This window comes from Amaranthus tricolor, chromosome 1, assembly GCF_026212465.1.
Source record: "Amaranthus tricolor cultivar Red isolate AtriRed21 chromosome 1, ASM2621246v1, whole genome shotgun sequence".
NCBI lineage: Eukaryota > Viridiplantae > Streptophyta > Magnoliopsida > Caryophyllales > Amaranthaceae > Amaranthus > Amaranthus tricolor.
Window position 1 is genome coordinate 6,064,274 of NC_080047.1, and position 66,427 is coordinate 6,130,700.

Here is a 66,427-nt window from a genome sequence, read left to right on the forward strand (position 1 = left end):
TGCCAGGAAGGTCAATCATCAAGGCAATTCATGTTTTGAGGAGACTGATGGAGAAATATAGAGAGTGAAAGAAAGATCCGCACATGGTGTTCATTGACTTGGAGAAAGCATATGATAGCATACCACGATGTGTCATCTGGGATAGCCTCAAGGCTAGAGGTATTTCTTCAGTGTACATTGAGGCCATACGGAATATGTATGACAGAGTTTCGACTAGCATTCAAACACCGGTTGGGATCGATCATTAAGAGTACAATCAAGTATAAGTATTTGGGATCGATCATTCATATACAAACGGGTTGGCTCAAGTGGAGAGCAGCCATCGTAGTGCTATGTGATAGGAAATTCCCAAGCAAGTTAAAAGGAAAATTCTACCGGGCGGCAATCAGACATGCTCTGCTATATGGGACTGAATGTTAGCCCGTAAAGAAGATTTTCGAACTTAAGATGGAAGTTACAGAAATGCGTAAGCTGAGATGGATGTGTGGGCACACTTTGATGGATCGAATTAAGAACCAAGAGTTTAGGGACAAATTTGGGGTAGCCCCTATATCTGGAAAAATGCGCGAAAATAGATTAAGGTGGTTTGGCCATGTGCAGAGAAAGACTTTCGACGCACCGGTGAGGAGGGTAAAAAGCTTTATAGTAGAGGGTATGAGAAGTCGAGGAAGACTCAGGAGAACTTGGGGTGAGCAAATAAGAGTTGACTTGCATGAGTTAAACCTCTCTGCGGACCTGAACAGGAATAGGAGCATTTGAAGACACCATATCCATGTTTTAGATTACTGATGTCCTATTAGTTTACCTTTTTACTGTCCTTAACTTCTACTTTTAACGTTTCCTTTCTATTAACGCTTGTTTTCTTTTGTAGTGGTTCTTATTTTATAGGCCTTTAAGTTATCTTTCACGTGTAATCACATCTCTTTATCTTCTTCGAGCCGGGGGACTCCTTTGGCCGCGTTCATGAGTTGCCGCCGTCTTTTCCTCCCCAGACCCTGGCCTTAGTTTTATATGAGTGGGATATACTGGGTAGGATGATGACGATGATAATTTAGTCCCATGATCAACATCAAAGATAAAGTTAAGTGTTTTTCAGAAAAAATGAATATTTAGTAATATATATATATATATATATATATATATATATATATATATATATATATATATATATATATATATATAGAGAGAGAGAGAGAGAGAGAGATAATTTAATTGTGTGGATGAATTTTAAAAGAGAATTATAAATATATGAATGAGATAAAAAGAAAGTGGTTAACCATTGTTCATAAATCGGAAGGATATAAAATGAGCACGATGAGCTAAAACAGAATATTATTCTAAGTGAGTGGGATGGAGGAAGTAATTAGTAAAACAATAAAAAAAATCTAATGATGTGCAATGTTGGATGAGGCGATTTCATGATATGGCCATGTTAATAAATTTTAGGAAAGTTGTCCAAAATAATCAATTTTTAATAATAATCTCAATTTTAAAATCAATTATCTAGTTATTCAAATGTAACCCCTTTATGCATTGTAGGTTAACTAACCCAAAAAAAAAACAAAAATATTAAAAAGTAAAAGGTAAAAAGAAAAAATAGCAAAAAAATTAAAATGACTTAACAAAATTAGACAAAACATTTTTTTTAAATAACATTCTTTACATGTAATAGGTTACCATGGTGATCACCTGCTAAAAATTATACCGGATAAATTTCTTTGAACTTGTTAAACGAAAAATTACAAAATTTGGCTATCAAAATCAGACAACACACCTCATTAAAAATATATTTTTTATTTTATTACAGAGAATTATTCCTAAAAAATAATATTTGTTATCCAACTAAAATAAAATTCAATTTTTAATTGAAAAAAAAAATATCTAAAAGGAATGCAATAGCAAGCTTAGATATTTATAACTTAATTATTGATATTTTGAAGAAGAATTAAAATCTTCCAATATTCACATTTCAGATGATGACTTGATTATTTGTCTTCATGTTTATGATTTGCGGTTATTAAGAAATGGGAAGAGATATTTATCCATATATGTCCAGCTTTTGTGTGGTTGTTTCTTCTTCTCTTATCCAAAAGTTTCCACATAAGTGTACTTCTTAACAACATATCTCTTATCAAACTAATCACTAAACTTTAGCAGAAAATTAAGCTTATTGATTCAATGGCAACAACAACAGCTACAACCATTTTTGCTGTGTCAAAACAACGTATTCCTGTTGGCAATGGCTGCACCAACACTTCATTACTAGGTATGTAATCGTATAGACTATAATATATTCTGGAGTCTTATCTATCAGATTAAGTTTTTGATTGAGTTGGTTTTTTATTATGATACTAACATGATAAGAAGGTCACGAATTTAAATCTTATCTATCTCTTATTTCTAAATAAAATATTTCGACCTCATATATGAGGAGTGTTTGTGCTGCTGAAAGGCATTTCCGTTGATTTATTACTTAAAAATTGTGTTAGATCCTTGATATTTGAATATGAGAAATGGTCTAAAACTATGTTGCTCGAATTCTCAATAAACATAGATTGGATATTGGATGATTTTTTTTGAATCAAAAATATGGAAAATAATTTATTTTTTCAAGTTTAATTTGATGGTCGAATTGTATACTCGTGTTAGATATGAGTTTTTGAGTTCGAGTAATAAAAATTTGAAGCTTAATTGTCATAGAAGCTATATATAAGACCAACAAAGGGTGCAAAATAACATGATTTTGATAATGCAGGTAATAGTTCGATTGTTAGTCCATTGCACCAACATCCTTTGACAAGAAGTAGATCTATCAATATTAGAGACCATCAAGTTGGAGCTGTTGCTACAGCAGTTGTTGCAACAAGTCCTAAAGATGAAATCAAGGAGTATGTATAATTGCCATTAATTTTCTCGAGCCGATGTTCTCATTGGCCGCAACCTCCTTATCTGCTCTGATAAGGGTATGGTATGTGAGTATGTCGTCCTCCATTTTTCACCCTGATCATAGTTTTTATGAACAGAATACATTGTATATGATGATGATATTAAAAGAGACACCTTATTGATTTTAAGATGCCTTTATTATCCTAAACGATCCACAAATCATCCCTATGACGTGCAATAACTATATATTACAGTTTCAGATCCGTTTGGTAGTTGGTACTAATAGATGGCAATGACAATGATTTGTAGAATAAATTTTTGTGAAATGCTTCATGCTAGTAAAAATATTTTTTTTCAATTTTTCATAACCAACTGATACTACATTTTCATATGGTAATGCAATTGAATGAATCATTTAAAGAAATGAGATGATTGGAAGAGAAGAAACATGGTCATTTAACTGGTCAAGTGATTTCCTACTAAAACTACGCTAGTTTTCCATTCTCATTCCCACTATTTAATACCTACTAGCTACTACCAAACAGGTCGTTTGTGTACTGAAGCATGTTGTTCAAATTATGATCACTTATATCATATGACATGTTTTCTCTTTGGACAACTCACTAAAACAACCTGATGTATAATTCTATGTGAACTTCCTCTCCTTATAGGTTTGGATTACCTACATGGGCAGAATTTGAGCTCGGAATAGCTCCCATCTATTGGAAAACTATGAACGGCCTACCTCCAACTGCAGTAATTTTCTTCGTCACCCCTTAAAATTCCTATGTTTTCGCTCAACTTTCGTGTTCTTCACCTAACAAACGTGGTTTTTTTTAATGGTAGGGAGAAAAACTCCGAATCTTTTACAATCCGTCTGCCACCAATCTCGAACCTAATGAAGATTTTGGAATCGGTTTTAATGGTATGTTGTTAATCCCATTCTAAGCGATTTTGGTGGAGCTCGAGCTATAATTGTTATCTAATGTTTATGCCCTGATTCGGTAGGAGGATTTAATCAGCCGATTATGTGTAGTGGAGAACCAAGAGCAATGCTAAAGAAAGCGAGAGGAAAAGTTGATCCTCCGATCTATACTATTCAAATATGTATTCCTAAGCACGGTTTGTATCCTGTTTTTATTGATTCACCTGTCGATTGTTGTTGTGTAATCTGTGGGATATTACGTGTTGATATATATATATATCGTTTTGTGATTGTATCAGCAATGAACTTGATTTTCTCCTTCACAAACGGTAGAGATTGGGATGGTCCTTACAGACTGCAGTTTCAAATTCCCAAAGCATTGCAAAACAAACCAGTCAGTTTCTTCAATGAGGTAAGAGAAAAAACAATGAAACTAGTTCGGTCTGTTTGAGATGCATTTGTTAGAGTATATAACATATCCTGGGGCCTCAACCATTAGCTTAAGCTTTTGGTTGAATTGTTTCCTTGACATGATATCAGAGCCATTGTGACAAGAGGTCACAGGTTCGAATTTTAACTACCCTTCCCTTAAAGTGGAATATTTAGCGCCATGTATGAGGAGGTCATGTGCTGCATCCACACTTCTAGCCCAAAGGGCTCTCATATGAGGGGACGTGTTAGAGTATATAACATATCTTGTGGTCTCAACCATCAGCTTAAGCTTTTAGTTGAATTGGTTCCTTGACAGCATCGGAATTCAAGGGTCCGTCGTAGACTACAATAGCGAACCTTGCTTAAAACTATTAGACGGTAGAACAAAGCAAGATGCCTTTGAACTAGGAGACCTAAGCTGCATTCCAACGAAAACCATCGGTGCATCATTTACTTCGGTTTAAAATGTGAGAAACCATCGGTGCAGGGTCTCGCAGAAGAGCTAAGCAAAGAGGGGGCTTGTGACAGGGCTATCTTTCCAGACACTGCAATAGTTATCACAAGGTGTGCCATTGCTGGTAATCTGACACTGGAAGGGGTAAGTAATGGTTTATATTACACTTTCGGTTTCTTAGCTCGAGTATTTTGTAATTGTAAAAGAAGACGGTGTTCTAACTTCAGCTAATTGTGGTGTATCTTGAAGGGTGATCGTTGCAGCTTGAATCTTGTACCCGGATGCACAGATCCAAGCTCGCCTTTGTACGACCCGCTTGCAAATGTAGATGATGGGTCGTGTCTCTTGTTGTCAGATAATGACGAGTGATTACTTTTTGGTACAATGTCTCATACACTGATATAATGTAAATATCAAAGTATATGAACCTATCTATTTTTCTGATACATCTAAGGATTTATAATCTTGGAGATAGAAATTCGAGTTTGATCACAAAAATGTCTTATAATGATACTTCTATTGTCTCTGTTCAAAATCATCTTGAATTTATGCAAAAGATTAATAGAGTTGTGCAGTGGACTGAGCCATTCAGCCAATAACAACAACACACAACGCTTTAATTCCAATACATCAGATCCGCTACATGAAACTATATGGAAAGATTGAAACAAATAAGCAATTTTAACAAAAATAAAAAATAAAAAATAAGCTTCGGGTTAACTTAATTCCAAAAATAAGCGTCTCCATGTCCGAGCGTATGTTTGTAGTTATTAACAATGAAAAAAAAAAAGTTGGTCAAAAAAGTCAAAATTGTTTATTCGCAGTTAATAACTACGAACAAAATGAGACAATGTCATAACTTTAGAAGGGACAAAAAATAGAAGTCATGTTTTGTTCACAGTTACTAACTGCGAACAAACAATTTTTATTTTTATTTGTCCCTTCTAATGTTAGAACATTGTTTCCCTTACCGCGAACAAACAATTTTGAGTTTTTTTTGACCAATTTTATTGTTCGTTGACCTTAGGCTCGAACATAAAGATGTTTATTTTTGAATTTAAGTTTACTCAAAGCTTCTTTTTTTTTTATTGAAATTACTTATTTGTTTCAAATTTTCAAAAAATATGCAAGAAAAAGTTACAGATACAGTGATACGAGGTGTCTGCATTTATCCAAAGTTACGGCACAAATGCTTTTTCCTAATCTATTCTAGTTTAACTAGACAACAGAACAGAGCACATCCAATCTCGGAATGTGTATAGAGAAATCTTTCAAGAGATATGGAACAAACGAAGAATGATTCAAAAATATGGATGAAAGAAACCTCTGAATTGAGCATTAATCGATCATTTACAACTTAGATTTGATCGTAAATAAGCCAGAACTCGAGCCACCCACCTTCATGTTACCTATTTTGTGCGTGCCTCTACTTGACCTACTCATTCCCCGTGCATTCTCGCTCTTTATCTACTTTAACGGAGAGTACATTGTCATTCCAGGGGCAGATGTCACTGAGATAACCCGGCTCTTCTCATACTTCCCCGCAAGAGAGTCGAATAACATTCCAGCTCCTACACCAACAGCAAGATCAATGGTATAATGACCCCTTGTTCCGAGAAGCCTAACCACTTGCAAGACGTTAAGAAAATCAAACGTCCAAGCTAACTCGTTTCTTTGCATACGTCTCATGTCCATAGATGCTATCACAGAGCCCGCAACATGTCCAGAATAGAATAAAAAGAAAGAAACGTTTCCTACCGGAAAATCAGCTCCTGAACCCAAGAATTCCTGGCAGTGGAAGTCAATAAATTAATTACACTTGATATGCACCTTAACAATTTAAGCAAAGGAACATGCTTTGAATGAACATCACCAGAAAGGGTAAGATTGCGTATATCCGATCCCCAGACTACGCTTAACAAGGAAAAGCATTATAGGTGTGGCTAATGAGCAATAGTATCTTATAAATGATAAGGCTTAACGATTAGTGAACTACATTCAATCGTATCCTCTCTTTTTTTTCATGCCATGAGTGTACAAGTATGTGAAAACAATGATTATATCATTAGCACGGGAGAAAAATGAATGTATGGATATAAAACTACGAATAAATCAACCCGTTTGAGAAAACCAAAAAACCAATGCAACTAGATGTTTAACATCTTTCTACAAGTAGGTCAAGTTGAATGATAAAGATTCTTCCTTCCCCACAGAAAAAACTTATATTCATGGGCCCGTTTGCCATTAAGCCAGCTCGGTAATTCAACTTTCCAAACAACAAGAGCAATCTGAAATCTGAGGCTTATCAAATATCGACCACATGAACTTTTTATAGCATTTTGTTTCATCTTATAACAATGACAATAAAGACAGGTAAGAAGAAGTACAATGACCTTATTGTTAGTTTATTAAAGTTCACTATCGCCTACCGATAGTAGACTGCTACTATACAACGTAAAGCTATCAAAATGTGGGGCACTTAAAGAGGCTGCTACCAAATATATAGTAAATGCACTTACCAACAGAAATGGGGGCTTTAAAGAGAGTTACAATAACTATAATCAGAACATTCCAGCTTCTAAGAGGGAGTTGGGAAATGCTATCAATATTCACTACCAAAAATAAAGAGAAGTAAAACAACAAAACTTCCAAAATTTTGTATCCTTCCATCCCTCAAGAATTTTTCAATTTTCGCATCTTAAAGGATCCAAAGCATAGTGTAAAAACAAGGCCGCATCGCATCTCCTCGGCCGCGTTGTAAATGTTTTTAAAAACAACGAACCGATATTTCCCGCGTTGTAAAGATGTAAAAAAAACACGTGTTTTGGACCATATCAATGGATATCATTTGGTTTTGATCGATATTTAGACGTTACGATTAACGCATCACTCCCGTTATCGCATCCCCATTTCGTTACTGCAATCGCGACCGTTACCGCATTTTTACTCTGATCCAAAGACAATCTTCCTAGTTTCGTTTACAGCAATTTTTTTTTCCTCTCGCAGTTCAGGAAATACTTTTTCTACAGTTTTTATCTACTATAGCCCGTAAACAGCAGTCGAGTGCTCAAAGCATCCCACTAGAGGTGTAATGTTGGCAAACCTTATTATTTGTCATACAATTGATGAGTGATGACAAACAGGTAGCAGCAAACACAGAAGTAATTACAAGAGTTCAACTACCAACATGACTAATCAAAACTTTATCTTTCCAATAGAATAACAAAGTTAAACAAGAGAGAAAAGAATTTTAAGGTGATTCTTTCCAATAGAATAACAAAGGACAAAAGGGCACATGACATGTTTGACAAGAAATGTACCTGAGGCAAAGGTAGTTGAGTGGAGTAACCAAGAATTCCTCTACAAGTGAACATAAACAAGGCAGCAAGTCCAGGTCTCAATCTTCCTTCCACAAGAAATACCCACAATATATATACGGTTTGCATCCCCACAAACACCTATCATCATCAAAATCAATTAATTTATTTATTTAATAACAGGAAATTTAAGCAAACATTCATGTATATCCTAATCCCCAAGCTCTACACTACCCCTCCAATCACTCTAAATCTCTAATACAAAATAAACAAATTGTATAATACATATGTCCCACATATATGTTCTAGTTTGATTAAAAATAACAAAATCGTGAATAAAAAAAGCTAAAAAAAATAATTGGAACATAAGGAGTAATCATGAATAAAAAGTTAAAATGAATATTTAGAACGGAAGGAGTATGATAATTATTGTTTTAGACAACAAACACTACTATAGAAAAGAAACTAGTACTTCAACTACATTTTCCTACTAAAATTTTATAGAAGTACAGTACAAATTGACAATGAAGGATGATAGATGTAAATTGTGGCTTAGCAGCATAAGAAAGAACATTGTACAATATTCCAAAAAAGAAAAACTACACCAAGATAAATCAAGAGTTGTTCCAATTCCAAACCTACCCTACCCTTTTAAAGTTCCAAGATTGAGCACTTCAATATATGACAATGGAAATTATCACTACCTCCTCTTAAATGAGTACCATTATTTTCCTTCAATTATCACATCTCCTCCATGTCAAAATAACCCTCCACTAAAACTTTATTTTGTCACTTATCAATTAAGCTAATTATCATCTACTACTTCTACATCAATATCATAATTTACATCAATCTATTAGTCAATGCCATCAGTAGATTTACACTATATTTGGATAGGGGAAACAAAGGGAAATAAAAGGGGGGGAAATAGAGGATAGCATTTCCGCCATTTAAATACCAATAGGAGAAGGGAGGTACCTCAAAAAAAAAAAGGAATCCCTATTACATTTTAAACATAACAAATTCTTCCAGCATCCGAAAGATTTGAAAGGAAAACACAACTAGCTCCCCGCCCTCCCCTCCCCTTCTTTCCAAAAAGGTTAGGGTCCAATATACATTATTGTTGATCAACCCTTTAGCTCATAATTTATTTATCAATAGCAAACATCATCAACAACTTTATTAACGCGTATTGAGCATCAAGTTTGACAAGGGTATGTTCTATGTCCATATTATTAGCTCAAAAGGGTCTTAGCTCTCATGTAAGGATGATAGATTATACTATTACACTATCAAGGGTATGTTCTATGTCCATATTATTAGCTCAAAAGGGTCTTAGCTCTCATGTAAGGATGATAGATTATACTATTACACTATCATATACTACCTCCATTTCAATGACTTTATTTCTTCTTTTTTTTTTTAGCGCTATTCACGATTCACTCTAAAATTGTATTTTATTTTTAATCATAAGTTAAAACATATCTCAACGCAAGAATTATTAATATCAATTTTTTATAATTTTTATTTATGTACAATGTTATTAAGATTTCAATATATATCTTTAACAAACGTGCCGACTTTTATATCATCAACAACTTTATTCAATTACAAATTTTAATACATAAATTTTTTATGGGGCATGTTAGATTACATTAGATATCCTAACGCTTCAACCATTAAGCTAAATTGGTTTTTAACATATTTCAATAATGCAAAAATTCCTCAAATCAAACAAAAATCTCAAGATAAATCAAGCAAAAGAATAAAGCAAAGTAAAGATACCGTATTAAGGGCGGCGAGTAAAGTATTGAGAGAAGGGCTAGAAGTAAGGATACGATTAAGCCAACGAGTAACGACAAATCCTACATCCAACGGCGGAGAACTACTTGGAACCATACGTAAAGTATACTCAACCCCCATAAAAAACAACAACGTCACCCCAAAAAAACATGGCATTGGATGATTTTTCAGCGCACCAATGATATCACTGTATCCCCATTTCAAAAACGACGCCGTCTCAAGCATCCCTTTCACCCCAGTCTTCTTCCCCTTCATCGCCGTCATATCCCCGCTTCCGTGACCGTTCCCTTTCTCGTTAACGTACTGATACCCGTTACCGTTACCGTTAATAGATGGTTTCCTATTGCGGAGAGGAGAGTTTCCGTCCATTGTTGATGAAGATAAGTATAGAGATAAACATAGTGGAATGAGAGGGAAATGGGTATATATAGAAAGAAGGAAAGGGAATGGACGGAGATTACGAAGGAAGAGTCAAATGTGTGTGGGGTTGGTAGGGAATGGAAGGGAAAGGGAAAGGGAAAGGGAAAGGGAAAGGGAAAATGTGGTATACTCTGAGACCTGAGTAAATTCGAATTGTGTGCGAGTACGAATGGATTGAGAATATGATGAGCAGATCTGAAAGATGAGGATTGTGATCTGGGTTTGAATATGTGAACACCGGCAATTATAAAAGGGTGAGCGAGATTTGCACGAATATTTATGACTTTTTTATTCAACTAATGAAATGAAATGATAATGAAAATTGAATTTTGGGGTCGTTCTTTCGTGTGTGGTGTTCCATTACGCCTAATGGCTTAAACGTACGATCATATATGGTCACATCTTAATATTTTAATCAACTTAATGAAATAGTTGTTAGCATATAGAAGTAGAAGTATATAAACTTGTTATAGGACGATTTCATTATGAGACATGTCTCTTAATTGGTTAAGTAGTCTAATGATAAAAATTTTTTACTTATGGTCTTCTTATTTTGACGTCGTGTCACCGTGAGACGGTTTGACTTGTTATTTCTTATGTTTCTTAAAGAAATTATCATTTGTTATTTTTAGGTGTTTTGTTTGTTGTTTTTATAAGGAATCTTTCTATTTATATTACAAATTTTGGACAAAAATTATCTTCTTTATCCTCATTTTAATATTTTAATTATGCTTATGGTCTCCATATATTTTTCATTAACTTTATTTTGATATTTCTATATTTCTTATGGGATCCAAATGTTTCCCACTAACTTTGTAAAAATATTTTTTTGGTATGGTTTGTTTCAAGTCGTGAAGTGATAAATTACCCCTTCAATTTTAATCAAATGTCTTATTTGGTTTTACATAATAGTTAATGCACTATTTTAATTCAAAATATATTTAATTGTATTAAATTAAAAATTATACTCCCTCCTATTCAGAGTAATTGTCCCATTTTCTTATTTGGCAAATTCATAACAATTGTCCCATTTCCTTTTTTATCAATATTTTTTTTACCTAAATACCCTTAGTTCACACACGTAATTACGAAAATGACCCCGCTTACACTACTTACCCATACTGATTAATTACATAAACCTCATTAATACTCTTAATGTTTCCCTCCCTTTTAAAATCAATCTCCCCTCCTCCTAAACCCACTAACTGAAACCCTAATTCTGTTCTCCCCTCATCATCTTCAACGTCCTCCTTCATCTTCATCTTTCTCCCTTATCCCCATTGTTACTGATTATCGTCCTTCATCTTCATCTTCATCTTCATCTTCATTTTTCTTCAATATCTCCCTTCCCCTCTCTCTCTTCTCTCTTTTCTGAAGTTCGATTGAAACCCTAATACGTTTGGGGTTTTTTCAAATCTTGGTTTTTTTGTGTATGCTTCTGGGTTTTCGAATATGGAGTTACCAAATTCTTGTCTTTCTTGGTTGTCTTCATCCCAAGACAGTGACCTAGTTGGTCCTCCTAATCCTTGGTTTGACTTCTACAATCGAGCTCCTCCATCTCCTACGAGCTCTGTTGAAACGGATCCTAACTAGGGAAGAACTCTAACTTCTGAGGATGAAAAAATTGAGGGTTTGTTTGATTTACAACTAGATCTGCAAGTTTTTTATATTGAGAATTTGTTCCCTTCCTCAGATGAAGAATCACTGGATGATGATGATTTGGTGTCTGATTTTGATGTTGGAGAACCATTCTCTCGTATGGATACATCTTTTCTTTTTGACTTATGATGATTTTGTGTTTGTGTTTTTAATAGTATGCATGTATGAATAATCTGATTTTTTGCCCTATGATTTTTTTGAGGGTAAACATTTGATTATAGCTACAAAAACCCTAAATCAACTTATTTTGCCACCAATCTAGGGTTTTCAGTTCGTAAGCCACCAAACATCATGTTTAGGAGGCTATGTTCTTACCAGATTTAGGAGGCAATTACTAGGATTTTTAGGGTATCTATGATGAGAACAATTTGTTCTCTGAGTTTATGTAATTTTTCGATTTTGTTTTTGAAGCCATCAGTAAATTGTTGAAGCTGCCATTTTCATTTAAATGTTTATGGTTAAACAACTTGATGATTTTTTTTACTACATCATGTTTACACCTAAACATGTAACCCAAAAGTATACTCATATTTGTCATATGTACATGCTACTTGTGTTCATGCTACTGTTACTGGTTTTGTTGGTGCTATTTCCTCTGTTGTTGGTGTTGTTTCTGTTCTTGTTAGTGTTTCTGTTGGTGCTGTTGCTTCTGTTATTAATAGTGTTGCTATTGTTGCTGGATTTTCTGTTAGTGTTGGTGTTTCTATTGTTGTTGGTGTTTCTGTTGTTAATGGTGTTGCTGTTGGTGTTGGTGTTTCTGTTGTCGCTGGTGTTTCTGTTGTTGCTAGAGTTTTTATTTCTGTTGGTGATGATCATTTTGTTGTTGTTGGAGTTTCTGTTGGTGCTGGTGTTTCTGTTGTTGTTGGAGTTTTTGTTTCTGTTGGTGATGACTATTTTATTGTTGCTAGTATTTCTGTTTGTGCTGTTGGTAAATGATGTTGATGAAAAAATTGTTCATCTTTGATCCCCAAGTAAAATAAGATGACCTCAAACGTACTTTGACCCATCTTTGTGTCCAAATAACGAAGTGCCTTGTAAATAATTTCCTTTCGTATCCCCAAACAATGTGGGAGTCTCCCTTCCCTTGCAAACTTTGATTTGTTCATGTGTGGAATGTGATAATTTATAACACCTAAATTCTTAATAACCTCAACTTTACATGCTTGTAAAGTGATCCATACAAACTTCAATGCATTTGGTTGTAGACTCTCAAATGCTGCATTCACTGCCATAACCAACTGTGCATAATTGTATGCTGATTTTTTATGCTTATATTAACTTAAAAAATCCTAAGTCTAACACATTCATATCTGGTGAGTTAGGAGGTTGTTGCACTAAGTGGAAACAAAATCCATCAAGTGTTGCTGCCTCTCTAAACACTATGTCATCATCTAAAATGTGTGGCTTAGCATTGTCCTGTTGAATGTATATCGTTTTTCTTAAATGTGTTGGTCATTTACTTCTAATTGTTGGGAGTATCTTGTGCACAATCATATCTCTCGTGTGTATTTTAATGATTGATTGTATGAGTTTGGTCTTTGGCTCTCCTCTCTTCCTGTTTTTTGAACTTCTTTGTGCTGCCACTTCGCGTGTAAAAGGAAATATGCCTATCTTTCCATCAAAAATTAGCTCACCTTCATTAGAAAAGATTGGTCTAGCAACAACACACATAAACATGATCTTAGGCACAAATCATTTTGATTGAATTTCTCTATGTGGCTCTACCTCTCCGGGTGTGAGATGATATGTTTGTTGTGTCCATGTGATGTAAAATAACTTTTCATCTATGTGCACTACATTTTGACATGTCATTAAACGTGAAGTTGCTTGTGTGCTCGTCTAAAATGCAACTTGTAAGACAAAAAACTAACCTGTCGAATTTATTTTTGTCATTAAGCAATGGTTTGATTGCATTGGTGTGCTTTTGTATGTACTTCTGTTTTTTCCATCTCCAAACTGTGCTTTGGCTAACTCCCATGCCCTTGCAATCACGGCTTGACTTGTCTTTTTCGCCTTTTCAAGTTCCTTGAACTTTGTGTCATCAAAGGTAATCTCATTCCCTGTCTTCTTGCCTTTCTTCTTACTGTTGACATTTATTGGAAGTTGATTCTTCTGTTGTTGGTCCTTCATATGTCCCCATATCCTTCCTCTTGTCTTTCTATACACAACGTACTTCTTCGCCATGTCATTGATGACCCCGTGTGTTGGCTTCCCTTTACTGTTGACCGACGATAAAAGTTCATGCATTATTTGATTCCGAGTAAAATTATCTAGCTCTTTTGTTTTTACCATGGTTGTACTTCAATTTTGGTTGATGTAAATTAATTAGTGGTGATAAATTCTTTATTTAATGCTATCATTATATAGTTGTTGCCTCTGAATTTTGTTACTTGGCGCCTCTGAATTTTCTTACTTGGCGCCAATCTGAAAAATTTGGGTTATTATCTTTGATGTTACTGACTTGTTGTGTGGAATTGTTGCCTCTTTGTCTTTGATGTTACTGACTTGCTGTCTTCCAGTTTATTTGATGGCTTCGTTCCAAAATCAAAATGTTCATATTTTTCATAGCTAATTAATCAATTTTGAACACTTAATGCATACCGTGTTTTTTTTTTAAAATCTGAAGTCAATGAAAGATTTAATATCCGCATGCGCATGTGGCGAGAGGGTTGTTCGTTTTCGGTTGCCGTTAAAAAAACGCTGAAGAAATCAAGGAAGAATTAAAGACTTAGTTTAGTTTTTCAATTTGTAATGTGTAATTTAGTTTGTGTGATTTTTTGTAATTTAAGTTAAGTACTTTTATGGTTTGTTAATTTAAAAATCCCGAAAATGTATTATTATCAATTAATTTTATTGTAAATGTTAAACCCAATTTTCCCTCCAAAATTCAATTCTATCTACTTTATTTAACAAAAAAGAGGGAATCATTAACAGTTACTTAAAAAATCTCAACTACCCACCTTTTTGGTGGACCCCATCCTACTCTTAATATCCGTGCCCAATTAAATGAGAAAATTACTCTAAATAGGAGGGAGTAAATAATAATGGATACTAATAGATTATTATTGAGATAAGTCAAACAATTTTCTACCTAACTGCTTTCTCCGTTTTAAATTACTTACAGTATCAGAGATATTGCATTATTAATTTACCACTCTTAATTTGTGATTTGTTTTTGATATAAGTTAAAACATAATCAAGTGGATTCTTGTTTGATTCGTCTCAATACAAAAATTATAAATATCTAATCTTTATAATTTTTTATTTATACAGTAGTAAAGATATTAAGGATTGAATTAGTTAATTGGACTACGTAAAATGTCAAACGTTGCACTAGTAATCTAGTAGATTTTTTTTTTGAAGGAAGTAATCTAGTAGACTAGTACTCTTATGTGATTTTTAAGAAAAAAAAGTAAATGTTGGTAATAAACGAAGAAAATATAAATTATTGTGAATGAAATTAAAAAAAATAGTTAAAATATAAGAATGAGATTAAAAGAAAGTACAGACTATTAAGTAGAAATAATGCTAAACAAATAAAATATACTAAAATAACAATTAATGCAAAATGATTGGACAAACGAAATACATGTTTTAGTATTTGGTCCGGTCGTCCGGGTTTAGGAAAATGTAAATTGTAAACGACTGTAAACCGGAGCGAACCGCTCACTTTCTATATTCATGTCTGAGCCCTGAAGAGTGAGAACCGAGGCTTTAGACTTCTAGTCGCACTTTTAATTCCCCTTCCTACATCTTCAGTTGCTATTTGCTGATTCTCTCTCTAATATTTGCGCTCCCGATTCAATTGGTACGTTTTCTTTCTTCCCAATTCTATATTAAATTTTCTGATTTTTTCAATTTAATGAACTCTGTAACAGAAATTTGGTCAGATTGCTTCTAATTACTTACTTTGTTGCTGTGATTTCTCGTAAATTATTGATTTCTGGCAGTGGAAATGTCTATTCATTATCATGTTACTTCCATGATTTTTGATGCTATTTTTTTCGATTTTCTGTTTGGGAAATAGGTTGACAATTCCAAATTCAATTGATGCTCATAATGTGCTACGAATTTAGGTTTACAGATGACATTTTGTCGGTAGTTGCTGGTCTTCTGTTGAATTGAAATCTGCCTCAAATATATACAGCTTGATCCAGATTTAAATAGATCCATCTTATTAGTAATATTGATTTACAAATTCACAACAAAACATATTGATAATAAACTGTTAACTGTGTGTCTCTTTTTCTGTATAATCATTGGTTGTTAAATTCATTTTGGTGTTGGCATTCGCGATAACCTTTTAGCCATAAAGCTAAATGGAAGTCGCAGTAATAAGCCAGTTAAGCGCTAAAGTCATCTATGAATGAGATCAATCTGAATGAAAACTTGATTGCAACCTTTTCTGTAGTTGATTTCTTGGTCCTATTTGAGGTTGAGAAATGATCCATTGCATTTTGTTTGATTCTGCTATGTTATTCTTGTGTTCTTTTCCTAAATTACATGTTGCTAAAGTAATTTTTATTGTCTCGAATGAAGGGAATGGCGGGGACAGGAAGTTCAATGATGATCTCCTCTCTTTTGTTTACCTTGGTTCTCTCACTTGCAGTTATTTATAGAGGGAAGCTAGGATCATCTGAGGTGTTCACCATTCTTGGAGGGTTCATTAGTTCTCTACTATTCCTTTTCTCCTTCGTTGTGAGTCTGGCATCTGTTACTAATTAGCTGTTAGACTTTTAAGTTATGACAATTGTGAGACTTTGTATTGAATGTGACTTACACTCACTTGGTTAGTAATTCTGTTTTGTATTTGTTTGGCACAGTTCATTGGTAATTTCCAGGAGTCTTGTGGCATCAGAACTGGTTGGGGTGCTGGTAAGTTCAATTTTCTCTTTGTAGCTTGAACTAAACAATAATTTTCTTAAAGTAAATTTAAATTTTTGCTCGTGACATTGCTTTGGACTCTGAAGAACATTAGAACAATGTTAGCTGTCATAAGAAACTACGAGGAAATTAAGGATTAAAAAAACTAGAAAGTGTTTTTTGTTTGATGTGTCTACCTTAATTAATAATTTGAGCTGTTTGAACATATGGTTCATACTTTACTTTCATTTTTTTTCATTTGGTGGAGGTGGCTTATGTGGTTTGTGTATCTTGACTACTTTTGGTAGTTGTGAAAATATAACCAATTCCTGAGAACAGTGATCTTTCAATGCCTTTTATATTGATATATGTTCTTTATGATTGATATCACATTCTTCCGTCAAGAGTGATCTGTGTGTAGTAGTATGTATCTCTACTGAACACCTAAGGTTTATGGACCAATTACTTCTTAATGAGTTGATTTAGGTACTAAGTGATTTGTGACAAGTTGGAAAAGAGAGAACAGTTAATTGTGTTGCATTTTGCATTTTGATAAATAGTTGGTTTTGAACATTTTCTTTGCATATTGTTCATGATGAGGAAAAATTGAAAATGACAGTGGGTATTCTTCGGCGTGGCAAAAGTTTTGCATAGGGTTTGAATCGCTAAATGCAATGTTTGAGCAAATTCTGAAGTATTCGTGATACTTGCAGTTGATCATGCTTTTATATCTGCTGATCAAACTATGATTTTTTGAACATAAATCATATCACTTTAAGAATATATATATTACTTTTCCATGTTGTAGGGAGTGTTACTAAGCTTCTCTTATGTGTTATCGATGTTTTGCAGTTATATTTTCCGAGATAGTTGCTCTTGTTGTTGCCAGTACTGTTCACCGAGTTTGTGTCACAACATGGTATGCCGTTGATTCAACCTTTTCTTGGAATTTTTGTTTTATCATTTTTACCTACACATATTGGGTGTACATATTTATCTTGCTGTATATATGATCAGTTTTCTCAAAGAGGAGTGCCATATATATTATAAGGATTGAAAGGGGTATTTGTTTGCATTTGGAAACATAAAAATGAGGAAAATTACAAGTCAAAAGTGAGACAAATAATGCTCATTAAGGAATTTATGGGCACAGCTTCTCATCAATACTACGAGATAAGCAGCAAAAATGTTTCATCATACTTCGTTTTAATCAAGTTTTAGAGTTAATTTGCCACATCCCTCTATCTAAATAATGTTTCTCGCCTTATCCCAATTTAATAATACAATAGTGTTTTGAGTTTTTTGTTTTCATTTGCCGGTTATTCTCGAGCTAGTGTTCCCACTGGTTGCAACCTCCTTATCTCTTTTGATAAAGATACGGTATGTTGTCATCCAACCCTCCCTAATTCTCCACAGGCCTAGGTCCTAATCATAGAGATGATGATGATGATGAGGATTGGGATTTTGGGTCATTCTTTTTGCGTGTACGGTTAGGGGTTCAAAAGTTAGGATTTGAGGTTGAAAGAAAGGGTTGGGTAATATAAGTAAATTAAAGTAGTTGCTTTTTAATTTACATAATGTAAATGCATTAAATTAGGTTAGGTTTATAGGATTGGTGGGAGAAAACTCACCATTAAATTGTATCAATGAATTTAGGATGACTTGAAATCAATTGGGACTGATGGAGTACTATTTATATGAATAATTTCCAAAATGGGTATGTCATAAGGGTCTAAATTTTATTTGGGTTTCAATTAGTAAGACCAAACATTAAACTTTTAGTATGCATCAATCTAATTTTGTATTGTGTAATGAACTAGTAATTCAGATAATAGGCTTACAAAGGGTTAATTTAGGTAATTACTATGTTAGTAGAGACTTGAGGAATAAGTTAGTATTAAGAGGTGGTTTTATTATAAATATGGGAAATTAGGAAGTCATAAAACATCCAGAAATTTATTAAAACATATTGTGTGTGAGTTTAAACTCACTGGGAGATATCAAGCTTCACAAATAGCTTGATTTATCTTTTTTTATTTTACTTTTACGATCCGTTCAGTTAATGGTACTAAAAGATGGTAATGAAAATGATTTATAGTTAAAATTTCATCAAAAGTTTCATGTTATGGTAATGAAACTTTGATCACAAATAAGTTTTTTATATTTACAAACTTTGATTACTACTAATACCACCTCTTTCAATAGTAATGCATTGTAATGAAATATATGAAGAAAATAAGATGATTGAAGTTGGACAAGTATAGCCATTAAGGTAGTAAGAGATTTTTCAACCAAAATTACACTAATTTAATTTCTATTACTACCGTCTAATACCACCTACCAAACAGGCTGTTAGAGTTGTAATCACCCATCAATTACCCATTTTACTTATAATTCCACTTTTGTTCTTTAATTATTTCATTTCTGTTTACTGTCTCTTTGATTCTGTCAGTTCATAGCATATTGTTACCAATGTGAATTTGAAACCTTTCTCTATCCTCTTACCTTTTTACAAATAATATGGAGCTGTTTGAGAAGTAATAAATGTGTTGCATTCATTTTACTGAATTATGTACATGCAAATTGCGATGGAGCCTTAACCTGTCAAATTTCATTGCAGCTTCCTGTTCTCTGTTGGATTGTTATACGAGGTATACAAGCTTTCAGGTATGATGCAATCTAGAACTGAACTGAAAACCAAAAGACACTGAAACAATGCTTTGGTTGGCCGACGCCTACAACACTGGCTACTCTTGGTATTACCTGTTCAACTAATGGGATTGCTTTGCAAGCCCTTAGATTAGATACTCGCTCTTATAGGATTTGTGGTATCAACAACTTTGTAGCAGCTGTTTTCACTGTTCTCATCGCAATGTCTTTTGTCAAAAGTTTTGCCTTTTATGGTCACCCTCTTTACCCGAACATTGGAATTGGAATTTGGAATTGACCTTGAGTTATGTTCATCAAAGATATTATTAAGATTTGTCATGTTATATTCTTATTGGTGATCTTCTAATATCCGCCACATCCATCAGATATTATTATAGGCTGGCTAAAGCCTAAAGGACTGAAAGTAGACGAACTAAAATCTATGATGATCTAATGTATTTTCTCCTCCTACAATTTCAATGTTCTTAAAACTTTGCCACCGAACTAATATCTATTGATTTAATGTCTTCACCACTTCCTTTAATTCATATTCGAATATTTTCTCACCATTTTCTTTAATTCATATTCGCATATTTTCTCTTCCTTTAAATTCGATCCATACAATTTAATGTTCTTAAAATTTGGCTTGAAATTGCACAAATTTTTCACTGCTGTTTATAGGAGTAGATGATATACTTTACGCAATAACAACAGGTGTTAACATAACAGAACACTTGCAATTAGTTGCTAAAAAACATTGCTTGAACACTTGATTATGACCAAGTAAATTACAAACAACAAAAACATTAGAAACATGCCATATGAGCCCTTAAGATTATTGACAAGAGGTCGGCACGAAGTGATTCATTTGCGGATTATCTTGTCCACGAGCCACAAGCTATGAGCACGAGTAGATAGGTGGCTAGGGGGTAGATTCGAGACCAACCATTAACTGATGCATCTTTTGATTTCCAAATAGGTCACCTAACTCGACTTGAACATTACTTAATAAAAGAGAAAACTCAAACAATATACGACAAAGCACAAACCAAAATCAATATGATCTAGATCGAACTACTACACTCAAACCCAGCTTGATGAAAATAGTTTACAAAAGAGTCGGCAAACATCGTACCATATTCATAGTCGTGAACCTGTGAACCCGATGCATGTCTTATGTGCTGTCTATGAAGCCGAAATAAGAGCAGCTCTAACAGCTCGGATTATGTCTGTAAGAGAGATGACCCCAAGGAGTGTACCATATTCATAATCATTGACCACCCACACCCGATGAACATGTCTTGTAATAAGTTTATCGATCACTTCCAGTAGGGAGGAATCAGCATGACAAGTCACAAGCAACCTAGGAGAGTTCACCAAATCTGGAGCTCCATGGGAAGGATTTTTATAAACTCTCGCCATGAAATCCCTCACATTTAAGGGTAGCCAAGATTGCATCAAATCAACTGGGCATCCTCTTAAATCTGTTGCTGAAAATGTTCCCACCAGTCTCCTTCCATATCCCTGCAATCACAAAGCATATATTCTGGAATTTACTAGATTTTTCACCATAAATAAATATGGGAAATTTCAAGTGGTAATTTTAGTTTTCGATTTTTTCGTGGGGTAGAAAAACATTTTCTAAATCTGCATGGTAACCCAAGCTTTCAACTTTTTCATATGGTGAACAAAATGTTCAATATTTTGTTAAATTAAATACTAATTTCAAAAAAATGTCCTTCAAGGTTGATTGAAACGTCTATTTTCATTAAAAAAAAAGTCACCAGAATAATAATAACATAAATTTCACAAAAATCTAAACAGTTTGTCTGCCAAATGAAAAAGTCAAGTTTAAAATTACCATACGGATTTAAAAAACCGTTTGTCCACCACGTGAAACAGTCGAAAATATAGATCACCTCGTGAAATTTTCAATATATATCGACAATCTTCACTCACATTAATTAGTTGGTTGTTGCCTTCCGGTGGAATATCAGAAGCTTCAACAATGGGGACAGCTTGAAGAGAAGCGTTTCGCAAGCACTTGATCGCGTCTATAGCTCGTGTCCTGTGAGTCACAGCTAGTACAGTATCTGTCACTGCTCCTGCACTCCTTACAGTGCTCACCATAAGGTCGCGTAACTCTTGATGCCCGTGAGCTTTAATGAACTTAAGGACGTCCATTTGGGTTAACATTCGATAGCTTGATGATGATTCTACGAGTTCGACACCTGAGATGTTCTCCATTTGGCTGTCTAATGGTACCAATGCTCGGTGGATTCCCTTGCTGAACACTTCCATGCAATCTATGAGACTGCACTATGTATGTAGTCGCTCAATATATAATCAAGACATATTAAGAATGTTGAATAAAGGATATATATTTAGATTGCTCATGTTTGATGCTTCTTTTAGAAGACCAATTGGGATTAAGGCGCTGGCATTAGTATGGTTAGTGTATATTTAATACTTCTTTTAATCGAAAGATTGGAATTAAGGTTCTATTTATTGCTAAATCTAAGAGAAAGAGAAAATATCGTAGAAAACTATTAAAATTAATCACTGTTATTTGCACTATTTTCTCGATTTACCCTTCTGTCGACCACTCTATCTTAATATAGATTAGAGTATGCTAATATAACATATATCATTTGATTATGTTCATTGTTTCAATGGGCTAAAAGATATGTTATATGGTTTTGAATGTAAAATAATTATTAAATTGTATTTATCTATATTTCTTATTTACAATTAGAGAAAATTACAAACATTCGACCCCCAACCCCCTCCTAAACCCGTACATATGATGGAGGGTGTTTTATATGCCCAAAACCTTTGATGTAGCCCTCGATAAAATGAATTCCCATATTCCCCAAGACAAACACAAATGACTTGATGAAAAAATCAAGTAAAAATAAATCAAATTAATAAAAATTAAAAAACAGTACATATCATGTTACAAGGGATACCAATGTTATTGATGTCATTTTCACATGTACCCTTTAAACCTCTCTTATGTACCCTTTTCCAATTTTAAAGGTTTTACATTTTCATCATCTTAATAGTTTTCACTGAACCTTAATTTTTATTTGTACCCCTTTAAATCTATAACATATATTTATAACGGACAAATAAAGTATATATAAAGTACATAGAGCCTTTCATGTCAAATTTAACAATTGATGGAACAATAAATGTATATATCGACACCATTTTAGGAAGAAAAAAAAAAAATTCTTGGCACACAAATCAGGAGTATATTATCAAGAAATTAACTCAACCAAAAGAAACTGATTGATGGTTGAGGATATACTCTAACATGCCCACTAGGTTAGAAGTGTAAATACGCAAAGGCGGTGGTTGAGATTCAAACCCGTAACTTTTTATCACGTTGGCTTCTGATAATATATCAAGAAACCAATTCAACCAAAAGCTTAAGTTGATGGTCGAGGTCTCAAGATATGCTATATAATCTGATATACGTAAAAATAAGAATATATTAGTACCTAGTATTAGGATGTAAAGTCCACAAACTCAAACCTTCAAGGCAATGACCAATAATAGTAGAAACAGAAACAGATAGCTTTTTATCAATATCACTTGAATATTCATCACCATTTCCTCCATTAACAACTTCATTACTATCACCAGCAATATGAGCCAATATATCCAACATAGTTACCATTCCTATGTAATGTTTTCTTACTGCACCACTTTTCTTATCAGTCTCCATAATCATGGACCCACCTGCCCCTATCCAGTGTCCTGGCGGAGCCGCCACCGGCACCGCCACCACACGGTGGGTAACCAAAGTGTTCATTGTATCACCCAAGGTGGCTGTGTAAGGCACCTCCACTAATCTTCTCTTTTCTAACACTAATTCTCTCACTTTTTTGTCTCTTATATTACTTATCATCATCATTTGATCATGATCATCACTCTTTGATACTGTTTTCATTGTGTTGTCTCTTTGATTTGGTGTGATTATTTGCATTTTTCACTCTTGAATTTTATTTATTTATTTTCTTGGTTGAAATTTGGGAATGCATATGTTAGAGTACTTATATTATATCTACAAGTACAGAATGAATTAACTTATTATTTTGAGTAAAGGAAAATGAGATTTGGATGAGTGTAAGTAAGGACGTGTCTATTGTAGAATTATGCATGGGCGAAGTTATGAGAGTTTAGGAGGTACGTGGCTGCTTTATGTGTATACACGCCAATCCCTTATCTTCTTTTACTTTGTCCCCAATCCCAATTAAACTAATTTCTTATATTATTAAAAATAATACTTCATCCATTTTAAATTAGTCTCAAAATTAGAAAAATGACATTATTCGTTCACCACTTTTAATTTGTGATTAGTTTTTAATCTATAAGTTAAAACATAGTCAAGTGAGATCTTATTTGATTCGTTTCATTGCAAAGATTATTAATTTTAATTTTTTATAATTTTTTATCATACATAATTAGAGATATTAAGGATTAAATTAATGTATTGGACTACGTAAAAAGCTAATATTGCAAATATTTTGAAACGGAGAAAGTATTTTATTAAAAAATATTACTGCATGTTTTGGTGAAATTGCACTTATGAGTTAAAATTTTTGAAAGAGATTATCTCACCACGTTAATATGAGGAGTTATATACTAATAATTGTCTCACACACAACTTATTCTCTCAAAAAACTCTAATACATCTCGCATCAAACAAAAAAAAGTACAAATTAATATTTTCTCTATTTTTTTGGTTGCATCCAAGTACTATTGTTCCAAATAATATAGTTGAGAAAATAATGAAAAGTTTTGATATATATCGAACTTGCTTATAATATGATAATGTCATTTAAAAGCAAATATGAGGTATTTAAAGAGATAAATAAAAATCAACATGTAGAAAGTATCATTTATTTAGTTTGATAGTCGAAAAAATTCCATATTATCTTTGTTTAATAATTAAATGATTATGCAAATATATACTCGTAAAAATAATTAAAAAGGACAATACAAAATTGGAAACAATACTGAAAACTTCACTGATCAGTGACCACATACATACGGTTACGGTAACGTTAGACCATGCACCACCTATTCTCGGCTGGTTGATATTACAAACCAATCAGCCACCACCAAATTTTAGTCAATAACTCCCGACCAATTTGCGACTAAATTCCGATATGGTTGCTTTTTTCCGACCAAGGTTGATCACAAATTGGTCGCTAGGTTCAAAATTAAAATTCCAAACTATAAAATTTTTTATAACTAATTTCCAACCAACGAATTAGTCAATGGGTGATCAAATCACAACTATTCACAAAATAAATACAACAGGCACCGGCAGAACCTCATTACCGACCATGTAGCAACTACAAAATGGCGATAACTGATCACCTGATTTTTCTGATCAGTCATCAGTCATCACGTTATATTAGATGGAAGTTTCAAGGCTAAATCAAATCTATGTACACATAAAACACATTTGTGAGAACAAATTGAAGGAAGATTACATTTTTAGCTAAGCTTACTGTTTCCCATGTTGCGACCATGTTGGCAGCTTTCTTCCGTTGGCATTTGTTTCCTTTTTTGGCAGCGACCCAGCCTGATACTCAAAAACTGAGACATCAAAATCAAGATCATCGTCCATACATTCATTGAACTCATCAATCTCTACGGGTTTGATTTCAGAAGTTTTTTTGGATTTGACGGCTCGTTTTTTAGATCTCGCTGTGCTTTCTGTGAAGTCTTCATAGTCATTAGAGGTTCGATTTGAAACCTCAGCTGCCTCTCTTCTCCTTTTTATTGAATCTGAACTGTGACTACTACTGCTTTTGTTCTTATCCGTCTTCTTGTACTGCTTGATGAAAGCTTCAATAGTTTCCAACACGCGATCACCATACTTGTTTACCTTTATGCTATATGAAAAAAATAGATGATTAGAGGGCATGTGTGTAAGATTTCAAAATGAAATAATAGGAATTAGCTATTCATAAACAGAGAAAAAAACAACCACTTGCAAGCCCAGGTGAGATTTCATACCAAATGGTAATGGGGCAACTATTTTCTCGAGCTTATAAGGTGGTGATACTCTTTCTTCTCTAATGTGGAGAACTCAAACATGTGAGGACTTCAGGGAGGTATACAATGTTCCCTGAGTATATTCAGGCAGCAAATGGGATTGAACCTTATCTCCCATTCAGCAAAACATTTATTCCACAATATGATTGGCTAAAAAAGACCTTCTGAAAACAGCAAATGGGGATTGGGTATATCTTGCTATTATAAATAGGTGGTCACATTCTGCACTCAAGGAACTCAAGATTTAAAATGATTTTAGGCTATTACAAGATAAGAGACTTGTCCCATATTGGTTGTACGGGCAACTGATGAGGGGTTTATAGAATGGGATTGTTCACCTACTGGAGTAGTCTATTGGGATGAGCTCTCATGTTCGATCTATAACAATTAACAACGGTATCAAAACTGACTCAAAGTGGTCGCCAAAGATAAAGCAACCGTGACCAGCGATGATTAGCCCTTATGGGGGTTCGACTGTAATGGATTTGACTACTTGAGGCCATTGCAAGATATGGCTTGTCCCACATCAACTGCATGGTCAAGTAACGAAGGGTTTGTGAATCAAATTGGGTCTCACACCTTCTGGACGAGTCGCTAATGTCTTAAATCAGAGAAAAAGGTGGATTTATTAAACAATAACTAAAAAAGCTTACTTGCCAACGCCATTTATTTCTAGTAATTCCTCTTTAGTTCGAGGTACCCTCTTGCTGATCAGAATCAACGTCGTATTCCTGTTTCAACAAGTAGTTCATCAATGTAACTTTACTTAACCGATATTATTTACAAATTACAAGGTAAGATAGATGCACAACAGTAACTAGAAAAAAATTATTAGTGGGTTTCCAAATCCCATTCATCATAAAGCAATCTAAATAACTTTACCCAATTTGTATATAACTTTGTTATCTCTGAGTAGCATCACACAATGAAACAGAAAAAAAAAAAACAAGAAAATTCAATAATGCAATAAAATAATATAAGTACAAGCTGTTTTGAAAATGATGCTTACCCAAATATGTGATATGCCATGACCCTTTCCCCACTTTCTTTCATGAGGACAGTTCTTAGCTTTTTGAGCTCATTAAATAATTTGGCTGAAAAATCCTGGGTAAAAATTATAACATGATCATTTACTGGCAGAAACTCATATTTCATGCTGCAACAACGGAGGTAAATTCGGAATGAAGAGGTAGAAAGTTAGTTATACCAAGTCAGCTTCTGATTCAGATTTTAAAAAGTGGCTTTCTGGAGGGCTTGCTTTCCCAGTACAGAACATGGACTTTCCCGGAGTTGCCTCAGCTTTAGTTAATTTTAACGCTGAAGCTTTGGTGGTCGAAGGGAATCTGCAAGTTAGAAATACCAGAATTCATCAAAGGCATCGCAATCCCATATACAGGAGCTCTATACTTGGCTGAAGAGCAGAAAAGTTACAAACTACACTTTTGGAATGCTACTTGCACTTCTACACTAACTTGAGTATACCCTCGAGCAAATGCACTTCAACACATATGTGATATGCGTGGGAAATTTTGGCTTGAAAAAGGTAGCGAAAAAGGAATTGTAACTATGACCATACCAATATATTCACAGGTTTATGATGCATACAAAGCACAATTACATCTTTGACTATAAGATTCAGAAGGTTATGTTCATCACACAAGTTAATACTTGTTATCAAGGTGAATGATTGATTTTAGAAGCAGACCTCAAAATTATCTTTCCATTGCCACAAAGATTTCTGTACTTGCATTCATTGACCTGAAAACAAGGAAATAATGCATATATAACAAGTTAGATGAACATTGCCAATCATTTATCTCTAATAGAGGGAAAGCTTGCTAAGTAAATTAATGATTGTGATTAAATAGATAGCTAAATTGGTTGTCATGCCTTCAGAACTGATGAGACAGATCCATAGAGATCACTTTTTTTGACCTCTTCATAAAGAATGTTCTCAACAACGAGGTGACGGAGAACACGAGATGCTTCACCCTTTGCCAAATTTTTTCCAGCTCCGTGAAGTTTGAGAGTATTATGCTTGTGCTTCTTTACCTGAATATTCAAAACTATATGTGATTGACATCCCATAAACAAGGAAAAAAAACACCACAATAAGGTAGTTAAAATGTATAAGCTATTACATATTGGCTTAAAGAGCCCTTGAAAACTTCCAAGATATGAGCTGAGGAGAATTGTTGCTTTGTTGACTTCACCAGCTCCACCTGCAATGAACATCAAATTCATCATAAGGTAAGTTAACTACGTGGATAAAGGATACAAAAAAATCAAGAGGCTTCCTGACCAATTGCATAGCCACTTGGGTCACATCCTTCTCAATAGAATTTCTCATCTTAGAGCAATTGTCACACGTTTTTTTACAGTCTGAAGGATCAAAGTTTTCTCCAAAATGAGCTAGCTGAAGAAGACGTCTACAATCAACTTCGTTTTCACAATAGCTAACCTGGTAAAATCAGGATGGCTTATCAAACTTATTCAATAAACAAAACAGAAAACAAAAGAGTAAAGTGAAGTTTGCATCAGAAATCATAATACCATGCGTAGAAGATTCTCCATGTTAGTTTCAATAATCCCCCCAGAATTTGTCGAATTCATACGATTATGTGTAGAAGTGAATGGGCTCTGCTCAATAGTCCCTTGGCTTAACATGTGCTTGACACGAATCTGGACAAAAAATAAAGTCCAAACTTTAAACAGAACTAGAAGTGGAGAAAGCACACATATCTACCCCAATCATCATCATCATTACACCCAGTAAATCCAGCTCATACAAAACACACATATCTACCTATTGATCTTAAATTTAAGTCAAATGGTAAACAAATTTATTCATGCACAGGTGATAAGAATAATAGTTTTCTAAGCAAAAGAAGGATACTAGGACTTGCATAGTCACTGTAACTGTAGAACAGCAAACAAGACGAACGTTGACCATCTCTACCCGAACGACCACATTCCTGCATCATCATAAGTCACAACTAAATGAATATTGTTTAGTCAAATTCAGGTACAGCACAGCTTCAGTACGAACACAATTTCCCAATTATTTTAAAGACTAAACAAGAGCGCATGTGGTTCAGAATTCATAATTTCCAATAGTAAAATTAATTTTTGTATCTGCTTTGAAGTACTTGAGAAAGCTTTCAAGCACTGCTGAGAATGAGTGCTTAAGATAGCAACAAAACTATAGTTTGTGGATATCTTTCTCACTTTGTCAGAATGTCAGTGCTGAAAGTTTCTACTTTAAAAAAGATTCAAGTTATAGCTTGCTAAAGTCAGCAAGCAAATAGTAATATAGTCATTATTATCGTACAACCTACAGAACCAACGGGAAGCAAAAATGGAAAACAGTTAAAGAAAAGGAGGCAAGGAAAGAAGTGACACCTGATGATAGCCTTCAATAGATTTTGGGATGGAATGATGAATCACAAATCGAACATCTGGTTTGTTGATGCCTGTAGTTCAGTCATGGTAATATCATATCAGATGTTGATTAATTAGAACTATGCTCAATGATACTGATCAACAGAAAAAGTTACCCATTCCAAAAGCCACAGTTGCACATATTATATTAATTTCATCTCTGCTCCATTGATTCTGAACATAAGCACGTTGAGCAGCTTCCATACTGGCATGGTAAAAAGCTGCTTTATGCCCATACACCTGACATGAACAGTGCAATCATAATATTGATGGCATCTAAAATAGGATGTAGGTTTGCAATTTTAAAATACCTGGAAAGGCAATTTCAGGAAACAAAAAAAAAAACGAATCTCTTACATTATTGGAAAAAAAACATGCAGCACTTCATAAGTGAACAATAAAATGCGATTCAACCTTTTCTGCCTCTAGCATAACAAATTCAAACATAAACTTCAGAAAAGAGGCAAACCTGTAGCTGTTCAGCAACCTTTTCACAATCCATTCTCGAAAGGCAATAAATGATACCACATTCATCATTATGATTTTCTCTAATAAAACTGTCAATTTCCTCCACACACTTTTTAGTTTTGGGGATAACTGAATACCTAAATACAATTAGACATGTTATCATCATAACAATTAAAAAACATTAAAGATAAAGTTTGATACGTTCAAACAGTGCCAAGACAAACATTGAAAAAAACTTACGACAAATTTGGACGGTTAAAACTTTGACGGAAAATTATGCAATTAGCTAGACCAAGCGCTTGCACAACATCTTCCTTGACAACAGCTGTTGCAGTAGCAGTCAAAGCCAGCACTGGAGTGGTTGGAAACTTCTGTTTCAAGATGCCAAGACCCTGGACACAAGCAACAGAACTATAACAAAAGCACTGCAAATAATTAAAAAATAGCACTGGAACATTCATTATGACCTAGAACAAATACCTGATAATCAGGCCTGAAATCATGTCCCCATTGACTGACACAATGAGCTTCGTCAATAACAACCCTGGCAAGCAAATCAAGAGAATATAGCTTCTCCAAATGCCGCAGGAAATAGTCACTTCTGCACATTTACAAAATTGATCTTTCAGGCACTTGCAAGGGCAATTTGAACCAATGTCAGAGAATAAACAGTAACAAAATCTAAAGCAAACTTTATAAACTGAAATATAAATAAGGTAATTACAAAGACCTTTTTGTAGCCGAAGTGGGTTTCTCTCCTGTGTAGATTTGCATCACAATTGTGAGGACGAAGAAATTAAAATGAAGCTTACTTTTCTGAAAAAAATTATCTCGCAATAGCTCCTCTTTGTAGTGGATTTCCCTCAACTTTTCTCTCTATGATCATCTAATCGAATATTGTTAGAAACCTTCTTGCTCACCCCTCAAATATTCTAACAGCATTTCAAGTGCTATGCCCAAATTTCCCTTTTGAACCTTTGGTGCCACGCCTAGCACAAGTCAAAAGCACTGAGATTCTAACTTCTAGGTTCATTGCATAATACAGGACTCATTTGCAAACTTAAAGAGTTATTAGCAAGCTATAAAATAAGGCTCGTGCAACACTAGGCACCACTCGTGCAAACTTAATATACAACGCCCTTGGATTAGGAATCTTTTGATTTGAGTTAATAGCTTATACTATCTAGTTATTTTCCTGTCTTTTTCTGGAGTACTGTTTCCCCTTACGCACATGAAGAGTGGAAGTCAAGAAACCCTTCCTAGAAGGTGTACCTCTCTTTCATGCTGATGCTAACTAGAGAGATGGTTCTTTTGTTAGTGGTACTTTTTGTACTGTTTTGGATTAATGAAAATTTTTTTTTCTTTCTCCAAATAAAAAACACTAGGCACCACATTGGCATAATCATTTTTCAAGGAGAAGTGTCGTGTACTCGTGGTTTCCTATGGGTGATTATCTAGGCTTTAAAATAGTTTCTAGTACAGAATAGACAATGTCCAAAAGGTCTAAACTCTAAACAAATTAAACTAAACATACAGTGTCCATCTACTAGTACGCAGGAAGAAACAAAAACAAGATTTGGAAATTGGGAATGTCAAAATGTTGAAACCTAATTTTCATACAATCAAGAAATGTTTAAGGCTTGAATCGCATTCAAAGGAATATATCAATTATTTTGCTTAGAATTCTAACTTCCTTTTTACATCATCATTAGAGATATGAAAAGGGTTTCAAATTCAGTTATTTATCTGAAAAGATGATAAAATGATATTTGGTGACTCTAAAGATTATTTTGGAGAGGTTTGTTCATCCAAACGCCAGAGAAAATGAACATGACCTTCATTAAAAACCTTTTTATTTTACCATTCCTCTAAGATTGCCATAACTGATTTTGGCATTGATCAATAAAACAAATTCTGCGATCATAGGCCCGATTGGTGAAAATGAAAGCTTTTTTCAGCACCAGTGAACATACGTCATACACAAGACAGCTAGTACTCACTTGGCAATTTTTTCTGGCGTAACATATAAAAGCTTGTATTTGCAATTCTCTGAACAAAGTTCTCTGAGAATATCTTGTTGATCGCCCCATTCCATGTTGGCACTTAAGTAAGCAGCTGGTATATTTGCCTAAAAACAAATAAAAAGATGAGAAAGAGATTCAGTTGCTTCAAGTCATTTGAACGATGTTTGACAAGCAATGCATACTAGAGAGATGGAGACAAATAGCACATGAGATTTTGAAAAGTAGTGCTTTCAATAGCATATGATGGCAAGCTCCCCAGAGCACACATTTCAATAGAAATGAGACAAGCGTGAATCCATATTAAATATAACTACATCTTTGAAATCACAAGAAAAAGGTTTCCTTTGGCCTGGTTTTGTTCATCGCAAAATTATCATTCTGATTCAAGGTATTTTAGAACAAACGACCATTTTTTAGAGCAAAACCAACCTGATATAGATTGGTTGTCACTAAAACACAATACTCTCCATAGTTAGAGCACTGATTCCCACACTGCCTGACTTTGCAAACCACCAAGATGCTTATGCTCAGCCTACAAACTAGTAGGCTCATTTATGCAGCTACACTTACCACTGGTAAATTCAAAACAAGATGAACAACAAAATAATAAATCATATCCTTATCCACAGCTTTCATAACCAAAACAGATGGATTCTAAGCTTAGAAAGTTTCTAAAACTTAATTAAAATACTCCAACGATCCCATGATTAAAGTTAAATTCATGAAACAATTCTCTAGCGTATAGCCTCAGCCATAAAGGTGTATAACTGTATATCATGTTGAGATGCATCTGTTATGACATTTTATGAGGTAAAATGTTTGCAGTGTCAACTACAGGATGCACTGCTATAAAAAGTGAAGAATTGAGATCGCGGGGATTCTAAGAAATAGTGAAGGAAGGTCAAAGATGAATTGGATAAAAAGAAATAAAGAATTAAAAATGATATGAAGAAAAAGGGTTTTGTATGAGCATAAAGCACTAAATAGTAGAGAATGAAGGAGGGTTAATTCTAAACCACAGAACAAAAAATTTTACAGGCTATAACAGGCCCGATTAATTGGAACTAAGATGTTTGCATTGTTGTCGTTTCTGCTGAAGAAATCCTAACTTAGTCAGTTAGTCCTCTTGCATGCTAGCCACAATTGAATTCACCTATTCAGCATTCACAGACATTGGTCCTTTCCATCTTGCATTTGTAAAAATAAAAGAAATTGCTCCTTTTAGTTATCATCATTTACCACTTAGCCATGAACTTATTTTCCTTTGTATCCAATTTTCCCCACCTCAACTCAAAAGAACTGTTCAACAGTCGTATCCAAAACAAAATTTCAATAGAGCTGCATGTCTAGTCTTAGTAGTCTAATACCTCTGTTAATTTGTATGATTCAAGAAGCAAACACCCAACATACCAATACATAGTTAGGTGGTTATTTGGTTAATTTCTTAGACCATGCTAACTATCAGGTCACCAACATATTTACTCCCTCCTATTCAAATCAAATGTCCCATTTTTTTGGCACGATCACAGATTACAATTAATTTGTATTTTATTTTCAATCTATAAGTTAAAACATAGTGAAATGGGATCTTGTTTGATTCGTCTTGATGTAATTTTATTAATATCAACCAGTTATAATTTTACTAAGCATAATTAGAGGTATTTAGAATTGAAATAGTGCATCGGCAAGCGTGCAAAACCAAATGGGGCATTTGATTAGAATAGGAGGTGAGAGTATTATATTACTCTTTTATTTAATCCATATTTAATTCGGTGTCCATGCTGTTTAAGGGTAGAAAATGAAATCACCTGCAAAAGATGCATAATCTGGTCTTGGATGAGAGAAACAAGTGGCGATACTACTAGAGTTACTCCTGGACAGATCAATGCTGGAAGCTGCCAGAGAACAAAATCCAAGTAAAAGATTCATTAAATACAGCAGCAAAAGAGAGGCAATATCAAAAGAAACAACATTCAAGTTCACTAGACAGGCATTGGGTTAGATCCTACAATTGTTTCATTGATTACATATCATGGCCCTGTAAAATCACCTAATAATGCTTTCACATGTAAATATAAGATAAAACTATAGAGGATAGGAACCTGATATGTCAGACTTTTTCCTCCCCCAGTAGGCATTAGCACAAAAACATCGTGACCACTCATAGTTGCATTAATAACTTCCCTTTGGTTCGGTCGAAATGAATGGTTACCAAACACCTTTTTGTTTTCAATCTGAAAGAGTTCAATATACAAATAATTAAAACAACCATAAAGCAAATGAATATCCAAGTGGATGCAAGTATTTACCTCTAACTTCCTGGTCCAAGGAAAATCTCTGCTACTCCATTTCATGTCATTTGAACCTTCAATGTAATTAACATCAGCAACCCTTGGTTTATATGACTCTCTCTCCATAGGAGCTGATAAAAAATCACTCCTCCCGGTAACAGAGAATGAAATAGATGATAAGTTACAACCATTATAGCCACTTGACTCATCAACGTTGCTGAACTGGTTGTCTAATCTCATTGGAATATTCACAAAGCCAGATGCATGAGGTGTATCATATCCATTCATTGGCTTAAAGTTAGCTTGAGGTGTATCGCAACCATACATCAGATTAAAGTTTGTGTGAGGTGTACTGTATCCATTCATCGAATTAAAGTTTGCCTGAGGTGTATCATATCCATTCATTGACCGAAAGGTTGCCTGAGGTGTATCATATCCATTCATTGACCGAAAGGTGGCCTGAGGCGTTTCATGGTAAAAACTATTTACATTTACTGAAGATGCAGAAAGATGTGAATTATGTCTCTCAACATTAATAGTGGAATTGCGGATTTGAGTCTCCAACAACTGAATTTGCTTATTTAGCTGCAACCTAAAAAAATTTCAGTATATGTGTAAACTATCTGAAGCATACAATCACATTATAAGCTGTTCAAAAGAGTTTTACATAGGAAAATGAAAATAGCCATTTGCATTATGCATAGAAGAGGCCAAGGCTACAAAAAGGGTCAAGAGAAGCAATTTTCAACACACCTGTCCTGGCGAAGCTTTTCCATCCTCTCAGAAGTTAAATCTAAATTGTCAAGCAATTCATTTGATATGACAATTAACATGTCTTTCATCTCTTGCAGATGATTGGCCCCATCTGGACAGAGACCCAGCTGTCATGCAGAAAATAGGCATCAATATAATGAAAATTTATAATTTCTCACGTTTAAATAAGAACCTGTTATCTTCCTTTCACATAGAGACCACTGACTACCTATCCCAACCAATCATGAGAAGTTACAAGAGAAATGCAGAAAAATCACACCTTACATCCGTGACTGCAATTACAAGACAATTCTGGAGGCAAAGGTGCTTCATCATTTCTTGCAGTACCAGGTTTAGGCTGACTATTTGACTGATAGTGCTCCATGATTATTTGGTCAACATCAATATTCTGAAACCAGGCAAATTCATTCTAATATTAATTAGTATCCAAAAAAAATAGATTTTATATGAGAAAAAAAATAAATAAATAAAATAGCTTCCTATGGTGATTGTGTAAAAGATTTTAGTTAGTCATCTCATATCTTTATTCATCCACATGTTTGTTTTCATGTTTGACAGTAATGTCTAACAAGTGTAACTGAGTATGATGCAACCAACAAAACACAATGATAGCAGATATGCATTTGAGTCTTCATATTGGCTTATCGAACACCAATCAAAAGTGCCTCATTATAAAAAATAGGGATGAATGAAACAAAAGGTGCTCCGGAAACATCTCCAATTAATAAAGCAATATAAAATTGTGTGAATTACCTCGAGTATTTCATCATCATTCATGGCATCAATAATTGCCTCATCTGACCCTTTTCCATCACTTGTGGACTTGGCATTAAGATGCCATGAGCCTTCGGAAACTGTTGTATGATAGTTGCGCACAACCGTCGCATCACTTTGATTTTGGCTAATATTTTTCCCAACTTCAACAGCCTGACACATTGGAGCTGGGGCAACATAATACCTTGTGGGATCATGCACCTTATTGTTGCTTAAACTAATTTGATTATGTTGTGGATTCACAGAAAGCTTCACACTGCTATCATGTAAACTCTCTGGCACCACACTTCTTCCACCAATATGAGAGGCACTTATATTCTTCACTGGCTGAACGGTTTGCCCAGGCCTGACATAGTTTCTGCGATATAGTTGAAGGCTTGAAAGAGCTTTCCATGCCTGCCAAAAATGAAACAAAAGTTTAGATGATAACACCAATTTTCTAAATGATCTTTTCCTAAAGCTTAGTAAAAACAATGAAGCAGAAGAGAAAGCCTGGCACTTCCTCCACCAGCCTCCCCTGAAGATCAGCAAAGCTACCAAACCAAACTTCATTCATGAGAACATTGTAGAGAAGGGGAAGAGTTGCTCTGAGTTAAGGATAAAGAGATGTTTACCTGTTCCACCAGTGATTTGTCAATACTTTGAATCTGAAAGCTCATCATCCTTCAAAGGAGCACAAAAACTCATGAACATGACAAGCATAAATAATTTTCAAGCCAAAAACAAATTCAAAAGACACAATTCAATGTAACAAAACTGAGAAAATGCTTGATCCTAAGGGTTTACAAATTGGAATTGTAGGTGATATTCCAATTTATATTTATAATGCTTTATAAATGCTCGTTCCTTACTTCATTTGCACTTCTTACGTAAGTGAAGTTGCAGTTGCAGATGACATTTGCTACCTAATATCACTTGAAAACAACCTCTTAATTATCACTGAAGGGGTTAAGACTAAGATTGCGCACATCTAACCCTCTATACCCAGACTAGGTGGGAATAGCATTGGGATTTGAGGCGATTGAGTGAATGGAAAAAGGTACTATTCCCCATCAATACAATGATTGAGATAGGTCAAATCATGACATCATCGTGTAGCCCTAAAAAATAGAGACCACAAAATCATGTTTTAATGAAACCTTTCATGTGTACGTACTTTTATATTTGTCAAGGTCACAGCTCGAAAATTTAAGGCGGAGAAGTAGATTGAAATGATTACAAGCAAACTATAGTTACTGATGGATGTGGTTATTTTCCAAAGTATCCAAAAAAATAAACATCATTCCATTAAAGCATAAATCCTACATTTGAAGGAGTATCTGCACTGAGACAGTAAAAGTCATCGAACATCGCTTCATATCCCTATCTGTAGTCCATACACATATAGATCACTCAAAAAAGCCACTATGTATCATATACCTCTAGGCTCTAACTTAATAAACGTTGTTGGTTTGCAATCAATATCTGGACAAATGAACAATAACCACTAACAGCTTCACTGTTTTCATTATTCACATATCTTGACATCAATTTGGAAATTAATATACGTTAACTATTGAGTGCAACCATATATAGAGAAACCTATCTTACCCTAAAATCATTTCTTTTACCTTACACGTTTCCGCCTTTAAAACTATCCAATACTTCTAAGTTCTTATATCCAACACAACAAAACATTCGACAATATAAACCCACGTTACACCAAATGATTACAAAATCGTATTAAAACAATGATTATAGCAATTTACCTCCCTTCACTAGGCGGTTTTTGGGTCGGTAATGAATAAAGAAAATTTGAGGTAAGGAACTTATTTTGCGTAGCAAAATTATTATGTGATTTCAGATGCTCTGCCCAATTAACTTTAGGAAGCTTCTTCTTCAATTCCTTTCCCGCAAATAAATTTTTGTCGCTGCATTACAGAAAAACAACAAAATGACCGAAAAATTCCAACACCATTTTTCACTAAAACATAAATAACTCGATAAAATGTACAGCAATTAAATCACCTCATAATTTATAAGCTTCTGCTTCTATATAAATTAATATCTCCATCCAAGATGCTACACCTAGAAATATTAACACAGAATTACAAAATTGCACGGAAAAACCTCATTTATAATACCCTAAACGCACAATTGGTAAACAACTCGATAAAAAAAAACAATAAAAATTTATAAAAGTCACATTTTAGGGATACCTCAAATTATAAACTTAAATTGATTGCTGCATCAGCTGCACCTGATGTACTTCATCAAATTGTTTGCAACAAATAGTGGTTTTTCGTCAAACTTGGTCGGGTCAGGATTTTCCGATAGAATAAATGGTTGCAATACAAATAGTTTGAAATTTGTGCACAAAATAAAGGGTTTTTACAGTAGAAATGTGTGGGATTATACGACGGAAAGGGGAATTTAGAAAAGCGTAGTAGAGGGGCAGAAGGAGAAAGGATAAAGAGCGGGAATATGCAAATATTTTGACTACTGAAAATTGAAAATTGGTTTCGGAAACTATTTCCCTCGTTTGCTCCTACTATTCTTGCTTATTCCTCCAACTTTTTTCCTAAATAATGTCGATCCATCATAATCATATATTCCGTCTTTCCTTCGTCAATTTTAAGTTTTTTCATTCACCCGAGAATCTTTATAAGAAACAGCTCTCGTAGGTCCAATCTAATTGATATTGATATTATAATCTATTAAAGTTAGTTTATAACCTATGAAAGTTGATATTTGGAGTTACTGTTATAACCTATTTGAAGTTGGTATTATAACTTATTGATGTTGGTATTATAATCATTAGAGTTGGTATTATAATTTATTAAAGTTGGTATTTGGAGTTAGCATTATAACCTATTAAATTATCGTTTATATCAACTCTAATAGGTTATAATACCAACTCTAATAGGTTATAATACCAACTTCAATAGTTACAACACCAACTCCAAATAGGTTATAATATTAACTCCAAATACCAAATTTAAAAAGTGATAACACCAACTTCAAATACCAACTTTAATAGGTTATAATACCAACTCTAATAGGTTATAACACTAAATTCAATAAGTTATAACACTAACTCTATATAGGGTTACACAATTGGTTTTTTTGGTAGTTATTTTTTTAGTAATAATGCGTCGGTCATTTGAAACGCTCTCAGGTAAGAATTTGTGTTTTCATCTTAGGAAGGAGATTTAAATTAGATTTTTAAAATATATATTGAAGACAAATACATTTACGTGAAATTTTGTTGTGTTTGCTTTCATGCAAAGTTTTTAAAGATAGAGTAATTTTTATAGTTCTTTATAATGCGTATTTAGAGATATTAAAACTTAAAATTTATTTTAAAATGCATGCAAAAAGTAAAGTGGACAAAAATACGAGTGAAATAATTATAAATAGTATTCGTAAGCAATCATACATTAGGAAAGTTATCTCCGTATTTCTCAATGGAAAATTTGATTATTAAAAGTACCAATTTTTAGTGTTTTGTTTTTAAATGTTTAAACTTAATTTACGTTTAAAAATATTGAGACTTTCAATTTTATATTATTTTAATTTTTAAAGATTTCATTTACCTATTAGCAATTGAAATTTTAATTTTCACCTTTTTTTTGTAAGTATTTATTGTAGACTATAAATTACTTTTCCTTTATTAATATTTAGGTCCTTGACCCTTTTAGTGTGCTAAAAAAACTAAAAGAACTCTCAATAGTTGCCCACGTAATATTGAAAATAACACATGATTATTATCAATTGATTTTAGTAGTTTGTCTTAGAGCTAGTAGAATAAGTTAACTCTTGTTGAAATTATATGGTTTGTCCGGTTTCATTTCATATATTGTAACATATAAAGAAAATTTGAAATAAATAAGCAAAAAAATATAAAAAAGTCACATAATAAGCAACTTTTAAAAATATTTCACAAAGTAAATACTTTTTTCCCATAACACAAGTTCAGGGTTTTTCGCTCTTACTAACAGCGAACAAAAAAGCTTGGTAAAAAAAGTCAAGGTCTTTGTTTGCTGTTAGTAACAGGGAACAAAGATTTTGACCAAGCTTCCATGTTCGCTGTTATTAACAGCAAAACAATTATAATTCTAATTTCACTTGCTATTTTTTTGGGTCATGTCAATTTTACAAGGCAAATTTATAGGCTTTTAATTATTAACTTCCCTATTTTATGATTATCAACTTTCTATAATTGAATAAAATCACCTTTAATCCCATTATTATCAAATTTTCCAATTTTTTAGGAAATCAAATAGGGAAATTAATTTTAGGTTTTAATAAAAAAATATGTAGCAATTAAAATTTTAAAATTTTTAGGCTTTTAATTATTAAAAAGATACGGTTATGAACTTTCTATAATTGAATAAAATCACCCTTAATTCATTATTATCAACTTTTCCAATTTTTTAGGAAATAAAATAGACAAATTAATATTAGGTTTTAATTAAAATAACTAGGCACCTTAATTCACCCAAAATTTTTTAGGAAATAAAATAGAAAAGTTAATAATTAAAAGCCTACAAATTAGGCTCGACCCCAAAAAAATAACAATTAAAATTTTAGCGTGTTGTAATTGTTCGCTGTTAATAACAACGAACAAAGAAGCTTGGTCAAAATCTTTGTTCGTTGTTACTAAGTAACAGCGAACAAAGACATTGAATTTTTTTACCAAGCTTTTTTGTTAGCTGTTAGTAACAGCGAATAAACCCAAACCTGTGCTGTGGGAAAAAAGTGCTTACCTTAGGAAATATTTTCAAAAATTGTCTATTATGCAACATTTTATATTTTTTTGCTTATTTGTTTCAAATTTTCACATATCAACGCCTTTATAATTAGGATATGTGTCTCCAACTAAAAATAGTGTTATAGATGCAAAACCTGATAAGAATTCTTGGAAGGTTTTTTTAAAATAAATAGAATTATTGGAAAGTTGAAATAAGTAAACGTGAGGTCAATTTTAATAATTTTATATAAATATGATATTTTATTTTTCATAATACGAAATAACCTTATAATGAGAATGTTTTCATAATTTTTTTTACGAACATTATTTTGAAAGATATACATTTATGAGAACTGATTACTAATATATTGAGTACAAGTTAGTATAATGAAATTATCACAATCAATTAGAAGAGCAATTTACTATGATTTATGTCTATAAATATTATTTTAGGATTAAGGGTTGAAAAACTAAACTATCAAAATTACACCACGTGGTGTAAACAAATGAAAACAGAAATTGGTGATCGGGTAAGATTCAACCATATAACCACCATATCTCTATCTACCACTCTATAATGGGTCCAGAATGATTGTATGGTGATCTCATGGATCATCAATAATATCGACCACGACTTTGTAGAATATTTTCTTGACTACACTACCTCCGCTCGAGATTTATGGACAATAATCCACTTCATTCTCAGACCCGTTTTGCTACCTCCCGTTGATGAGACCATTCAATGTGAGGTCGTGAGGGGGAGAAATATGGTAGAAAAGACATCATCAGAATTTAATCCCTCACAAGATCAAAACCCAGACTTAAAAATAAACCCAGAAAATTCGAGACAAGCAAACCTAGAAAACCCAGATTCAAAATTGAACTCATTTGATAATGGCCCCCACCGGAATTTAGAAAACAAAGGTGAAAGGGAAAGAAAAAATTTTATGTTAAGAAGGAGATGAAGAAAAGCAACTTAAAGTTATGGAGAGAGAAATGGGGTTGGGAATAATTGAGGCAAGTAAGAAATTTCAATTATGGAAATCCAAATTGACATGGAGGACAAAATCTAAATTTTTTACCCAAATAATAAAATCAAACAACAATTTGTTTCTTGACCTCTTATCTAAACCCGAAAATTGAAAAATCAATTATGAAGAATTTGCCGAAGAGATTATCAAAATGTTCTTTGTAAAGTCAAAAGATCAACTAGCAAACCTTCTGTTAAAGGCAATTGGCTCAAAAGCGTTGAAGAATATTTTGACAAGTTTGATTTCAGTCATCTCGAGACCAAACTTGAGGAGGAGTGTAGGAAAATAAGAAACAAAATAAAGTCTGATATTATATTATCTCTTTATTTTAGGAAATATTGTGTTAGAATATTATCCTTCTAATTTAGGAATTTAAGATATCGTGTTATTTTAATTTTTATGTATAAGTTCTTGAACTTTTGTATAAATAGAGGTGTTTTTCCTCTAACTATGAATAATGCAAATCAAGTATTCAAAACCCAAATTAATTTTTATTTCCGCATTATAATTTTCTACACAAAGAACTTGACTTTTTTTGATCCGCCTTCTTTGTTCGTTGTTAATAACAACGAACAATTCAAATCTCAGCTCTGAGAAAAAGTACTTACTTTAGGAAATATTTTAAGACATTGCCTATTGTTTGACTTTTTAATATTAATTTTTTTTAATATTATTTTACTTATTTAGTTCAAATTTTCTTAGACTTGAACCCAAATCTTAAATAGAAGACTAATGGTGGACATACTTGGACATGGTAGTTTTGTGGCCTCACCATTTATTCTACACATTTGTTTTTATTGTAAAAGATTAAAAAATGATAATTTTAGTAGAATTGCTTTGGTTTTTAGGGCTTATTAGACAAAATTTTATAGTTTGCTTCTAGTTAAGCAGCACTCCGTCTATATCTATATCTACTATATACATACTACTCGTTATATCATGTTGAATTTTCACACCCATATATGTTCATTCGAGTATGTATCAAAACTCAATTCTACCCATTATGGTTAATTATATACCATCACTGATTTATTATTATACCTAACCCACCTTATATTTGATAAATATTGGCGTTAATAACCTAAAAAAATAACCTACTTCCTCTATATCCACTAGTTTGTAACAACATAATATTACACGATTATTAAAAAAAATTGTGAAAAATATTAAATGCTTTGTAGAATTTAAAGTGGAAAGAAGATAAAAAAGTGATAATATTACCTAATAGAAATGCTCCAAAGTCTAATGGGAGAACTAAAATAGTATGTTGACAATCATATAGGGATTGACTATGGAGGGAGTACATTACTTTTAGTTTTAGTATAATGTGGATGTAGGATGAGGCGAGTAGATGCGAGGTAGGGCGGGTAAAAATCTTGGGGGTGCTTGGTTCATAGTTTTTCTGTTCATATTTTAATTGATTTTTGGTTTTTGGCTTGTTATTTGTCAAATAGCCAAAAAATATTTGGTAAATGACTTTAAAAGTAGCTGAAAAGCTGAATTGAAGCCAAAATGAAAAAGTTTTTCCAGTTAGTTTTTTTGGTTGACTTTTAAATTGTTGGCCCATTTTTTTTCTAATAAATAACCAACAATCAATACTCAAATTTACCAAACATCATCACAAACAGCTAACTTTTTCAGCTAACTTAAAAGCCAACAAAAACAACAAAGATCAAACAAGGCAACTAAAAAAGCTAATAACTAACAGCCAACAACCAATTGCTACACACATCCACTACAAATGACAAATAAGACGTTTTATAATTTATAATTATATTTATCATAACTAAAATTAAAATAAATGCATAATAAAACCAGTAAAATTTTACCTATCGTAATAAATTCGCCTCCTCTAACCTTTGTGGCAAGCAGCTACTCTTTCTCTCATAGCAGTGACCTTAAAATAAGAAACTTATATTCTTATTTTTTCTTTATTTTGTATTAATTTTTGACTATTTAGCCTATATATTTAACGCGTCTCTCACCACAATTTGTGGCAAGTGTATTATATTATAGGGTAGAAAAAGGGTGGACAATTAGTTTTGACTTTAGAGAGGTTAAATGACAATTGACAACTCAGGAACTCCTACTAACTATTATTGAATCTTGATTAGTGTCCCACTAAGACTGTAACAGCAAATAGCAATTTATTAAAGAGAATAATTAAAGCCCAAAACATTAAAAAAATGAAGAAAACCAATTCAAGTTCAAACTTAAAGTTGTCAGCATTATAATCACAGCATCAACAAAAGACAAGAGAGAGAGAAACAAGTAAATTGAATTCAAATCATCTAACTTATCTGCTAACCCTTATAGAGAAAAAATTCCTTCTAAGACAAGTTTTTATCTTTTTGAGAAAAGGAGAAATACCCAGAAGAGTAACCAAGAAGAACAACTTATTTTTTTTCTGGGTTTTTTCTATATGATTTATATGGGTTTAAATTTCTTGGTGGGTTATTTTGAACTGAATTTTTCATAACTATCATTTGGGATTTTCTTTTCTGGGTTTTTTCATCTGGTTTGATATGGGTTTGAATTTGTTGGTGGGTTTCATAAAAACGTTTTAATTTTGAATTGTATTTTCCATAATTGTTTCAAAGAAGTAGAAATTTTGGGTGAAATTTATCAAGACGATATGACTTTAGGGTCTGTACTTTGCTGTGGCAAAGGTTTCGATCGGTATGTTTCTTTTTCCTTATTTTAATTTGTGTTTTTTTTAGATTTTATGTTTCCGTTTTTGCAATTTTTTTTGAAGTGCATGTTTTTTCAATTTTATTCCCTAGTGGTATATGTATAATTGGAAATTGTGCTCTGTCTATCTGTTAGACAGATGGAAAATATAGCTAGGTTGATTTATCAGGAATTGTATTAATTAAATAAATATATTAATAGTATATCTATTTCATCTTTTTGTTGTTTACTGTTCCAAACAATGATCATAATTATTAAGCCAATTCTTTAATTTCAGGTCAATTTAATTATAGTGTATGGCCGAGGGGGAGGATTAGGTTAGAATCAACCAATACCTTGCCCGTGAAGCTATACTTGCCCCGACCGATTACTCATCATCATCCCAATGAGTCTTGGCCGGGGAAAGAAGGCAAACCAATATCCTCATCATGAGGAGGTTGCGATTGAAGAGAGTTTCTCAACTCGAGTATCACCTAATATTAGTTAAGAGTATCACCTGACATATGAGGTCCTAGCAAAGGAAAAACATAAACAGAAAAACAAACTACACATAAATAACAATTATTAATAATTTAATTGTTGGAGCTTAATTATTTTTCAAAGAAGGCTACCTGAATTTGTTTGGTAGAATTGTACCTTATCACATTTATAATTTATCAGGAAATAATACATGGTTTTGGAATATTTTTATATTGCCGACAAAGCTTGTGTCTTGTGTGTGCTGTGTTTACAGAAGTACTTTCTAGTTTAAGGGATGAAAAAAGGATGTACTTGCTGTTTTATTTTCTTAGAACAGTAGTGTAGAATGCTGGGTGATTGGGATTTAACCGTTTAAAGATTTGGTATAGTGTGAAAGATGATGCGGATGAATAACCAATTTTAAGCCTTTTCATGTATACCTATGATTAGATTTTTAGGTGTGATAAGGAGTTTAGATCGTAGTGCATGAATGCACTAACGGTCGCGAACATGATAACAGACACTATGTGGTTGTCATAACGCCAAATAACATGAGGTATACTTTGATACGACTCAAAGCACAATTTTTTTTACACCTTTAGAATGTGATTTAGTTGTTTTTTTTGAAAAGCTTTACAACACGACTGATGCGATGAGACGTTGGCATTACTTTTGTACTATGGTTTAGATTAGATAGAATTAGAGAATGATCTCTTGCAAAATCATACATAAACTAGTTAGCTAACCTCAAGCTATAATTAATGATTTTGCTCATTTGAATTGTTAGATGGAGCAAACGATTTGAAAAATTGCCTTTGCCTGTAGCTAAGTACTAAGTATGTACACTCCAAAGTAGAGTCTAGGAGCACATACGGGGTGAGTTTCATTTGTTCAAACTTCAAATGATTAATGGATTTGAAATGAAACCCGGAACATATTTGTAGAATCTTAAAGTCTGAGATGATTTTAATATATGAGCTAAAATATTCCGTAGGACAATTGGAGCGACCTCCCCAATCGTCATCTATGTTTTCCCTTTTACGTTTAAAAGTTTTTCCAAGAACCCGTGCTTTGTCTTGGAAATAATTTGACTCTTGAGTTTTTTGCACAAACTTTTGCAGGAAAAAGAAGGAAGAAAACAAAGAAGCATGGAGGATATTTTCTTTGAAAGAATTGCATTCAGCTACAAACAATTTTAACTACGATAACAAACTTGGCGAGGGTGGGTTTGGAAGTGTTTACTGGGGACAACTTTGGGATGGTTCACAGGTAATAAAGAACTTTGCTTTTGTGCTCTTTTACAGAATGCAAATAGCATTTGTGCGTAGACATATCATACTCCCTCTGTTTCTTTTCAAACATCCTATTTGCTTTTTGCATGTTTGCCAATGCACTAATTCAATATTTAATATCTCTAATTGTGTATAATTAAAAAAATGAAAAAAATAGATAATAATACACCTTATGTTGAGATGGATCAAACAAGATCCCATTTGACTATGTTTTAATTTATAGATTAAGAATAAATTACAAATTAACGATGGTTGATGAATAGTACTCCAAAAGCAAATGGGACGTTTGAAAAGAAACGGAGAGAGTATATGTTTACACAATTCCATAACTTTTAGCATGAATGTGCAAGAGTAAAAGTGTAAAGTGCACATTCAATCAGCTTGAACTTCTATAGTCTAACTGCTCTTAAGTTGATGGAAAAGGGGTGGAAATGAAAAGGTTTAGGAGGAAGAGAAGGAGCGGTAGAGGTTGTAATCTAGTTTTCATTCTTGGTATTTTTAGATTAGGCCGAAAAAGAGGGGAGGAAGGGTAGGATCATTAAACATCCATGGAGTGTCGAATTTTAACCCTTCTTAAAAGAGGGATTAGATGTTAATACAATTGTGAAATCATAGTTAGAAAATTGTACGTAAAATGTTTTTTCTCTTCAAGGAATTCTTGATTTGGATAAAATAGTCGTTCGTTTAGAAAACCGTGAATGTTTATACGTTTACAAAACATTGCGACAAAAAGGGAAATTAGATTGGGGAAGAAAAGATGATAAGAATTGGCATATCGTTTTATACTTGGGAATATAAGCTGCTGCTCTAAATGATAGGAAGTATTGTTATGTAGCCCTTTTATTTTATTTTGTGTAATGTTGTAAATGACGTTTAGGGTATGTTTGGATGGAAGGAAATGGAGGGAGATGAAGGGGAGGGATTAGGAGGGATGACTTTTAGGGTATATTTATCTGCTGCTTTTGGAATTTATATGCTGTAAATTAAAATATTATAATGAGAGTTGATGTCTGCAGATCGCGGTTAAAAGATTGAAGGTTTGGAGTGATAAAGCGGAAGTTGAGTTTTCTGCTGAGGTTGAGGTTTTAGCATGTGTTCGCCATAAAAATCTGTTGACTCTGCGGGGTTACTGTGTTGAAGGACAAGAACGACTCATTGTGTATGATTTCATGTCAAATTCAAGCCTACTATCTCATTTGCACGGACAGCTTTCGGCCGAATGTCTTCTAGACTGGAAACGAAGAATGAACATTGCTATTGGATCGGCAGAGGGAATTCTGTATGTGATTCACTCATTTATCTTGACTAATCCCCCCGTTTTCCCTTATCTCCCCGTTCCCACCCCTCTCAGTGGCAGATCTAGGATTTTAAAATATTTGAAATTGATTATAATAATCAGGGAAAAAACTGAGGGGGCTATGACAATTTTTACCTAAGATACCGGAAAATTGACAAAAATAAACCAAATTTTGCTCGATCTGTTGAAAATAAACCCAACTGTTGATTATTTTTAAATAAACCCACCTATTCTATATAATTGCTGAAAATAAATCCAACTAATGTTTGTTCCTAATTGCTTGATCACAAAGAAGCTTTGATGATGCTTATAAATAATAGGTGGGTTTATTTTTAACGGATCAAGCAAAGGTTGGTTTATTATTTGACTGTTACCCTTTCTTTTTACAATTTTTATTAAGAAATCCGGTATAATTCATAATTTATGGTGGGGCTTGGGCACCCAGGCCCCTTCATGTGTCTGCATTGCCCTTCCACACACCAATTTTTTCTTTTTTGAACAATGTTTTGCTTCAAATAATGCAGATACTTGCACCATCATATCACCCAACACATAATCCACCGAGACATCAAAGCTAGCAATGTGTTGCTCGACTCGGATTTCCAAGCTAAGGTTGCTGATTTCGGGTTCGCCAAACTTGTGCCTGATGGTGCAACACATGTAACCACAAAGGTGAAAGGCACACTTGGATACCTCGCCCCTGAATATGCCATGCTAGGGAAGGCATCTGAGAGCTGCGATGTATATAGTTACGGAGTACTACTGCTTGAAATTGTCAGCGGTAGAAGAGCTATTCAGAGGCTAAACCCGACTTCAAACGGTTCAATCATTGACTGGGCTATGCCCTTGGCTTGTGAGGGGAGGTTTAGAGGACTCGCAGATCCGAAACTCAACGGAAATTACGTGGAAGACGAGCTGAAACGATTAGTCCTGATTGCTCTCATGTGTGCACAAAAACTACCCGAGAAAAGACCGACTATGCTCGAGGTGGTAGGGATGTTGAAGGGAGAATCAAAAGATAAAATCTCCGATCTAGAAGACAAATTGTTCAATAAATGGCAATTTAGTGATGGCAACGATGAGATCCGGGATCATAATGCAGACTCGACATCAGAGGAGAAGGACGTTGAACCCGAATCTAAAGATGCAGATTCTATAGCCGAGGAGAAAGATGTAAAACTTGAATCTAAAGTTGCTGATTCTGGGTCCGAAGGCGCTCAGGAACGCTGATGCTGGGTGTTTTTCTGCTGCCTGCAGCACATTTGTGCTGTATATCTTTGGTCTGGTTTTATTGTCGTTTTCGTGTAGGCTTGTATGATGTATTTTCCAACATCCTTTTCGGGGGATCCCCTTTTGTCTTTAGTGTGTTTCGAGTTTTTGACGTTTATTAGTGTGTGCTTGGTTATGCAGTATGCAGTGAGCTAGCAACTATGATTGAAACTGTATATGAGCTTTGTTGATATTCCATTTTGCCTATACAAAGTGTAGTTTTTGGCCATGCCTCACTTTATTTTAGCTTTATGGTATTGTATTTGAACGTCAAGCTATGACTTATTAGGAAGGTCAAAATGGAAATCGACTACTGTATTTTATGTATTAAGAACAAAGACCATTGATTGTTGGTCTTTTGTTTACTGGCCGGTTTAATTGGCTTGTACGACAATTATTATAAACATTTGACAAAATTAATTATGGCATTTGGAAAGAAATCAATAAAAAAAATCAGTTTTTCTCATAACTTGCACCATTTCAAAAAAAAATTGTTTTTCAATCCTTAAAACAACCCACACCATGACACCGATACATTGCAAAATAATAATAGCTTGTTTTGTATAAGACCGTTGTACCATAAACATATATAATCGGTTAATTTCTCTAATTAATCACTTTAAAATTGCAAGTGATCACTTATAGACTAAATATAAGTAAGTCAATCCAATAGAGATAGTCTTACCATAAAACTATCTCATTTAAGAACTTTTGAATAAAAAACGTTGGATGCTTGTTTTCAGTTTTCCAGCAATGAATTCTCTCTCATAGAAAATAAAAATGAAAGTTTGTCATATTAATGGTACATTAATAAAAAATGCACCAGTAAACATGATTTAAACATAATGCAAGAAAACAATGAAACGTTTATGAAAACTTTGAAAAATTTCCATATTATATTTACAGCTACAATAGGCCAACAGCAACAACCATACTAAGGGTGCTAGATTGTAGATTCGCTGTATTTTACACTTAATCGACAAAAAGGTACAATTTAACGACTAACTATCCTCATTACATTGAACTGTCGAATTAAAAGAAAACCAATTTTTTTGCTCACTGATGATGAAATGCTATAAGATCAAGTATAAGTGTCTTCTCTGTCTACTTCGACAGTATCGACATCCTCCATGTTGCTGAATTCTAAGTAATGAGTAGGACGATGTTCCTCATGGTAATACTCTTTGGGAGTCCCAAGCTTGACACCATATTTCATGCTGACAGTATGCTTCACCCCCATAAAGTTGTAATTCCAGGGACCGCTGTCAGGAATCTAAGGAAACAAGAACCATAATAAGTAACAAGCCACTTAACAGAACAAAAACAAGAAGCTGGTAATCAAGATTTTATATCCCTTTTTTGCTATAATCTTACCATGTAGAAGCCTAGGAACCGATCACTTAGTAGCATCTGGACTTTCTCGTAATGAGTAGGAAGATACCCATGTGGGTTACTACCAGTATCTTTGTTTGCACGTCCCCACTCATATCCTGATGGGGTGAGCTTGTAGGCGGTCAGTGAACATGAACCGGGAGTAAAACTGCAAGTAAGAATGATGCACTTTTCCCCATCCCATTGCTTATTGCTCTCCAAAACGCGAGCATGGCTTGTTACATCCTATGAATGAATTGATCAAAGTCAGACAGAGTATACCCAACATAAACAGCATAGATGAAATGACAATAATCAAGGTCAAGTGCTATGAAGTCAAAGAAGGTACCTGCGGTGAGAGCTGAGGAAGTTCATTTGGTTGTGTATGCATCCACCCCAAGGGTTCCAGGTCATTCAAGAAATCATGCTCTGGCAGTTGGGAGGGAAGATTAACATGCTGATGAGTACCCCATTGTGGTGGCATAGCAATACATCGAATTTCTTTCACCTGAGGATTGTCCGGGGGACTAATACCATACAAGTACCCTGCAATCTGTGTTCTCAAATCTGCTACGCAGATGAACTTTTTCAGAATATTCTTCGGCATAATGTAGGTATATCCTGTCTCCTGTATTTTAAAAAAGACAGTTTGTCAATCGTCAACATTATTCTTTTGCAAGAATGCCAAAACTATGTGCTGCACAACCAAAAAGCACATGCAAAATAATCTCAAAAGAAAGCAACGTATCCAATAGTATAACACTAACCTTTATGTCCTCAGAGTTGACATAAATATGATTTACACGCAAATACAGATTAGTCGCAGAAATTGCTCTGACACGCCAATCTGTCTTGGAGCCAAAAGCTGCCTGCTCATACGGACTCGTGGTAGTGACAATTAATTCCTCACCATGCACATTGACAGTTTTTGTTGTGACTGCTTGCAGTTGACTAGAAGCCTTGGCCTGGAAAGAACATAAAGAGAAGACACAAATTAGAGAGATATTAAGAAAATCATCCAGACAAAACGTGATAAGTGTCGCGGCAAATTTTTATTTACACAGAAATTTCACAGTGGCTCACCTGCTTCTCAATCTCAGCAATCTGCTGTCTCTGCTGGGATGGAGGAGTAATCTCAGCCCCGAGAATGATATCACGAATCTCAGACTGAGTCAAGGCTGAAGTGTTCACATTGTTTTTCTTGGCATAATCAGAAAGTATAAGATCTCTCAAAGCAACCTCAACCTGCATAGGAACAACAAATCTTTAGTCTTAATTACATGTAACCACTGATGAAAAATTATGCGCCTGCCTGGGGCCTTAATAGTGGATAGTCCAACACCTCTGTAGGATCTATTACTAACATCATATATTAAAAAGGCACTTGTAAAAAAATGATTGATACTGAGACATACTGTTCGAGGCCATAAAACAAATAACGATTACCTTCATCCATTGATCATCAGAGAGAGAAGGCCATATATGATGAGCTTCAGTGATAACAGTCCTATCAGGCTTCAGCAACATCTTTGCTTTTTCATTGTTCACATGAAGTGCCCGGAGTATGAGGATGAGCCGAGAGAATGCAGTATAAGAAGATATACTCTTCAGCCAATCATCATAAATGTTAAACAAAACCATTTGTGGTTCCGTAGCCTTTAAAATGAGATCACCAAATTTCTCTATCTTTAAGCAGGCTTGGAAAGGAAGCTGCAGTTCACTTCCTTTGATAACTATGTTTGGGAAATCAAGCAAATGCACTTCCAAAGGATCCAACATCCCTTTACGAGTCACAATAATCTGCTTTGGTTGTTCTTCAACAGGTAAAGACCGAACAAGAGCGGCAACTTCTTCAGCAGTTTTCCACTTGGCCAGCTGACCCAGACGTTTCTGTCCGGCCCACACACTTGTGTGAATGACCTGTAAAAGACAACACAACACTGTCATCTCATATAAAACAAGAATATTAGTGCTAGTCAATAAAATTAACACACCCAAAAGAAATACTACACTCATAGTTCATACCTTCAGAAACAGTTGCCCGGTTCGGGGATTAAATATGAATATAGCACCATTGATCGGTTTTGTTGTGAGATTTCCTTCAAATGTCTTATGAATTGTCACACGATAGACATTAGTATCGTCAACAAACCATATAATCTGATTGCTGAATATCTCTCCGTAATTTTGGGATGACAAATAAGGCTCAGTAGGTTCAGAAGAGTACAGCTGCAGACCTTTCCTTATACGCTCTCTCAGAACATAAAGAGCGGGATTTGACTGCAATAAAAAAACTTCTTATCAGAACAAAAAACAAAAATGAGAAATGAACACCACATGCAAAAAAAGAACATAAATACCTTCATGATTTTATTCATAGCTTGGGCAAGCAGAGGTTTGGATCCAGGGAACCAGTTACCAAAAGCCGAATGCAAGTTGTAAGCCAGATCAAGTCCAATCATAACACCCATGGGCGACGGATATATAGACATATTATCTGTCGTGTAGTCCAAGAACTTTGCTCTGGTGTATCGCTCAATATCATGAGAATCATAATCTCCCCAACGGAGTTGAACATCTATCCAATACTTATTGCTGGCCTTCTGGTCAAATACATCTTTTGTCTCTGCCACCAAACTTGGTTTTGACATTGGCCACCTATGAGCAGCAAACAGAAGTATGTCTGCACAAGAACTGTTCATCTTATAACTTTTCCGAGGATGGATTGTTTCTTTTTGCACCGTCTCAATTTCTAAAGCATCCAGCTCCTGGTCCAGAACTTGGCAAAGATCCATGACAACACTTTCATGGATCTTCTGCCATAAGTGAGCACGGAATATCTGAATGAGAGATATCTTCAAAGTTGGAATTTTTCCATGCATAAAAATTCCAGTCAAATCAAGCTGCACTTGGAAACCCACATAGACATTGGCACGATTTATAGTAGGAGACCACCAGAGTGTGAACCTCCGATTAGGAATCTGGTTCAAACCAGATCTTTGAGCATTTGTAAGTTTTTTATACTTCATGGACTCCTCAAAACCAGATGCTTTCTCCCAAAAGAGACCCTCCCATGTCGGGAAGTACGTTCCCTTGAACAAAGTATGCTCCAGAATTCCTTCTACACCTCCAAGTGCTTGAATTACATCAGTTCTGTAATTATTCAAATTCCAAAGTTTTCCGTCATGCCGCTGATGTGTCCACCAGAATGGATTTTGTTTCAAAACTTGATATTGCTTGAAATCAGTGCGAACTCTCCAACCTTTATCATATGCCAAAGTATGACGATCCTTCTGAAACAAAGTATTAATTCGAGGTATACCACGATCCCAAGAATCTTCCAAATCTTCCAAGGTTAGACGCCGATTTTGGGATTGTGCTTCTTGCCTCTTCAGTGCATACTCTGCCCAAACACGCTGTGAATCAATGAACTCACTCTCCCACGGCTGGATGTATCTGTAAAGATTAGGAATCAACTGATCCTCTTCATGGCTCATACCACTCCTGAAGTGTGTCACGCCAACATCAGTCTGTTTACTGTATCGAAGGTCACTTTGTGGAATCAGAATGTGACCCATTGACAGCATTCCAAGACCTCCAATTTCCTTCGGTGTGTAAAAGATGACAGGAGGAAACCTGCTAGGCATTTTGGAGTTCAATCCAATCTTAATACGAGTTTGAATTTTGTTTTCACACTTCACCAGCAAGTCCAACAGCTCCTGAGTATGCACAGTGGCCTCACGGAAGTAAGTCATGAGGCCAATGAGGGCAGTGTTCCATTTGTTCACAATCTTAGTAAAGGTTGTAGAACCAGAAGACATAAGGATCTGTCGCACACGATTCTCAAAAACTTTCATATGTTCATCATCAACCCTCAAGAACGCAACAGCAGTTCGTTCTTTAGTCTGCTCATTCTGCAAGTTCCAGACCCCATCCTTCGTGTTGCTAAATGCCTCTTGTGTCATCCTAATTTTAGGCAAGATCCGCACTTCAAACCCGCACATACTAAATAGCAAATTAGGATTGTCCTTGCTGTAGACCGATACAAAACTGTTCTCCCACTCTAAAGTTGTGATGCTCCGCGGAAGACGATTCTTCATGTCCCAGAAAACACTTCTACCCAAATTGACATCGTGCTTCATGAGCCTCATGCGAGCATCTCTGGGCCAGCACTTCTTGTTGTTGTAACCAACCATATTTTCATTATTGGGATCAGGATGCTCAGTAAGATACCGCTGAATAAGATCTCGGGCCTCTTCGTGAGTGAAGCGAAATAATATATGCACCTTATCTATATAACGAGAATACAGCCGAATAGGATGCCTAGTTTCAACCTTTGTATCCCAGAAAGTCATGAATTCATTTGGCATCTGTGGGGGACCAGCAATTTCACTAGCTCGGGTCAATCCCAGAAGAAGAAGATCAAGAACAAGACCATAATATTGTACAACAAAGGAAGCAAACTGAAGACCACGTATCAGTCCATAAGAGTTGGTATGACTCATATCCTTGTAAGACAGAACCACATTGTTTTTGGCAGTAACGTAATCAGCAATATTGTGATCAAGAATCAAACGCAGAAGCCTGTTAAGCATAGTCAGATCAATCTTCTCAAAGAACTTTTCAAATTTAGTCTGCAGCATCACCACACACTGCCCATCACCTGTATCCCAAATACCTTGCAGGTTATTAATACCTTGGCACCATTTGTACACCAAGAGAGGAGGTGGTTCAGTATCTGCCGGTTTCACCCAATTTGGGAACAAATGCCTCTTGTCCCCTTCATACCACAGATATTGATCAAGATAAGCATCTGTAATCTTTTCAAGAGGCTCAATCTCATAAACAGGAATGAGATAACTATATAGATCCATAAACTCAATGCCAACTTCTTTAAAGGCACGCTGAGTGAGCAGATGTCGCTTGATTCTTGACAACGCCTCATGCGGGTTATCATACGCCTGCTCGATAAGACCCAATTCTTCTCTCTGCTGCTGGTTTAATCTAACAGCAACACTGTATGACTCTTTCAACCTCTCCAAAGCAAGAATAAGAAGTTTGGTATCATGCTTATATGAAAGAGGTGGGAACGGTATGGGAGAGAACTTCCTAGATTCCAGCCAATGCACAGTGGTGGTGTAGATAGCCACAGCTTCTTCAGGTGTAACATATGGTCCATCCTTCAAATAATTGTGTTGGCGTTCTTGCTCCGCTTTCAGCCATAAACGAGTCAACCTCCCAAGATTCTTACGACAAACTGTCTTATCTACAGTGGCACCTCTTCTAATACGTTCACGGTTATAATGAGCAACATTAGTCCACCAATCTGCTTTTGCCTTCACATAACGAAGGATCATATTTTCAATAGGGACAGGCAGACCAGGAACCTTCCAGGGGATATTTGCTTTCCAACAACGCCAAGCTTCACTCAGATGCTGCAATATGGTTCTCGCCTTATTTTGCTTAATACCCTCTGGCATTGCATCCAAGACATCATGCATAACAGCAGCTCGAAGCTCCAAATCAAAGTGACTTTCAACACGCTGCTTGGTAACTGTTTTGGCTACTCCTTTTGAATGTCGACCTTCAAACTGTCTAGCAAGTAGGTTACCCAGCCACCTCTCCAGCAATGGCACTATGCCACGAAGGAAGAATAGCCAGACCCTCCACATAGGTGCCCAGAAACCACATCCAGGTCCCTTCCCAACTGGACCAGTATTGAAACGATAATAAATTAGGTGCTTCAAGTCCTTGCACATTCTGATCTGTCTCATGAGCCTGTACTTGTAACGGTACATTCCTGTCAACTGTCCAACATGTGAAAATATGTATTGCAAGCCATCAGCTAGTTGAAAGGCATCAACATTACCCAATCGGAACTGCACATTGGCATCAACTACAAGCTTTGTCAAACGCAGAATTTCACGGCACAGGTGAAATGCATTCCCAAAACGTGACTTCTTACGTTCCTTGGTAGTAAGTGTCTTCACAGGCTTCAGATTGAAATTATAATCAAGATGTAGATAGTTCAGATTTTTCCTGTGAATCAGCAAATTCAACATGTTGTACCCTTGCCTGCAAACCTGCAGACCAACTTCAACCCAATCGAGTTCAGTACTCTGGAAAAACTTGGTAGCTGCAAGAGATCTAAACAGATGTTTCTTCTTTTGAGCTTTTGGAGGCCTATGATGCAGCTCATTCAGCACAAAACATTTCAGCAACTTCTGATAGCTGACTCGAACCTTGACAGGATATGAGGGCGGGCTACAGAACATGTAACACTAGTGAACATTCATCACAAGAGAACGGACTAGCAAACAAAACCTAAACGATAAAAAAGAACACTTACCAATGCTCCTTGTACCACTCTGAAACAAGAGGAATATCTTCAGCACGTCTTGTCCGACCAGACCTCATGTTAAAAGGCCTTGGAGCACACAGCAATGATATACCAGCAGCAGTAGTATCAGTATAAAGCTGAGTGTCAATCAGCAAAGGCTCTACACCTTCAGGGAGCTCAAACTCATCATCGTCTTCTTCTTCATAGGCTTTCTTATCCCGACGGTCCTTGGGAGCAGAGGTTATTGGGTGAATCAATGGGTCATAATAAAACGCCGGAAGATCGGGGTCCTCTGTCTTTATATACATAACCATCGGTGTGTGGTAAATGCCAAGCCTTACTTTTCTGGGTCTGTTGTTGTACAAATGTGGAAAAGCGATTTTATACTCTGTACGAAGTGGTGACCGGATAATCAGTTTGTTGATGTCATTAAACTCGTTCCAGTCCTCATCGCCCTTCTCCATGTCACGGTACAAGGGCTCAAACTTTGGGCCACCTACAAATGTTATATATGAATAAAACTCATCATAAACGGGTAAACAACTATGAATAAGCAATAATCAGTGGCATAAGCATCTCAAAACGAGGAGTGGGCACCGGTAACGTATTGGTATAATGAGGGAATAAAAAATGTTAAATATTATGTATAAGGTATATCAATTTTATTGCTCAAAAACTCCAAGAAAGCATAAATATAAGGTTGGAAATTCAAAATATGAGTTCAAACTGACTCCTATAAGATTCCTTGAGCTATAATATGCAAACAAAGAATTGAGCTGATGAACTTGGCAGAACATTACCATAACAGCATAACTTTACAAGCCAACAGGCTTCATGTTCAACTATAATCCCGGAGTAAAAATGAAGCTACAAACCCCAACAGAACATTGACACAGGAGGGAGCTTCCCCATCTACTTCAACAGCAAGAGCAAGGAAAAAGCACCTAAACCTAGTTTAAACCATCTAGAGAAGAGACACACATCAAAACATCATTTTGCAAGCAAACCCATGGATAATTATCTACATACCTATAGAGTATAGTGTATAGACTATTAAAAAAGCCTAACATTCAAGAATGGCTCTGCAAACCCCCTCCCAAAAAAATCCAAACAAACGAAAATTTACTTGCACCGTACAAAATGATTAAGAACACAGAAAACCAGATTATTCTATGGTTGCGTAAATACTAATTGCTGAGTGAATGCAATAAAGACAAGGTACAATTTCTAATCTGCCACTTGACAGCACCTCCATGGCATATGACATCAAGTAAAAGTCAAATACATGCAACACGTCATGACCTCCCAAGATTTCCGAACAGTGCCAAGCCTTCATTATAATAAAAGATAAACATACATAAAAAAGAATATGTGAACAATAACTGACTAGATGACTGTGACATACCAGGTATGCACATGTTCAAAGCTTTTGCAGTGAAAAATGATTCCATGTCGAACAAATAGAAGTAATTCCGGTCCACCATATCAGAAAGCAATTGTCCAGCAAACCTATATAGAGTTGCCATTATAGGCAGTGAAAGATGCCATCTTCTATAACTTGGACCATTGATAAGTTTCGTTTTTACAAGTGGTTTGTGATCAAAGAACCACGTATACACAGCAGAATCTTCTTCCTCATCCAACTCTAGTTGAATTGGTTCCAACGGATCCACATCTAAAACATTATCAGCATAATCCAACGGAGGTTCCTCATCATCAAAAGGTGGAAACCGCATTCTTTTGAAGTGCCGACGGTCTCTCTTTTCTCTTCTCATCATAATCCACATTGTACCCCATTGAGCCAAATAAATAGGTTCAACAACCCACGGTATTTCATTTACAAATGTGATTGCTCCAGTAATATGATATAGAACTTTGACATCACGAACCTGCATAAATATAGATGATGGTGGGTCAATATCAAATACTAGTGTGAAATTCATAAATCAACTATCAACTACATTAAAATAGGCATTGTTTAATCCAAATAATGAAAGGCATCATAAAAGCTCTCTTTTTAGCTTATTATATCATAATCACTAATAATCTTTGGGTATCATTATTATCCATGCTATCAATAATGTAGTGTTAAGAAAGTTCAACTATTTAACTACCCATGATTAAAAAAACTATGCTATTTTCATAATTCATTTATCGCAAATTTGAAGAACCTACAGATAGGACATTGGATTCATGAAAATTACCTGTTCCCAAGGCATTGGCATATTCTCAAGAAGCTTGTAGACAGCATGGGGAACAAACTTCAAGGCCCCAAGGTATACGCGCTTATCATGACGGTATTTCTTCGATGACATGTCACCATGATCACTGAAATACAAGAACAAAAATCACCAGATCACATAAGCAAGGAATATCACAAAAAAAAAAGGGAAACCTGGGAGAAAATTCATCCAGAACTAATAACATGAGTACAAATAATTCCAAAACATACATAATACAGCAAAATACCCATAAAAGAAAACAAAATCCAGCGTTATTCCAGCAGAAGAACACTCATATGTCATAACACAAAGGTAGTCCAATTCTACACACAAAGAAAATTTTCCATAGATATACTATAGGCTACAACAAGAAAATTAGAAACCTAATTTTTATTCGCTAACCCAAATAATATCAAGGAAACTCTTATGCTTTGTTTAACAAGAGCAACAATGCTCTTTTAATAAAATGACTAAGCTTTCACCTAGTACACCCCTCCCTCTCTCACCTACTGAAAGTAAAACAACCCTTTCAGAAAAGCTACAGGGAGAAGAATTCATTCAAACCCGATTCAAAAAAACATGAAACATAAAACATGAATTTCCAACACTTTGAATAATTGACTAAGCTTATACACATGGATGCTCAACTCCTTCGTTTATATTAGAGGATAAACTGAAGTACAAAAAGCACATAACACTATGTCATGTATAATCTATGCTTATAGTTCAAAACTGTTCGCTAACCTTTTTTTTTCTCCTAATTTCACCTATGAAAGGATTTATTTAAAAGTTAATGTAGGATTATAACTACTTAGTTTTAACATCATCATTTAAAATAAAATGAACTAATATGAACACACAATTACTAAGCTACACTGGACTTCAATATGATCTCAAGATTCCAAAACTTCGTTATTCAAACAAATACCACTATTACTCAGATCAACACAAAATCTTAAAGCTCCAAATAAATTATCTGAAATAAAAAACTAAGCAAATCCACAAATAACTCACCGAATAATCTTTCAAATAAACCCTGTAAATCGAATGAATACCACTTTTACTCAAACTAACACAAATCTTAAGCTTCCAAACAAATAACCTACAGAAAATAAACAAACCCATGGATAACTCACCGAATAATCTTACGAACATGTTCAGGAGGCATATCTTCCTTCTGAGTTTCAACAAATCCAAACTTCCGCTTATCACCATAACGTTTAGAATTAAGCTGCATCCATTTCCTTGCTTTCTCTTCAAGCCTAGCTTCAGCTTCAGCAGGAGATTCCTGCTGCGGTGGTTGTTGCGGAGGTGGTTGAAGCACCGTGTACGAAGGTTGCATCGCCGGCGGCGGAGGTATCGAGGTTCCTGGCGCCGGCGGTGGCGCCATAGGATTATTACCGTTCCACATCTTTAACTACAAAACCCTAAACCCTATACTTAATCCAAACCCTGACAGGGAGAAAAACTAGGATAGTAAATGAAGATTGAAGATGAATTTGAGAGGCAGAGAAGAAATTGGGGAAATGTTAGGGTTTATTACAGAGTGTTGTAGAAGAAGGTAAGATAGAACGATTTGTTTTTTGGGTTTCCCTCGAGGGGGAGAAATGAAGGGACTGATTGATTTAAGTGAATGGAGTGAGGCTTATAGTCGTGGTACGAAGGCGGTAGAAGGGGCAAGTAAACCGACCTGTTTGGTAGTTTCTATTTGGGTCGGGTTTGATGAATGACAATGAATTGGGCTTGACTCGGGTTGACCCATTAGAATGCGAAAATATCAACTGATGTAGGACTAGATCGTCTCAATATGAAACGGATAGCCCAATGAGCCTAAATATAATTTTTCACAAAATGCGCTCAGTAGTTGATCTATTTAAGGTCATAATTGATAAATTTAAGGTCATAATTGATACATTTAAGGTTAAAATTGAATTTTTTTTATAAGTTATAACTGATCATAATTAATCGCTTTAAGATCTGAATTGATCATTCTTTGATCAAAATCGAAATTTGTATAACAAAGAAGCCTTGAACTCTTGGTCATTTTTAAGAGCATTCATTAAATTAATTGGCAAACATAATTTGAAATCGAAACTTCCTCCACCTTCACATACAGGGTAAGCAAATATTACACCTACAACTTTATTTTCAAGTCATTATGATGTTGTTGAGGAAAGAGCAAAATCACTATTATTGATCGATGATTAAAGAGTACAAATACTCTTATATTCCATTAAAACCATCATGTATTCATTGAATAAGAGTACTTGTATTGTACAATGTTTTAACACTGTTATCGATAGTTTTATTGGTCATTCATTTTTTGTTTGAAATTCATCCATAGAATAATACAATGATACCATTTTATTAAATTTCGTTCTGAAATTGTGAAAGCAGAAATCATATTTAGGTAGAAATTGATCAGTTTAACATTAAAATTGATCACGTATAGGTTCAAATTGAAATTTTTTTATTTTAATTGATCTTTTTAAGTTTTACATTACGTTGAAATTAATACATTTAAGGTCAAAATTGATAAATGCCTAGAAAATAGAAAAAACGAGGGAAAAGCGTGTGATGTTGTTACACGCGCGAATTGGGCCAACCCAAATTAACGGTTAGTTGACCTTGATTTTGGCATTGAGACGCTTAGAAATTACAATTTTTTGAAGCTTATTTTATTTTTTTTTTAAATAATATTATTGTTTTCAAATTTTCTATGCTTGCTTTATGGGCTTTGAAAAGGGGTTTTGCCTGAGAAATTGAAAGAATAGAGCTAAACAATTTTTAAAAAAAGTAATTTCCAAAATAAGTGTTTTCGTATCACAACTAGATGTTAATAATAGTGACTAATATGAAGACAATGTCAAAATGTTTAGAAAGAAAAATAAAAAATCAAAGAGAATTCGATTAATTTGTTGTTCATATGAGCGAAATACTCTTAATTATTTTGTTGCCCCTTTTATAAATTACTAGTATAGAAACTCGTGTAATGCACGAATTTTTAGTATAAATTAATATAAAAGAAATATAAATTTTTTTGAGGTTGGTTTATCATTTACCATAATATTAAAATCAATCAAGACAGAATTATACAAATTTGTAAATCAATAATATTGCATCAAGCAAGGCAATTTCATGAAATTTAAATATTATTTTTTGGATGGAAATCATATGATTTATCAAATATCATACTTTTGTATGTATCAATGCAGCATTATATAAATCATAATAATATTTTTGAATGGAATGCGGATGATGTATTAGCTATATTATTGCATCAACCAAGGCAGGATAATAGAAATTAGTAGTTCATTAAGGTATTAATATCTAATCAATATTCTATATACCATATATTTTACATCAATCAATGCTAAATCAGATAAATTAAAATATTATTCTTGAATGAAACTCATATGATTTATAATTTACCAAATTATTGCTTCAATCAAGCACTAATAATAGAAATTAATTAGTAGTTCATCGGTATATAAATATCTCAATCTATATTTATTACTTAATTTAGGGTGTATGATTGCTTAATTTGGTATAGAAATAAATAGATTGTCAAAAATATCACCATGTAAGTAAAAATGTTGCCATATAGGCATAAATATCCAATAAAATCAATCCATTTGGTAGGGCCATTGTGAGAATAACAATTGTCATTTTATAGTCTTTTTAATATGTTGTATGATTATTTTGTTTTCCTTTTATTCATTGTTACTTGTTAGTAATAATAAACAAAGTCGCGGTACAATTTTTTTCTCTTGTTAGGCTCAAACACAAAGACGCTTATTTTGAAAATTAAAATTTTCCAAAACTTATTTTGGATGTTTATTTAAAAGAAAAGCTCATTTAATTCAAATTTTCGTTTTACAAGCTTCTCCCTATGTTCCATTGAATTTGCAGCATTTGCTATTTTTGTTCATTCCACTTAATTTGCATCAATTCTATTTTTGGACAATGACCCACCACTTTCTTTTGATCTTATCCATACATTTTAACTCACTTTAAATTTTATCCACACAATTAGTTTTCTCTCTTCAATTATTATCATTATCCGCTTTTTATTAAAAAAACATCAATTTTCTTTTTGATGCAAACCAAAAAGGACAAAGGAGTATTTCTTATTGAATACAAATCTAATCTTCAAATGAAACGGTTTCATAGTGAGAGACTTTCGATCTGGTTGGCTGGATATAAACTTACAGTCTTAAAATGATCACTTACTTGAAGTACTGATCACTTATAATCTTATAGTAAATAATTATAATTTTAAAATAATCATTTGTTAAAGTTTTAAAATGATCATTTATAACATTTAAATGAATAGTTACAATATTAATAGTGACGAACCATAACCTTAAAGTAATGATTTATACTATTAAAGTGATCACTTTATTAAAAAAACATCAATTTTCTTTAAAGTGATAGCTTTAAAATGTTAATTAATAAAGTGATAGCTTATAATCTTAAAATGTTACAATTTTAAAGTGAACGATTAAATAAATAAGTTCATTGTATAGGTCCGCCTCATGGTGAGCGGTCTCATATAAGGCTTGTACAAATTTAACCATCATGGTGAGACGACAACACCTTAGAAAAAGAAATTAATACATAAATTATTAAGGTATTATTAAATTTCGCTACCCTTTTTATTTTATCGCCACCTATTATATAATGAATTTTCAATATTGCCCCTGCATAATTTACTAACTCAAAAACTCTAACATCTCTCTAAAAAACACTCTCTAAATTAAAGGAAGCTAAAACTTAAAATCGATTCACAATATCGAACTTTAATGAACATGAATACGATTCGGTAAGTAATTCAATCGATTCAAATTTTTTTAAAAAAATTAAAATAAAAAGATGAATAGCAGTCGCACGCGACACAACCGCGGTCCAGTCGCACGTTTTGTGCGACTCATCCGCGGCTTAGTCGTGTGCAACTGACTCCTTTTTTTAATATTTTTTTTCTATTCTTTATTTGAATTATTATATTTTATTATTATTATTATTATTAATATGTTGTAGTAAATTATTTTATTTTATAATTTATATTATTATTATTTAAATTATTTTTTATTTTTTATTTAAATTATTGTAGTAACTTATAATTTATGTTGTAGTAATTTATTTAATTTATAATTTATGTTGTAGTAATTTATTTAAATTATTTTATATTTTATTATTATTTAAATTATTTTATTTTTTATAGATTTTAATTTAGTTGAAATTTTAATTATTAAAGTAAATTATTGTTTATTTAATATTGAATATTTTTATTATTAATGTTTATTTATATAATATTTTATTAAACTAATCTATGTTTTATTTTATATATTAAATAATATTTATTAATGATTGAAAAATTATTTTACATTTGCAGGAGTTTAAAAATTTAGGGGACAATGTAGATTACTCTGGTAGATTTGTTACGGATAGGGAATTTGATTTTGTAGATAAAGTACATGCTTGGGCCGATGAGATAGCAATAGGAATTGGTTTTCAATTTACACGTGCTTCATATAAACAAAAAGAAGGACGTACTAGAATTAGTTTGTATTTAAGATGTCACCTTTATGGTAATATTAGGGGTGATTTGTATAACTTAGATAATGCTACCTGACCTGGTTTTAAAAGTAGAATATGTAGGTGTAAATCTATGATTGTATGTAGTAGTCGTAAACCATGGGAAAAACCTTTGATGGTGAGGGTGTGTCCCGGTGAAAAAGGAACACATAACTACTCGTTCTTAGTATACAGAGATGGTCATGTAAGGGCAAATAGGTTGACTGTAGATATTCAACAGCACATACGAGAGCTTAGCGCAACCAGCATGTAACCTACATTTATCATGACCTCAATTAAACGAATTTTTCCTGGTTTTTTTTTTTACTAGTATGAATCAAATTTATAATGTTAGACAACCAATTAGGAGAGAAGAGATGGAGGGTAGGACTCCCCTTCAACACTGTCTTTATATGGCTATAGTGCATAATTACGTTGTTTGGACAGACTTGGATAGTGAAGGGGAATTGAGTAGATTATTAGTTGTAAATCCTACATCCATCTAGATGATACGTATGTGGCCATATGTTTTGTTGATAGATACAACTTACAAAACAAACAAACAAAAGTGGTCGCTTTGTGAAATAATTGGAATGACGCCAACCAATCACAACTTCTTGGTTGCGTTTTGTTTGATGCGAGATGAAGTGGCTGTGTCATATGCGTGGGTGTTGGAGGAATTGAGAGATATTTTTGGCAGAGATTAGACTCCCAGCGTAATCGTAACTGATCGAAACAAGGGTTTATCTGCATCTATTCGTGATGTCTTCCCAGGTAAAAAGGTTGTCTTGATTAATTATTGTCATTCTATTTATTGAATATATCTTAATTATGTTCAATCTTCTGTTTAATGTAGATGTGCGACATTTATTATGCGTATGGCATATTGCCAATGACGTGGAGAATATGGTGGACAAATTGTGTGGCGGGAAAAGAAATCAACAAGGGCAGATATTTAGGAAAACTAGATGGAACCCCTTGGTTAACAGTTCTATGCTTGTTAAATTTGAAAACTGATTGGAATCGATTGTAACTACCTAGTTGACTAGGAATACTAGGGTTGTTGATATTTGGCTGGAACATGGATTCCACACAAAGAGAAATTTGTGCGTGCATGGACGAATGACTGTTTACGCATGGGTAACTAGACTACCAGCAGAGTTGAAAGCCAACACTCGTCTTTCAAGTACTATCTTGGTAGCGGTAAGAGCTCATTTGATACCCTATTTAAAAGGGCACACACACAACTAACAAATAAGCAATCGAGGATCCGACAAGCGCTACAGGAATCCATGAAATATATTTCAAGGCCTTTGCGTTATAATTTCTTGAGATCATTATATCGACATATATCCATTTTTTCCTTGGAACAATTACTGCTTGAGCATAACCGTATGTTAGAGTTGGGTGATTATGTATTTGACAAATGCGGTTGTGCACTTCAAAGCACCCATGGATTGCCCTGTGCTTGTTACTTCTATTTGTCGATCAAGTCACAAGGTTCGTTGTATTTGGATGACATTCATCCATTCTGGAAAACGTTAACGTACATAGAGGTAAAAGCTAACACCAACGAAGGAGTACGGCACGCAAACGCCGATGATAAAGAGTACTTTCAATCGTTGGTTGATAAAGTGTTAAAAGCCAATCCCAGAGTTATACGACGCATGTCTCAGGTACTTGAAGATGAATTACATCCTGATAGTGGCGATATACCTGAGCCACATGCAAGTCCACCGAGAAAGGGAGGACCAACGACAAGCAAAACCCTCAAGAGAAACAAAAGCGCTTTTGAATACAACAGATCGTCCTCTAGGGGTCGCGGATCGAGATCTTCATCACGCGGGAGATCTAGTGGTAGATCAACGCAATCGTCAGCTGGAATTAACTTTAGTTTCAACTTATCTGGTACCTGACTTTCCTTTCTGTTATTCACATTAGTTTATTACAATTGAATGTTATTAACCTTTTTTTTTATTACAGATGGTTCAGCTGGTTGTGATATTTCATTCTTTTCGTGGCCCAATCACATCCCGTATATTCTTCCTCCTTATTTGTTTGATTGGATTGATGTTGTAGGCGATGATAACTGTGGATTTAGAGCTATTGCCTTCACAAAGTTGGGAGGTGAGGAGGCATGGCCTCTTCTACGACGTGCAATGTCTATAGAAATGTAAATGAACAGAGATCAATACCTACGTGTGTATCTATCAGCAGAGACGCTAGAGAACGCTATATTCATAATTGGTTCACATAGCAAGGCACTTGCACCGTTTATTCACTGGTTGGAGGTGCCGATGGGATTGTACTCTGCAGCAACATTTCTTAACATTGGCATTGCGTATTATGGTTCTGCTGACGGTAATCCAAACTATAGCTGTTTAGTTCTTCCGTTAAAGAGAACACCGGGTGTGCATGGTGTAAATAAAGTTATACATATTTGTTGGGTGAATAGAAATCATTATGTTCAACTTTGAATGAATGATGATTCATCTCCACTGCCGCCAATCCAGCGATCATGGATAGAAGCAGCTGACAATTCATATAGACATTTAGAAACACATTTTCGAAGCAGGATTTCTCTTTGAAATAGACTATACGGGGTGCAACCACCACAAGGTAATAACACCGCTGAAGATGCTGTCAATTTAGATAGTCTATAGTGTAATTATTGTGTACATAAATATTTAGGTTACCTTTATATCTAGATAGCATTCAATTTGTATAAATAAATATGTAAATAAAACATTTAAAAAGCATTGATGTAAATTAATAGCAGCACGTACGAGTAGTTGAGAAATACAACATTACTCTAACAATTAGTTTTTATTTACAAACACATATAGTTTATGAAGGGCCTTGCCCTTTAAAAGCTTTCCATTCGGCAA

At 34.2% G+C, this 66,427-nt stretch overlaps 7 protein-coding genes across 7 annotated transcripts; 3 read left to right on the forward strand and 4 right to left on the reverse strand.

Annotated features, from left to right (window-relative positions):
• Positions 1-1,966: 1,966 nt before the first annotated feature.
• Positions 1,967-5,195, forward strand: LOC130812293 (protein POST-ILLUMINATION CHLOROPHYLL FLUORESCENCE INCREASE, chloroplastic). Its single transcript, XM_057677969.1, has 8 exons — positions 1,967-2,266; positions 2,756-2,888; positions 3,558-3,642; positions 3,733-3,811; positions 3,895-4,008; positions 4,111-4,223; positions 4,731-4,841; positions 4,947-5,195. Exons 1-8 carry the CDS (start codon positions 2,179-2,181, stop codon positions 5,064-5,066), a joined length of 843 nt encoding a protein of 280 aa, XP_057533952.1. The 5' UTR covers positions 1,967-2,178; the 3' UTR covers positions 5,067-5,195.
• Positions 5,196-5,846: 651 nt separating this feature from the next.
• On the reverse strand, positions 5,847-10,594 carry LOC130812277 (phosphatidylcholine:diacylglycerol cholinephosphotransferase 1-like). The gene is made up of 3 exons (XM_057677968.1): positions 9,800-10,594; positions 8,018-8,155; positions 5,847-6,485 (listed from the first exon to the last, which is right to left on the reverse strand). Exons 1-3 carry the CDS (start codon positions 10,184-10,186, stop codon positions 6,165-6,167), a joined length of 846 nt encoding a protein of 281 aa, XP_057533951.1. The 5' UTR covers positions 10,187-10,594; the 3' UTR covers positions 5,847-6,164.
• A 4,951-nt stretch (positions 10,595-15,545) lies between these two features.
• LOC130812325 (uncharacterized) lies at positions 15,546-19,752 on the forward strand. Its single transcript, XM_057677971.1, has 5 exons — positions 15,546-15,704; positions 16,436-16,594; positions 16,720-16,771; positions 17,612-17,678; positions 19,380-19,752. The coding sequence occupies exons 2-5, from the start codon at positions 16,439-16,441 to the stop codon at positions 19,468-19,470; spliced, it is 366 nt and encodes a 121-aa protein (XP_057533954.1). The 5' UTR covers positions 15,546-15,704; positions 16,436-16,438; the 3' UTR covers positions 19,471-19,752.
• Positions 19,753-20,000: 248 nt separating this feature from the next.
• LOC130812309 (SNF1-related protein kinase regulatory subunit gamma-like PV42a) lies at positions 20,001-23,439 on the reverse strand. The gene is made up of 3 exons (XM_057677970.1): positions 22,915-23,439; positions 21,368-21,722; positions 20,001-20,932 (listed from the first exon to the last, which is right to left on the reverse strand). Exons 1-3 carry the CDS (start codon positions 23,400-23,402, stop codon positions 20,594-20,596), a joined length of 1,182 nt encoding a protein of 393 aa, XP_057533953.1. The 5' UTR covers positions 23,403-23,439; the 3' UTR covers positions 20,001-20,593.
• A 1,026-nt stretch (positions 23,440-24,465) lies between these two features.
• LOC130812341 (ATP-dependent DNA helicase Q-like 4A) lies at positions 24,466-37,855 on the reverse strand. The gene is made up of 26 exons (XM_057677972.1): positions 37,457-37,855; positions 37,266-37,325; positions 37,007-37,168; positions 35,873-35,921; positions 35,238-35,654; positions 34,744-34,872; positions 34,464-34,591; positions 33,729-34,302; positions 33,522-33,653; positions 33,228-33,314; positions 31,396-31,523; positions 29,876-29,996; positions 29,636-29,787; positions 29,397-29,532; positions 29,044-29,167; positions 28,889-28,959; positions 28,393-28,461; positions 28,040-28,168; positions 27,789-27,947; positions 27,628-27,708; positions 27,377-27,538; positions 27,192-27,244; positions 26,694-26,829; positions 26,496-26,590; positions 26,140-26,217; positions 24,466-25,323 (listed from the first exon to the last, which is right to left on the reverse strand). The coding sequence occupies exons 2-26, from the start codon at positions 37,268-37,270 to the stop codon at positions 24,933-24,935; spliced, it is 3,768 nt and encodes a 1,255-aa protein (XP_057533955.1). The 5' UTR covers positions 37,271-37,325; positions 37,457-37,855; the 3' UTR covers positions 24,466-24,932.
• A 5,364-nt stretch (positions 37,856-43,219) lies between these two features.
• LOC130812373 (PTI1-like tyrosine-protein kinase At3g15890) lies at positions 43,220-48,455 on the forward strand. Its single transcript, XM_057677975.1, has 4 exons — positions 43,220-43,700; positions 45,293-45,440; positions 46,480-46,742; positions 47,285-48,455. Exons 1-4 carry the CDS (start codon positions 43,657-43,659, stop codon positions 47,988-47,990), a joined length of 1,161 nt encoding a protein of 386 aa, XP_057533958.1. The 5' UTR covers positions 43,220-43,656; the 3' UTR covers positions 47,991-48,455.
• Positions 48,456-48,804: 349 nt separating this feature from the next.
• LOC130812357 (pre-mRNA-processing-splicing factor 8A) lies at positions 48,805-59,597 on the reverse strand. The gene is made up of 12 exons (XM_057677974.1): positions 59,099-59,597; positions 57,945-58,068; positions 57,146-57,629; positions 55,750-56,236; positions 51,761-55,664; positions 51,426-51,680; positions 50,847-51,320; positions 50,484-50,645; positions 50,168-50,365; positions 49,750-50,028; positions 49,404-49,646; positions 48,805-49,302 (listed from the first exon to the last, which is right to left on the reverse strand). Exons 1-12 carry the CDS (start codon positions 59,371-59,373, stop codon positions 49,111-49,113), a joined length of 7,077 nt encoding a protein of 2,358 aa, XP_057533957.1. The 5' UTR covers positions 59,374-59,597; the 3' UTR covers positions 48,805-49,110.
• Between the last annotated feature and the right edge of the window lie 6,830 nt (positions 59,598-66,427).

Coding starts and splice junctions, on each gene's coding strand:
- LOC130812341 (XM_057677972.1), bottom strand. Junction 29,533..29,635: donor TTTAACCGTCCAAATTTGTC/GTAAGTTTTTTT, acceptor AATTGTATTTAG/GTATTCAGTTATCCCCAAAA. Junction 25,324..26,139: donor GAAATAAATGGCGTTGGCAA/GTAAGCTTTTTT, acceptor TTTTTCATATAG/CATAAAGGTAAACAAGTATG.
- LOC130812277 (XM_057677968.1), bottom strand. CDS start 10,186: ATGGACGGAAACTCTCCTCTCCGCAATAGGAAACCATCTATTAACGGT. Junction 8,156..9,799: donor TACTCGCCGCCCTTAATACG/GTATCTTTACTT, acceptor TGATGATGATAG/GTGTTTGTGGGGATGCAAAC. Junction 6,486..8,017: donor CTCAACTACCTTTGCCTCAG/GTACATTTCTTG, acceptor TTCCACTGCCAG/GAATTCTTGGGTTCAGGAGC.
- LOC130812325 (XM_057677971.1), top strand. CDS start 16,439: ATGGCGGGGACAGGAAGTTCAATGATGATCTCCTCTCTTTTGTTTACC. Junction 16,595..16,719: donor TATTCCTTTTCTCCTTCGTT/GTGAGTCTGGCA, acceptor TGTTTGGCACAG/TTCATTGGTAATTTCCAGGA. Junction 17,679..19,379: donor CGAGTTTGTGTCACAACATG/GTATGCCGTTGA, acceptor ATTTCATTGCAG/CTTCCTGTTCTCTGTTGGAT.
- LOC130812357 (XM_057677974.1), bottom strand. CDS start 59,373: ATGTGGAACGGTAATAATCCTATGGCGCCACCGCCGGCGCCAGGAACC. Junction 58,069..59,098: donor CATGTTCGTAAGATTATTCG/GTGAGTTATCCA, acceptor CTTGTATTTCAG/TGATCATGGTGACATGTCAT. Junction 49,647..49,749: donor TTCCTCAGCTCTCACCGCAG/GTACCTTCTTTG, acceptor ATTCATTCATAG/GATGTAACAAGCCATGCTCG.
- LOC130812373 (XM_057677975.1), top strand. CDS start 43,657: ATGACTTTAGGGTCTGTACTTTGCTGTGGCAAAGGTTTCGATCG. Junction 43,701..45,292: donor TGTGGCAAAGGTTTCGATCG/GTATGTTTCTTT, acceptor AAACTTTTGCAG/GAAAAAGAAGGAAGAAAACA. Junction 45,441..46,479: donor AACTTTGGGATGGTTCACAG/GTAATAAAGAAC, acceptor TGATGTCTGCAG/ATCGCGGTTAAAAGATTGAA.
- LOC130812309 (XM_057677970.1), bottom strand. CDS start 23,402: ATGCAAATAATCACACCAAATCAAAGAGACAACACAATGAAAACAGTA. Junction 21,723..22,914: donor ACTTTACATCCTAATACTAG/GTACTAATATAT, acceptor TACATAGTGCAG/TCTCATAGATTGCATGGAAG. Junction 20,933..21,367: donor GCAACAACCAACTAATTAAT/GTGAGTGAAGAT, acceptor TTGTGATTGCAG/GGATATGGAAGGAGACTGGT.
- LOC130812293 (XM_057677969.1), top strand. CDS start 2,179: ATGGCAACAACAACAGCTACAACCATTTTTGCTGTGTCAAAACAACGT. Junction 3,812..3,894: donor TTTTGGAATCGGTTTTAATG/GTATGTTGTTAA, acceptor CTGATTCGGTAG/GAGGATTTAATCAGCCGATT. Junction 4,842..4,946: donor GTAATCTGACACTGGAAGGG/GTAAGTAATGGT, acceptor TGTATCTTGAAG/GGTGATCGTTGCAGCTTGAA.